Source organism: Mytilus californianus, unplaced genomic scaffold (genome assembly GCF_021869535.1).
Source record: "Mytilus californianus isolate M0D057914Y unplaced genomic scaffold, xbMytCali1.0.p SCAF_9, whole genome shotgun sequence".
Lineage (NCBI taxonomy): Eukaryota > Metazoa > Mollusca > Bivalvia > Mytilida > Mytilidae > Mytilus > Mytilus californianus.
The window spans coordinates 12,564,424-12,636,512 of NW_026262745.1; the positions used below are offsets into that span (position 1 = coordinate 12,564,424).

The 72,089-nt window shown below is 31.9% G+C and overlaps 4 protein-coding genes and 1 long non-coding RNA gene across 5 annotated transcripts in view; 2 read left to right on the forward strand and 3 right to left on the reverse strand.

Moving 5' to 3' along the window:
• Positions 1-2,068: 2,068 nt before the first annotated feature.
• LOC127715581 (39S ribosomal protein L30, mitochondrial-like) lies at positions 2,069-8,860 on the reverse strand. The gene is made up of 3 exons (XM_052221670.1): positions 8,705-8,860; positions 3,919-4,173; positions 2,069-2,533 (listed from the first exon to the last, which is right to left on the reverse strand). Exons 1-3 carry the CDS (start codon positions 8,720-8,722, stop codon positions 2,129-2,131), a joined length of 678 nt encoding a protein of 225 aa, XP_052077630.1. The 5' UTR covers positions 8,723-8,860; the 3' UTR covers positions 2,069-2,128.
• Positions 8,861-10,472: 1,612 nt separating this feature from the next.
• On the forward strand, positions 10,473-39,017 carry LOC127715558 (medium-chain acyl-CoA ligase ACSF2, mitochondrial-like). Its single transcript, XM_052221646.1, has 15 exons — positions 10,473-11,212; positions 15,657-15,846; positions 16,537-16,665; positions 18,986-19,039; positions 20,432-20,553; positions 21,398-21,445; positions 22,226-22,343; positions 22,496-22,591; positions 22,931-23,079; positions 24,148-24,316; positions 28,677-28,784; positions 29,469-29,617; positions 30,840-30,981; positions 37,937-38,047; positions 38,436-39,017. Exons 1-15 carry the CDS (start codon positions 11,148-11,150, stop codon positions 38,553-38,555), a joined length of 1,770 nt encoding a protein of 589 aa, XP_052077606.1. The 5' UTR covers positions 10,473-11,147; the 3' UTR covers positions 38,556-39,017.
• Positions 39,018-47,871: 8,854 nt separating this feature from the next.
• On the forward strand, positions 47,872-55,368 carry LOC127715602 (uncharacterized). The gene is made up of 3 exons (XR_007988488.1): positions 47,872-48,008; positions 54,437-54,617; positions 55,280-55,368. It is a non-coding gene; the product is annotated as an uncharacterized LOC127715602 (long non-coding RNA).
• Positions 55,369-63,837: 8,469 nt separating this feature from the next.
• Positions 63,838-67,100, reverse strand: LOC127715579 (E3 ubiquitin-protein ligase TRIM33-like). The gene is made up of 2 exons (XM_052221667.1): positions 66,033-67,100; positions 63,838-64,103 (listed from the first exon to the last, which is right to left on the reverse strand). Exons 1-2 carry the CDS (start codon positions 66,872-66,874, stop codon positions 64,034-64,036), a joined length of 912 nt encoding a protein of 303 aa, XP_052077627.1. The 5' UTR covers positions 66,875-67,100; the 3' UTR covers positions 63,838-64,033.
• Positions 67,101-68,914: 1,814 nt separating this feature from the next.
• Positions 68,915-72,089, reverse strand: part of LOC127715566 (acid-sensing ion channel 1A-like) — a 20,574-nt gene continuing 17,399 nt past the window's right edge. Inside the window, exons 6-8 of the mRNA XM_052221654.1 lie at positions 71,663-71,825; positions 70,998-71,089; positions 68,915-69,144 (exon numbers count right to left, since the gene is read on the reverse strand). Of these exons, the coding sequence (XP_052077614.1) occupies positions 68,963-69,144; positions 70,998-71,089; positions 71,663-71,825 (437 nt within the window). The 3' untranslated portion in view covers positions 68,915-68,962. The remainder of the gene's footprint in view (positions 69,145-70,997; positions 71,090-71,662; positions 71,826-72,089) is intronic.

The window sequence follows — 72,089 nt, forward strand, 5'->3', positions numbered from 1 at the left end:
ACAAAACTGTGTGAAAATCAAGTCAGTTTTGCAGGGCTGAAAAATTATCTAAAAGAAAATCTAATACTAGAAAAGAATGTATTTCTTAAAACAAAGCCTCTTCACATTGCCAACCTCTACTGGGACACCTGGCTTCCATTACTAGAATAATTTACACTTAACAAATTAGCATTACCCTATGTAATGTTACTGTGTATATTGTTTTAGCCTTCTCCACACCACCATATATGTTTTATTTAATATATTGTTATATGTTTGTTTATTGTTTTTTGTTCTTGTTTTGTGCCTAAAACCACATGTATGTTTTTTAATATCTATTTTGTGTTTGTATGATTTTTTTACAATGAAAAACCAACTTTGCCAAATTTATTTAATGCAAAGTATTGAAAAAATATCTCAAGATACATGCTAGATTTGACCAAAATACTGCTGCCAAAAATCCAAATTTCAGTGATTTTTTTTTTCTAGGTTTATTTTTTTTTGTTTTTATTTATTTATTATTTTCTCTTCTCTTCTCTCTTTTCTTTCTTTATGAAATAAAATTCTCTCTTTATTGAACAATATGGAAATAATGGATACATAATAATATAGTGTATATATTTTATAATTTAGAATACTAACAATTACTAACTATTTTCTATCTAAATATACAATCTAATGTTTAACGAGGCTGGGATAAGGTACCAGTATTTCTGTATCCAACTTACAAATGTGAAAGTTTTCAATAAAGTATAACGATTTAAAAAAAAATAAAAATAATTTAGGAAAAAACGTTTTCACAGTATCGGAGAAAAAAGACATAATCATGAAAATGGGGTCAACGAAGTTAGATGAATCCTAACAGATTGACATTAACATCTAAGTTACAATCATTTATACATCAAATAAAGTTAACCTAAATAGATTGTTTATAGTCTGTGAGAAACAGACCTTATCACAAAACGTCCTCAGGCAGTGACATCAGTCCATCCCTAACTAATACACTGAATTAATACTCTGAAATTAAAATTAAATGTAATTTCAACTTATACCAGGAATTTTCAATGGCTGACAGATGCGATACATGTACAGTGCATCTAGGATTTACTAGCTGAATTGTACAAGCCATAAAATATTTTGGATATAATGATTGATTAATTGAATGGGGTTTAACACCATTTTCAGTACTATTGGCTATTTCATGGCGATCAGTTAATATTGGTGGAGGAAGCTGGAGAGAACCATGAGGTGGAAAACTGACAATCTTAGTCAATTAAGATTGGAGTCGAATGCACCTGCCACATGCTGGATTTGAACTCACCTCAATGATGACAGGCTAGTGATACAATAGTTGAACTACTTAGACCACTTGGCAACCGAGGTCCCTGGATATGATATAGCAAGACAGTAACTATGCTAACCTCTAGAATCTAGATGTCATTTTGTTTTTGTGTCCTTAGGTTACTGTCTCACTGAAATTTACCCCATCATGCCTTTTATTCATACTTTCATTACTGTCAAGTTTCTCAGCACAACTAGAGGCCAGTTGTATTTTAATTAAGCCTGCACTTGTAACTTGCTAACTGTATGTGTGCTACATTGTACAACATGTATATTGATTACATGTATCTCCCATCAAATCAAAAGTGCATTGTATATTGATTACATGTATCCCCCATCAAATCAAAAGTGCATTGTATATTTATTAAATGTATCTCCCATCAAATCAAAAGTACATTGTATATTGATTACATGTATCCCCCATCAAATCAAAAGTGCATTGTATATTGATTACATGTATCTCCCATCAAATCAAAAGAGGGGTTCCTACAGTAGTTTCAGATCATGGAGATATTAATTTTAGATAGGATGAAGTACTCAATCCGACATTTAATGCTTTTGTCACTTATATCATTCCATACCATATGACAATACCAAATAGTGCAAAAATACATGAATCACAAATATAATCTCCATTTTGATATCTGGGGGTTGTTTAAATAGGCATCTATGAATGACAGTTGTTCCACAGGAGTGTTTAAAATGTATGCACAATAGATGAAATACCAAAAAGATGTAAAAGACTAAATAAGAGAAATTGATAAGTTTTAATAATCTTGTTAATTTTTATCATTCTATAAGTAGATCATTAATACCAATCTTTCCTTTTACCACCCATGGCTTTATCTCCAAAATATCTATGTTCTTTCTTATCTTGATTATATTCATAAACATGTTCAGGAGTAAAAAATTCTGAATTAATATCCCAATTATCCAATTTATTCCTGGCATGTTTTCGCAGTTCAAGAAAATCCATCTCCCAGATATTTAATTTTGGTTCTTTATCTATTGTTATAGAATCTTCAGTCACTGGTTCCAATTTTTTCTTCACAATAAATTCCCCATTGTCTTGTAAAATACAGTGTTCAAAATCTTCTTCTGTTTCAGGTAATCCATATGGAAATGTTATTGGTGTGATTTTGATCATATGTGCCACTGATTTTAAGTCCTTGTTTACACTTGGTGTATTCTTCAGTACAACTTTCTTAAACAACTAAAATATAAAACATGGATGTAATCTCATGTGGAATAGGTTCCCAGTTACAGGATACCAGTCCAGTACCCACGAATGAAGTACCTTAATAAATCTACTATCTTTTAAATGGGATATTGTACTGAGATGAAAATGATTTCAAGATGCCTAAATTTGTAGTATATCTAAAAGGTATTCATTAAACTTTCAACTTCTGTTAAATTTTAAGTGATTCTGAAATGTATAGGGTGGATGATTGTCTGAGTAAATGGTCCAAATTTTATTTTCGATTTTAACCTGGAAGTTAATAAAATGACCCTATCAATACTCAAAACAGTATTGCTCTCTCAAATGCCGGTCATGACCCTTCGAGAATTCTCAAAGAAACAATGAAGGGGGCTAATATTACAAGAAAGTTATTGACATTTTTAAGTCTAATATAGGGAATAAAAAATCTACCCCTCAGTTTTGATAAAATTGCATTGAAGTAATGGGGGAAATAATAAGGTCCCCGTTCCATGTGTCAGAATCTAATCATGCTAATGAAGAGCATTATGGGTAATATCATTGTTCATAAACTTTTATAAATAAAAACATATCATTGGTTGAATACTTATTAATTTTGAAAATTGTAAGGATTATTTTTTTTGGGTACACTTCTGAATCTTTGAATTTAAGATGACACTACTTCTAGTTCAATGAACAAATTACAGTTACCTAAAAGAACATGCATGTTAAGTATTTTTGTATAATTTAAGATATGAGATAGATATCCCTATAGCAATGTATGTAATATTTACCATGGAATTGGAATGTAACAAAAACTTAGTGTACAATATTCTGTCAAATTACACTATTGAAATATAGCTTAAAATTATTGACGTCATCATTGACAAAAATATGTTTAAAACAGTTTTTCAATTAATTAATTGTTGCTTGCTTTCCTTCCAGTAGCTAATATTTCATGCATGTTAAGAACAAGAACAAATTAACAATGAATACAATGAGTAGGTCTTGTAATAGAGGTCAACCAGCATGACCAAGATGAAGGGTGGGAAATTTATAAATGCATTGGAAAATGATGGATATCATGGATATTAGATAGGGACATAATTTTAGCCTTGCATCAGGCCACCTACAGACCCCCTCAGAGTTGTTGCTAGCGTTCTTTAATGTACATGTTTATTGAATCTTCTAATCACCTTTGTGAACCTTATGTCCATACATGCACATTCATATACATGTATATCTATTTTTACAATGACATGTGCAAACTCAAATCGAAATTCAAAGATGACTTGAGGCCAATGAGTGGCTAGGTAAGATGATAAAAGAACTAAAAGACCTTATATGAATGGTCTTATTTAAAATGGATTATAGCACTTCTAGGACTAGGTTTTAACTACCTTTATATCTAGTCCATATTTTTCACATATTTCTTTCTCCCAGTATGGTCTTCCTGATAAATCTTTCATCCTCTGTACCATATGAAGCTTTGAAACTTCTTGCTCTTTTTTTACTCTTTCTTCTCTCCCCTGATGTCTCTCTACAATTGGTGTAGCCCATGAAAAGTCTTCATCAATCACAGCCTGCTTGATACTCTTTCTATGTCTCACTTGACCTAAATTTAATTTTGGTAAACATCTAAGCAAGACAGATACCTAGAAACAAAAATATATCTTTTCAAATTTTGTACTGCTAGCTATAGTTATCAATTATTTTGTATCTAATTTATATAAGATAAACAATTAAAAATAAAATCAAACATTAGAAGTGTTCCAGCTTGAATAGAAGGGCAGAAGTGTGCTGCTAGTTGTCTGAAAAGGCACTTTAGCACAATCAACCAGATAATTAGGGCACTGTTGGACAGTGTAAATGATCTTGAATATTGCAAGGCTCAACTGGTGGACTATAGTTGTATTTTAATCTTTAGAAATTTTTGTGTTCTTGATCTGATACCTTAATTACTAAAATGTATGCTACATAGTTTAAGATTTACACCTGTGGATAGGAACTATTTTGTTTTAAATATGTATTATTTTCTGTATGTGATCTTTTTTGACCCGGCCCGATTAGGTGGTGTTACATCTTACAAAGTCTATCCAAATTATTTTTGCAAAGAATTCTGCTCAAGCCAGTGCTAGGGGTCGTCTTAAACTTGAAGTGAGGTGAGAGTTTTTGCTCTATGTTGAAGGCCTCACTGTGACTTTGAGATGAAGAACAGCAATAAAAGTGCTGTTCCTTTGCTTTTAGTGTGTTTTTTTTGCTGTGCATATACTGATTTTGTGTCATGCTTGGATACCCCATATCCTTTGTTTTTCTATTGATGTTGATTCCAGTAAGAATTTCTTATCACATTATCATACCATTAACATGATTAGTCCTACAATAATTTTATCTCGTTTACATTTTCTCTAAAATACAAATTAATTTTAAATCTATAAATTTCAATTGAAAAATTTTTGTGACCTCGTGATCATGATGATATACCCCAAAATGAAAATAATGTCACATCATTGGTTGAATTTCCATTGTTTACAGACATTTTTAACCAATCACAATGACATGTTTTGGTGTACACTTTTGAAAATTTTACCTAGAATGCATTAGATTCTGAAACGTCAAATTCCCAAATGAGTTTTTTTTAAATAAAATCAAAATATGATTGTTGGTGTTTATCTCCACTTTATGCACTTTTGGCTATATTGTGGTGGTAAGTTTTTAATGGTGGAGGACCACCGACCATCAGCAGGAAAACTGACAATCCTAGTAAATTACAATATAACATTGGAGTCGAGCATAAGTAAACAAACACGCAAAATACACTCGATAAACCAATTGCCTTCAGGAATCTGTCTAACATTATCAACCATGTAGGTGATATATCTACCTGTATAATAGGTGATAATATGTAAACATAGTAATTTGTATGAGGATCTAAATGGGTAAGGAATAACCACTAATTCATAAATTGGTGGATTAATTGAGATATAATCCACTGTTTGACATAGTGAGATAGACCAATTGAGGTATATAATGCAGTTTTATCACAAAACTTTTAAAAGATATTCGAGTATCTTTTTGCTCATATACCATGTTAAGTAGTTAAGCTTTGACAAGTTCTTATTGGTGACATGTAATTGCATCTGACTTCCTGTTCTGCATTTTGTGAGAATGTGGATTATACCTCAATTGAGGTATAATCCACTAATTGATGGATATTCACGAATGGTTTCCTTAAGTCTGCATCAGTTCCAACTTTAAGAATTGTTAGTCGAAATGGATAGGAATAGACTGTGTAACAAAAATAAGATTTAATAGATAAAAACTCATAATTTATAAGTAGGAAAAGGAGGGTCATTTTAGTTTTTAGGTTTATATAACAAAATGCAGCACGAAGTGTCAGAATCAATTACATGTCATCAGTAAGTGGTCATCCAAGAATGTTATGGTAAATACAAAAAGATGCTCTAATATCTTAAAAAAAATTTTAGTATAAAAACTGCATTATACCTCAATTGGTGTATCTCATTATATGTCAAATGGTGGATTATACCTGAATTGAGGTATAATCCATCAATTAATGGTTATTCCTGACCTGCTGAACGAATTCTAGTCACTTTTGCACCCAGTATAGTAAATTCAGCACCTAATCAAATCTGGACCTGGTTAATTCGGCACCCAAGGCAGTTATTTCGGTACCCATGATTAATATATATATGTTTTGCAAGTAAACTATTGAAGACTCTGTTTTTTTCAATTTTTTTTAAGATATGTTCGCTCGAGGTATCACTATATACAACTGTACATTAGTTTAAACATATTTTTTTGTTTGAAAAGGACACACAGATTAGCAAAAAGTTTTTCAACTTAGTATTAGTAACATCTTCTCCAAACTGTACAACATCAAACAGCAAACAACTGATTATTTTTCATTGTGTCTTGTAACTGCTTAATTACATGCACAGGATGATTTTTTAACGTGGATTTAATCAATCTCTGCAATTGTACATTGTACGTTTTGCAAAAAAAACAAAAAATAAAACAAAAAAAAAACTATTCTCCCCATACCTCAAATAAAAAAAAAAAGGGAAAAGGTCAAAAACATTTGGTGCCAAATTGACTAACCAAATGCCGAAATGACTTTAAATAGGTGCCGATTTGACTTTTTCTTTGGGTGCCGATTTAACTTGTACCCTGCTCAGAGGCTGCTGTCAATGTCAGTGCTGAACGGGAGCGTCTTTTTACCACAGAACACCACAGAATACCACAGAACACTACAGAACACCACACAATACCACAGAACACCCAAAATTTACCACAGAACTTCGAAATAATAATACTTCAGACATTATTATCGTGCTATTGTTAATTCTTTTTATAATTTGACATTCATTATTCAAATAAAATTTATTTTTCTATTTAGGGTGGACTCATTAACGCTACGCCCCCAACTGAATGGCCAATATAAATTGGGATCATACCGAAAACCCTTAGCTATTCAAACCATAATATATTTATATTTGTGACATTTATATTTTAAATACATTTTAATCTTTTTTGTAATCTTAATTCATTTTTGAAAATGTTTAGATACATTAAGTAATTATTTGTTAAATTTATTTTGTTTTACCAGGTGTTTTTTTTTGTCACTTTTTTATGAATTCTATGTTAAGAGTTGTTACAATAAATAATCAAAATGGTTAATGTAACATTTTATTGAAGTTGTTGTCAACAAATAATTAAACTTTATTAAAGTGATTAATGAAGTTATTTGTTAAGCTGATATCTAGAGTTGTTCAAACAATTGGCGAATGTGTGTACATCAAAGTTTTCTCCATTTATAGAGTTATATATAAAACTTCAATAAGATATCTAATTAAAAGTTGTTGTAGGACAGTAATATTTGAGTTGACTTATAACATATTATAAGTGTGCCTTGTTAATTGTCAATTAAAAGTTCAAGCTCGATGACTGTTTTTGGAATCTTATGTTGTGTGTGTATCTTCTCCAATCATTTAACAATATTTCGGATTTTTACCAAATTTTGTATGCATTTAGAAATCGTTGAACTGAGCATTTACATATATATTCTATATTTTTTAGTCCAAAATTAATGTTGACCATAGCAAGTTCACCGACACAATTAAAGTACCGAAATTTAATTAGATAAACCAATTTTGACACTTGTGGTAATCACCAATTAACATGTCATTTAAATTATCACACCTGAGACATCAAATACATTTAATTAAATTATCTTATATAATCAGGTGGCAGCTAGAATCCAAACAATGAAGAATTTTGTAAATATTCAATTATTAATGAAATATATATTATGTTAAATAGAATGTTGAAAGCAGTCTTCCTGATCTAATTATTGTCTAGTCATTTCAAGAATAAAATTTTTATGATAATAAAAATTCAAGATTAAAATGTGAACCGATGATCACCATCATTTTAGTTGGAAAATTAAAATCATTGTCTTATAGGTTTATTAATTTCACAGAATAAATAGTTACATATGAGATCTTTCTTAATTTCACGAAAAAATTTTGTAAAGCAAAAGAGTTATTAACACTTTTTATCGATCAGTTCAATATATTCAAAGCGTATATTGATCAGCGATTGAGAAAACCGTACAGTAATTTTTTTGTTGCTAAAAACTGTTTTTTTAAATGTTTATTTTAGATTTTCATTATTACAATGCATTAGTTTAGTGTCTCAAAGGTCTCCAAATGTAAACAAAATATGGAAAATAACAAAAAAGTTATGATCATTTTTATCTCATCCAGTCTGGGACTGTTAGTATAATAGTCCCATATCCAGTCAATCATCATGTCATTGGTGTAACCCGAATTAAAGAAATAATATAATTCGGAATTATTAGATTTGCGTTTTATAAAGTAATTTTACTGTTCTGTGGCATATTTCAGTAGTTTTGTTGTTATTTGTGTAGTTCTGTGGTATATTTTGAGTGTTCTGTGGTATTCTGTGGTGTTCTGTGGTAAAAAGACGTTCCGGTGCTGAACAGCTTCATGAAAATTATATGGATTCCTCTTTCACGTATTCAGAGGTAACAACTGGCTTTAAAAATACATGCATCTGTACGAATGGCGAAAGTTTAAAAGCTTATTGACGAGCCAAGTTTCTACTGTGGTATATAATTGTATCGTAGCAAAACAATCATACTTTTGTGAAGTTTGACATGTTTCGTCTCTGGACCGGAAATATGTGTTGCTACAGTAAATACAGAACATTCAGGAAACAACTCCGATTATCCGTGATAATAAAGTTTACGATCTTAGGATCAGGATCAGGACGGGGAACTCCAAAGCAGTCTGCCTACTAAATATAAGTGGAAAACATTAGTGAATTTTAAAATGTCAAATTATTGGAATAATGCTCTTCAAATTGACACAGTCCAAAAGACATCACTTAAATATCTAGCTATAATGGAAAGCCGCATATCTCCTACACCACATTGCAACATGTTCGAAAAGGTTTAATTAAAAGTAGGATGATGACACGAACGTATACACTACAAGCTGATCGGCATAAATTCAGCAGATAGGAAATTACTCCAACTTGTCAAATGTGCAACCAAGAACCAGAAGCTTTCATGTCGATCCGGCCCCACGTCGATCCGGCCCAACGTCGATCCGGCCCATATTTAAAGTCGATCCGGCCCAATAAAAAAATATATTTATAAGGAATAAAAATAAAGATATATATTAATTGTAATTCATAAATGTTTATGAGTTTTATTATAATGTAAAAGATGTACGGTAAAAAAAATTGGCCTTTGACAAATATTTTCTTTAGATGAGTTTAAAACAACTATGTTGATTATGTGTTCATTACAACTTTTCAAGATTATTGGGTATAATTATAATAAAAACGTATATAATTGAATTTAGTACAATCAACAGACATCAACATTAATCAGCAGTAATTAGCATTTCTTTCAATCAGTTGACTGTGATCTTAACAAGTCTTTCATCCTGTGTAATAACAAATAGTTACATACACAAGTGCGTCTGGTAGATGAACAGAGTCTTGCCCGTTGGCAACGCACCAAGTATCAACGGTCACAGGGACGCCTCTCTTCACTATGGGAGCAACTTCAAGACGGTACCATCACCACCTCCTTCTTCCTTCGTGCCGTCGGACACATGTACGACATTCCTGTGCCAGACCCAGAACCAGAAGAAGACACTGACAGCGAGTGATTTAATTGACATTGAGTGAACTGTATGACTTGTGTTATGTTAGTGCATATGTGGCTACAATCTATATGTTTATATAACATTTATTTATTAAATGCTTAATGAGTATTCTTTATGTTTAGAATAATAAAGTGCGTTTGTTCTTGGTGAGCTAATCAAATTGAACAATTATAGTGCTGTTAGTTGTTCTATAATATATATTATATATGTACTGCGTATGATATTTACTGTATATGTTATTGTAGTGCTGTAAGTGTGACCCCTTTTATATTATGCGAGTGACAGTGTAACTGTTAGTGTAAATGATTTAAGAGTTATATATATTTATGTGAGTGTCAGAGATAGTGTGTTTGTTAGTGTGTATGAATTTATTGTTATATTATAGTAGTGCTGATATTATATTTTAGAGAGTGAAAAGGTGCATTCAGTGTAACTATTTTGTTATTATCTTGCAGTAAAGAATATTGGATACTCATATAACTTGTTTTTTATCTACATACTATTCAAAATATTGTCAACTTTAAAAAAATATATTGACTATATTCGATATTACAAAAAAAAACGTGTGTTATAGAAACCTTTGATGTTACCTGAAAAAAATACAATTAATTATTATAAGACATAACGCCAAACAAAAGATCAAACTATAAAGACCTTGTTGATTACGTAACTTTAATCAATCAGGATTTGATTGAATTATATAAGTGATTACGAGTGGCATTACCTTAGTTCACAATCATTAGACAATTGTTGAATAAACAATTAAACCAATTATAGACTAATGATTTGATTAAACAAACCATTATGATGTAGGGACGGATCGACGTGGGCCGGATCGACTTGGGGCCGGATCGGTTTGGGGACGGAACGACCGGATACCGAACCAGAAGACCTTATTCATATGCTTACTAGTACCTGCTCAGCATTAAGTGAGACAAGAAAAGAAACTTTCAACCCGATAAAAACTTATGTAACCAAATTCATTGGAGAAATGAAGTGGAAAGAGACATTCATTGATAGACATAAAATTACAGTCCTTATAATTGACTGTACAAACTTCACATATATATTCAGTGAAAGCAAGCTCAAAGTCAAAATAGAAGAACTAGAAATGCTCACAAGTGATATGTGCTACAAGATGCATAACTCGAGACTAAAACTGATAAGTGTTTAATGGCTGTTGACAATTATCACTCAACTTAGATACTTAAAGTCTATTTTAGATTTTAGCAAGTGTATATATATTCACGGAGTGTGTACATAGTTAAAGACTTTTTATCCATATTACCCTCAAAAGAGGGGTGTTCCTAACAGAGGAAGCTTATACGAAGAAAAGAAGAAGGACGATTACATAACATAGTTTGACAACAAATTTCATGTGATAAGGACCTAGAGATGGTTTTAAAATGAATAGACCCATTTTACAAAGATTTATTGCAACATCTTCCCAAGTCTTTAAGCTTTCTAGCAGGTAGAGATAATCAGGACAGGAAGAAGAAGAATATTTGAATATGTGTTTCTTTTCTTTTCAAGCATAGATCATTGTACACTATACAAATCCTTGATTGTATATCATTAGATACATGTCTAAAAAGCACAGGCACTTGTTTTTATCCATAGGGAGGTCGACTTCTATTAAAGATGCTTAGTTGACGATAGAAAAAAGTGCCTGTAGGCTGTACTAAAAAGCCTAAGAATTTGACACCATGCATATGCATGCTTGGCTCAGGCATCCCTCTTGCCAAACTACAATAAAAATAGGCTGCAGACCATATGCAGTCAGGGGACTTACTTAAATGAGTGTTTTTTTAAATCACTGATTCAAGTAACATTGTGTCCACAAATGTTGGAAGTAAGAGTTGTCTTTCTTTAATAATCACCTATTTAAGTAGTACAAATAAATAGGTGGGTCTTTTCACCACCGAACACTACCGCACACCACCGAATACTGCCGAACACCCCAAAAAACACCAACCACTTAGAAAAAAAGTGATATTATACAATAAAACAATAAAATCACGTATAATTGAATCAATTTTTAGATTTTTATGTGCATCATTTTTATGTTAAAGTCGATAATCAATATAATGAAAAACGTCTTGGGAATCATCACTATTTTTCCTGGATTACATTGTGTGTATAATATATATTTCAAATAAAATTCAAATATATTCATAATTAGTAATCAGTTCAAGTATTTATCTTCGATCTCTGTTTATTGGTTAGATTTTGATATTGTCTCTTTTCTTATTATATTTATCATGTTTATTGGTACAGATATTTTATAGAAGAAGAAAAAATGAAAAAAATAAATATTTGAGGTGTCCAATGGCAGTGGTGGTTTGCGGAGTTGTGGTCTTATAAGACTCTCCTTTTCTGTTCGATGTAGATATTTGGTCTCTTAATCTTATTATTTGATGAAGTAATAACTTAAATATTATATTTAGGTGACATTTATAACGATAAAAGATAAAAAAAAAAAAAATTGGGGTGTTCGGTGGTGTTCGGCAGTGTTGTTCGGTGGTGAAAAGACCTACCGCAAATAAATTAATAGACTAAGTGATATAATTTTATTGTAGCTTTAAATATACAATACTAATGATCCAGGGACTAATTATGTTGCTAAAATTATCAGAACCAACATCTGTGTTGATAGGATGACCGGTCATGTCAGGTTATGACCTTGTACTGAATCTCGGATAATGACATGAAAAATCACTTAAGTATCATACCTCTATTTTCTTAAAAAAAATCACTTCTTTAAGTATTATTTTAATTACCCCCATTAATTTCAACACCCCGAACAGTGAAATTTTGATCGTGAACAGTAAAATTTTATTACATAATCTGTTAGATGAAACCTTGAATTTTACAGGAAAATTACTCCCACTGCTGGGAAAAATCTGTTAAGAAAATATCAGTTCATTATTTAAAGCCTTTATTATAGTATTTTTTCAACAAATATAGAATTTACAGCTAAATGATTGCATCAAAGGCATAAACCTTGCTATTTAAAAGAAGAAAAGCCCGCCTTCATTTTTTCCAATTTTACTTATAATAAGATATAATCTAAACCTATATGTTTAAAATTTTGGTAAAACTACAAAATCACAATTTGTGATAATATTTCAAATTTGCTACTTAAATAAGTGATCTTTAAATCATTTATTTCAGTAAGTCCCCTGACTGATATGTAATATAACAAATCCGGGTCCGTGGGCTTAAAAATGTTCGCTCCGTTTCATGTTCCCACCCTGGGTCTGTTTGTGCCCTACATGATGTTCGCACCCTGGAACATATATATATAATTCTGCTTATTTAGTGTTGTATTACAGCTTTCAAATGTTGATATATATATATACCATATTTAGACCCCACTACCAAGAAATTAGTTTAGCATGCACACGTATAAAAATTGCGGTTTTTATCCAACGCAATCATAGGTTTGAACGTTGTTTTCAATTTAGACTTGTTTATATTTTTTCGTTTGGGCTTGTATTATATTTGCCTTTGGGTTTATATAATCCGTTCATCCTATTTCGACTCTTCAAAATTCAAGAGTCAATCCTAAATTGAGGTAAATTATATGGCCTTCCAAATACCGTTTCGAATCCTAACATCACTGAAGAGACATATATACCATATATATATATATATAAACATTTTTTCTTTATGATATAAATATAAGGAGTTGTCATATGATTACCAATGAGACAACTATCCACCAAAGTTCAAGTGAAGTGGATGTAAGCAATTACAGGCAACCGTATGGCCTTCAATAATAAGAAAATCCCATACCATATAGTCCGCTATAAAAGTCCCTGACATGAAATATATGAAACAATTCAATAGAGAAAACTTGCAACGATCTAATTTATTACAAAACTATTTACGAAAAACAATTATCACAGACATGAAACAACAACAACCACTGAACTACAAGCTCCTGACTTGGAACAGGGTAAGGCACATAAAGAATATGGCGTGATTAAAGATATGTTCTAAAGATGATATAGATGTGCAAAGCTACAATGTATGTCATGAAGAATCGCTGTAATTTCTAATATCACAAAAGCCAAGGACTTAGCTATAGGGGTTCTACAATTATCCAGTTCTTAGAATACAAATGTTATGTAATATGTCTATCTTATTATCATTCAGAGGTGCAAATGAGAACTAAAATGAAATGGTTATTTGTTTTCTAACATTATGTGACATAACCATGATAACTGGAAAAGTTTATCATAAAAGTAACCAAAGGAAGTTATAAGTTTGGCCTTTCAAGGGACATAACGTATTAATTCTAAAAAATCTTGTGAATGATTCTAGCTGACTAATGTTTTAGCTATATTCCTGATTCAGGGTCAATTTCCTCAGAAAAGTAATTTAATATTAATTTCTTTATAATAAGTATGACTCTGATCTACAGACAATGACAGATAATGATGAAAGTTTAAATTTAATATCCAAATGGTGTTACAGTGTTATTTAGAGTCCATCATCATTCTTAACTTACATCGTATACATGGAAAATTATTTATAATTCAGAGAGGGGAAGTGTCTGTTATTTACCATATTTAATCACAAATGGAGAAATACCACAGTACCAATTTTAAAGTAATGCTATGACCTTGCCAGATAATTAAATACACAACCTCTGTTACCACAGAGGCAGTTATCTAAATAAGTTATAGAGGAATGACAATTTGTCAGTGTATTCATTGGCAACAATTCAAGAGGTTTATTATTACAAAAATTTGTCACCTAAACCTTTATTTAATGCATACATGGCTTGGCAAAGTACGGATAAAGAAACCTTCAAGTCATGCATACAGGAATGCTGTTTGTATATTATTCCACTGTTTAAACATATTGATAGTTTATTCAATATTTGATTGGTTGAGACTATCCCACGTGTCATTGAACAAATCTTCATATTCCATTCTGAGGATCATATTCCCCTCTGAAATGTCGGGATTACTTCGTGCGAAGTTACGCACGGTTAATGTACATAACGTTTTGAACTTCTTATTCTTCTTAAAATAGCGATAGCAAAAATCATTATCATGTTCACATTTATTTCAGACGATAAAACAAAAAGACTTATAATTAGATTTTGATCCTTACTGTTTATCAGTGGGTATGTCGTGTTTAGTTTGACTTACAAAAACAAGCGGATAAGAAAAAAAATGTATGCAAAATAATATTTAATGTATTGATAGTAAACAAAGCAAAGGCAGTGGAATAAAACATTCATTTCCCTTTGCCTCGGGAGATATGAAGATTTGTTCACCCTCGAAAAATCATATTTCCCTCGGGCAGAGCCCTCGTGAAATATGAATATTCTTGGGTGAACAAATCTTCATATCTCCCTCCGACACGGGAAATAAATGTGTATTGTTCATTGGTCACTTATATACATGTACATCTGGACACATTTTTGATAATATTTTAGGCCTGCATGAGAGAATTTGAGTTCAGTGTTGATAGCAGAACTTAATTTGTTTGTTCCTATTAAATAATTCTCAACATTTATAGACTATACATATGTACAATTTAGAGCTTGACATATTGTATAGACACTATAGGTGTCTATTGTTGAAGACTGTATATATGTCACTTTTATTGTCCTTAAGACGTCTTTTGGTTATTTTTGTTATTGGGTTGCTGTCTCATCGACATATACTTAACATCTCCTTTTATTCAAAATCACCAAACAATTCTGTACCATAATATATTTTACATGCAAAAGTGATTCATTGTTAATTATAGCTAACACATTGATGCAGCTTAAAGTCAAAATACAATTAAATCTTATATACATTTAAGTAAAACTATGGAGGTGACCATATAAGGCTAAAGCTATTGTTTGTAATAGCTCTATTTATTCTATTTACATGATATATTTTATGCAGATTCTCTACAAGTAATACTTGCAGTCAAAAACAGAAATGGAGCTACTTCCAGGGTCCTAGTGATGCACCATTGTTAGGAGTAACCATTGGTCAGGGATTGGAACAGAGAGCTGATTTAAATCCTGATAAAGAAGCTGTTATCTTCTCTACTGGAAATGTCAGGAAAACATTCAGTCAGCTATTAGAAGAGGTATTTTTAATGAACAGTGTACATTTTAATTACAAAGAGGTATTTTTAATGAACAGTGTACATTTTAATTACAATGAGGTATTTTTAATGAACAGTGTACATTTTAATTACAATGAGGTATTTTTAATGAACAGTTCACATTTTAATTACAATGAAAAAGACAACCAGGAAGTACCTAGGCTATAATTTGAGAGATTTCCAATACTATATAAAGTAAGTGATGATGTCCTTTTATAATGGTGCTACTTGTATAACAATATTTTAAATTGTAGGGAAAACTTCAGATGGAAGAGAACAAAATTGAACCTCCATGAATTGTCGAAGTCTATACAAGGGAAATAGGAGAGTTAGAATTTCCTGTATTTATCAAGAAAAAAATACTATTCACTGTCAATCATTTACTATTTAAGAAAATTCAACTTTAGATTGAAGATATTTATCAAAACCACTGATTTAATTAGATCCAAACATACTATGAAGCATCCCTTAGTAGCTATAAAATAGGATGATGCAAATTTCACCATTGATATAATTAATTAATTAAACATAGTGGAAAGCAACACTGATCATTTACCTCAAAGTATTACAGTCCTTTAGAACAAAATATGGGGAAATTGATATTTAAATTGTTTCCTATCAGTAATGTCTTTGATGCTCCAGAAAATGTTATTATTTTGCTTTATTTTTAAGACAGACCAACTTGCAGCAGGATTGTTAGAGCTTGGTATTAAACGAGGAGACAGAGTAGGAATATGGGGACCAAACTCCGTAGAATGGAGTCTGACACAGTATGCCACAGCTAGGGCTGGAATTATACTGGTATTTTATGTTACAAATTTTATTTAATTTCTTTAATAAAATATCATTTTCTTCAATGTACTCTGGAATAATAATTTGATTTAAAAGAAATGTGGAGTATACATCAATAAGACAACAAGAAGAGAAATAATAAAAAGACATAAAGAGGAAAAAACTGATAGTTTACAACAATAAACAGGTGTTTAACTCTAATCACATATGTTGCATTTTTTATATTGATGGTTTAAAAAAAAAATAAAAAAAAAAAAAATATACAAATTGTTTTTTCTAAGGTTTTTTATTTTGCTTGATGTAATTTACACTTTTCAAAAAAGAAATGGATACATGTTTGAAATTAAAATTTTAATATCATAAATTATTTATCATAGTATATATAGGTTATTAGAACCCTTGTCATAGGTTGAGAATAATAATAATCCACTAGCTTTATCATCAAAATTCTTATGAATATAGATGCTAATAATGAACATTTTGCATCAATTCAAAACTTCACTCATCAAATTTCTGTGGCGTAGCAAAGCCATTTTTAAGTGTACGCACGAACCTCGGCGAGGGATCTGAAGGCCCTCAGCGGCCCCAGGGCAGAGCACCTCCAGGTAGTGGTCGAAACTCCTGGAAGCTCACACGTTATCATGAAAAAGATACCGGTACGTACCGGCCATTTCTGTCATTCAAAATTCATCAATAGCAACATACTTGGTTGGTTGAGAACAAAACTTTACTACATACAGATGATTTCAGCTTCCCAGTTGTGCACTTTTCATTTCTATGTAGCAACATTCCTGTAGAACCTGCATATGAGTTTATATCTCCCAGTTGATACGTTATTTCAGATCTTGCATTTCCTATCATGATTTCCTTGAATGAGGTTGCTACGTACAAGGAAGCTATCAAACCAAGAGTTTCAATTGGTGAAGTTAAAAGCATCCCTTCGAAATTTTTTAAGATCGCTATCACAAGTTGGTTTCACAGATGACGACGGACATGTTCCATTGTTGTAACCGCAGTTCTGTCCTCTTTTCCTCGAATTTGACCTACCGAATTAAACTTATCACCAAGTGTTTACTTATATGAGCAACACGACGGGTGCCACAAGTTTTAATTTTGTTGTCAATTGATTGACTGGTTTACCCAACATCTCCTTTTGAACATATTCTAAAGCATCTGGTTTGGACATTTTTTTCTAAAACAAAGGACAATTAGATTCCAAATCAACACACTGAAATCAACATGAAAAAAATCCAAATCCAATACAAAAAGAGAGGCTAAATATACCAAAGGTATATTCAAACTCATCAGTTGAAAACAAACTGACATTGCCATTCAAAAGATGAAATACATCGAAAAGACAAACAGTACATAAAAGACAACATAGAAAACTAAAGACTAGGCAATACGAACCCCACCTAAAACCGGGAGTGAACTCAGGTGCTCCAGAAGGGTAAGCATATCCTGTTTATCATGTGGCACCCACCGTGTTGCTCATTTAGATAAACACTTGGTGATAAGTCTAATTCAGTAGATCAAATTCGAGGAAAAGAGGACGGAACTGCGGTTACAACAATGGAACATGTCCGTCGTCATCTGTGAAATAGTCAACCAACTCGTGATAGTGATCTTAAAATTTTTCGAAGGGATGCTTTCAACTTCACCACTTGAAACTCTTGGTTTGATAGCTTCCTTGTACGTAGCAACCTCATTCAAGGAAATCATGATAGGAAATGCAAGTTCTGAAATATCTTATCAACTGGGAGATATATACTCATATGCAGGTTCTACAGGAATGTTGCTACATAGAAATGAAAAGTGCACAACTTGGAAGCTGAAATCATCTGTATGTAGTAAAGTATTGTTCTCAACCAAGTATGTTGCTATTGATGAATTTTGAATGACAGAAATGGTATCTTTTTCATGATAACGTGTGAGCTTCCAGGAGTTTCGCCAACTACCCGGAGGTGCTCTGCCCTGGGGCCGTTGTCTGCCTTCAGATCCCTTGCCGAGGTTCAGGCGTACACTTAAAAACGGCTTTGCCAGCCACTTAATTTGGATCAAAATAGTACTCCCTCAAAAATTCATGTGCACGCCCTGGCGTTTTGACGTAAACGTAGCTACGCGCCTTTACTTACAAGTCCATTGAGGTTTTTTAGATAAACCTGTTTTGTAAGTCTGATAATGTTATACTTTCACACAGCACAATGGTCGACCATGCTATATCAGAACTTGGTCTTTTGTATTTTTGCTAAATTACATATGTTCAATTGAAAAGTGACAGCAATCTTTAAATGTGCATATTTCCTTTTAAATCATTCTTTCTTTTCAGGTTAATATTAACCCATTATACAGACCTGATGAACTACAGTATGCTTTAGAAAAGGTACTAAATTTTGAGTTAAGTTGCGATCAGAATAATAATGGTGATTGAAAAAAGTCATTACTTCGGAAACCATTCACGTGTTAAAAAAGTTGTCAATTCTATTTTGATTTTACTTAAGGTAGATAAACTGTATATACTGCCATCTTGGATTGAAAAATAGCAATTCACAATCAGCCTAGTTCTTTGCTTAAATCTGCAAATTTTAAGACATATTGACAATTAATGTGTGAAACTGTTTATTTGAATAAAGAAAAATAAGTGATTTATTGCATTATTTAGACTGTTTTAGCAAATACAAAATATTTGAGTTTGTTTGAATCAAATTTTTATTTTAGCTACTTTTAAAAGGGGAAATAACTCAAAGGGTAAAATTCTTATAAAGGATTGATAAAATTTTTTTCATTTTTATACGCCCGTTTACAGGACCTATTATGGTATACCGCTGTCTGTCCGTCCGTCCGTCCATCCGTACTCAACATGTCGGACAATAACTCAAAAACGCTTTAACCAATTTGCATGAAACTTTGGTGAATTGTTTATATCTATTAATGTGAGCTCCCTTTTTTATTTTTATAAATTTTAGATTTTATGTTTCCGAGTTGTGGGGTTTTATTCATTAAAAAAGGGGGATTTCCCAGTTTTCGGACAATTACTCAAAAAAGCTTTTGAGCAGTTTTTCATGAAACTTTGGTGACTGGTTTATATCTATTGAAAAAGCGATGGGCGTATCATGCTCGCATGGCACAGCTGTTTATTTACTTGAAGCAAGAAAACAAGTTCAGTGACACCATTTTTTCTTTTTAATTTTCTTAAAGCATATGATATAATGTATCTGCTCACATTTCATTTCAAAATTCTATCTCATAGATTTCTATTTATTCACAAAAAAGTATTTTTTCATGAATAATCTATACAAATTTGGGTAATTTTGCACGACTTGTAGCTTGAAAAATAGCACGGCGACCCATACTTTTAATTATATTTTTGAAAAAAAGCATGGTATGATCTACATTTTGGCAAATTATATGAAAATACTGATGGTCCACCTTAAAGCTATATACCTTGTAATTAGTTTTCCTTAATAATGTCTTAATGGATTTTTTGCTTCATTGACAGAATCTGGTACTGATGACAGATCTTTGACCGTCTCTGTTATATTTATTCACAACTTTTCTAGACTCAGGGCAGTTCAAAGTTTGACTTATTGTATAGACACTTACTATTTTACTATTGTTGAAGTTCTTGCCATGACCTCTAAACATCTTTTCGTGTTGGGTTGATGTCATATTGATGTATATATGAATTTTGAGAATAGAATGTTTCTTCTTAGATCAATATAATGTCATATCTTTAAATATGTATTTACAAAATAGTCACTATTTTATTCAATAGGTTGGATGTAAGGCTTTAATAATGGCAGAAGAGTGGAAAGGTCAAAATTATTATGACATTGTTTTCCAACTGGTGCCTGAATTAGCCAGGGCAGACAGTGATGATCACATTAAAAGTCACTTGTAGGTACCAGTAAAGGAGAGTTTACAATTTGAATTTATAAAATAAGAAAGTTAACATAATTGAGATTGATGAACTGTTTATTGGAGCAATATGCTTTTTTAGCCATTGATCATTACAGAAGTTAAAATGTCGTACCGCTACATAAATGTAACTTTTGATTATCTGGAAACTTTAAAATTATTGCATAAGTTATAATATATTATAAAAAAGATGTAGTTTGATAGCCAATGAGACAACTATTCACCAAAGACAAAAGAACAAGGATGTAAATTACAATAGTCCACTGTATGGCCTTTAACAATGAGCATAATCCTTATCTATAGTAAGCTATAAAGACCTTGAGATAGCAAAATGTGTAACAATTAAAATGGCAAAACATGATCATTTAAGCTCATAGCATTTACTGAAAAGCAATTATTCTAAGCAGTAATCAATGACAACCACTGCACTGTTGGCTCCTGGCTTGGGACAGACACATAAAGAGTGTAGCTGTGTTAATCGTGTTTGTGAGTACTCAACCCTCCCTCAGGCTAGGTACAGTGGTGTATCAGTACAACATTATAGAACAAACTATAAAAATAAGTTGAAAATGGTGTGACTCATCAGATCAGTATAAAGCACAAAAAACAACTAACAAAATAACAAAACTACTGATATAAGAATACTCAAAGCTACTTGAAGCTAGTTAAAATCCCAATTTCAACTGATCAATTGCCTGGATTAGAAACATACATTTTACAACTTTTGCATAAGGAAGTAGCTCATTATTATGAATAGGAAAACTAGTTGGAAGCGATATTCTGCCTTTCACATAGTTATTTCTTTCAATGTTTTTTTTCGCAGGTTGCCTGACCTGAAAAGAGTTATAATGATGGGGGATAAACAGTATCAGTAAGTGATTATAAGAACATTAATTGATACATGACATACAAGAATACTCCCATTTTGGAAAAGAATAATATTGCTGATCTTGATTTTGAAAGACACTATAATTCAAAAAACGGTGTAAATTGCATCTACAGAGTTGACCAATCAATTACTTACGATAGAGTCTTTGAACTTGTTTTTTGTATACAGATCATGTATTTCCACATATGCAAAGATAAATGCTATATGAAACAGTTGTGCATATATGAAATACAACTGAAAATATTCAAACAATCCACTTTGCAGTTATGGGCAACCATAATATAAACCAGAATGCATAATTTTTGCAGATTATTAAAGATTTTTGTTAATGGTGAAATTTTGTTGTGAATTATGTTATATCATTGACTATTTACTTGTCTAAACTCAGGTTGTTTTAGAGCTTGTTGTAATGTTTCAATGTTTGTTTGTCATTGGAAGTTATAAGTATAGTGAACTCCAGATGTTTAATAATTTTTGTTTACTTATATTATTACATGTTGCTTTTTCATTAATATGAACCCTTTATGTTTTTGTTGAAAAGTTTCTTGTCATCAAATTTGGCTGATAAAGTTAACAGTAATAGTTAATTCATACAGTTCCAATTTTCACTCATCTACTGAAACTGACTTAAAAATGCATCAATTCATGAATAGATCTACCTTAAAAAGAAAATCTAGCAAGTTACTCCATATATTTTAGTACATTGTACATGTAAATACATGATTCAGGATAAATGTGAGTAAAATTAAGGTATTTCTTCAGAGGAGCACTGAAATTCTCGGATGTAATGGAGGCTGCTACCAATAAACGTAGAACAGAAATATTAGATTTACAGTCCAAACTACAGTTTGATGACCCAATCAATATACAGTTTACATCTGTAAGTAATATTTATTTCTGATCATTTAACAATACACAAAAAAAGAACAGGAAAAATAGAACTTCCACAGTTTAGAACTATCAATTGTTTAGTATAACATGAAATAAAGCATCTTTGAAGGAAAAAAAAAACAATTATTTTATCTTTTACAGGGAACTACAGGAACACCCAAGGGAGCCACATTGTCACATCATAATATTATGAATAACAGCTATTTTACTGGACACATACTTGGATATCATGAAATGGTAATACAACATTAACTTGGGGAGAATAATGAAAACTACAAAAACAAATATGTACATTGATTTTATAATGGTATCATGTTTTTATGATGTGCAAATTAATTTTTCTTGCACAATTTACCTTTTCAAAGATGCAAGATTCTATGAACTTTCAAGAGGAAGTTGTAAACTTACTGAATATTCAGTTAGCTATAGGGATCTTAGAAATAGAATTTTGGTACAAAAAGCACTTGGTTACCTATAGCCCAATTATTATTCTTTAAATTAAAATATTTTATTCATAAATATTAAGTATAATATAATTTCCATGCACATAACATACACTATGTTTTATGATTTTAGGAAACTAGAATTTGTATACCAGTTCCTTTGTACCATTGTTTTGGTATGGTGGTAGGAAGTCTACAGATGGTGACACATGGATCCACATGTGTATTCCCCTCACCAGGATTTGATGCAGGGACTACTCTTCAGTCTGTCAGCAAGGAAAGGTTTGTCAGTGTATTATACAATAAGAAGGATGTTCATGAAAGAATCATGTAAAGTTTGCTCTTCAGATAATGATAAAATCTTCTAACCAGTTTTAAGATTGCAAATTTGCCCTCCGAAGACTAGTGTATTAGTGGAGGTTTCAAATCTTCATCTTATCTTTAAATCACCTTTATTTTGTCCAATATTACTTTTTATGCCCCACCTACGATAGTAGAGGGGCATTATATTTTTCGGTCTGTGCGTCCGTTCGTCAGTCCGTCCGTCTGTCACGCTTCAGGTAAAGTTTTTGGTCAAGGTAGTTTTTGATGAAGTTGAAGTCCAATCAACTTGAAACTTAGTACACATGTTCCCTATGATATGATCTTTCTAATTGTAATGCCAAATTAGAGTTTTGACCCCAATTTCATGGTCCACTGAACATAGAAAATGATAGTGCAAGTGGGGCATCCGTGTACTATGGATACATTCTTATTTCACCTAAAATACTGTGAAGAGAATTATGAATGACTTCCAATATATGTGGATGGTGGATGTTATGACACAAAAAAAACATTAATTTCAATTCAAGACAAAACACAAATTCTCAAAGTGTTTGTTAGTATTCACAAGTTTGAAACCAGAGCATAGAATCTAAGATTTCTCAAAACTAACAAGTTTTCACATTAGTTGTTTATCCTGTGAAAATATTTCCCATCCAGTTTACTGGAATTGTATTTTCCTATACACAATTCAGTTTAATATGACCAGTATGACATAATATATACTGCAACAAAGTTTAAGGAAAACAATAAGTTTTTCAGGGTAATTATTCAAAAAAGATAGTGCTTTACTTCTATGTGTTGTTAATTTGATTTTACATAGATATTTATATTTTTTAATGTCCTTGGCAAAAAACTTTTACAGTAGATCTTCTAGTATGTCCCTCGTCTCAAGTTTGACTACTCATTTCACTTTATAAAGATGAAAAAACCCTGTTATTGAATTCACTGAAAAATAATCTAGTCCCTAAATTTATATAATTTTCATTATTTGACATTCTATTCTAATGAAATAAAATTTATTTTCAGATGTACATCTCTGTATGGTGTTCCTACCATGTTTATAGATATGCTGAATCATCACGAATTTGACACATTTGATTTAAAATCACTTTACACAGGGGTCATGGCAGGGTCACCATGCCCTATAGAAACAATGAGACAAGTTATAAGCAAGATGAATATGCCATGCGTCACTGTAAGTACACTATTGTGAACTTATTTCTGCTAAATTATTTTCAGATGCAACGTTGTATATGGCACACAGACTATGCTCATTGAAATATTAAATCACACAAGATTTGGCATGTTTGTTTTGACATCTGTATTCTCTGGAATTATCAGAGGTAGCCCTTGTCCAAAAGAAATATTGAAACAAGTTATAAGCAAGTTGAATATTGGCTCATTAATTGTAAGTTATTTGAACCTTACCATTTTTAAACAGAAAGCAACATGAAGCATTAGTTACATGCTAGACTCATTGGTGATGGATGCACCATCTTGTATTATGTTAAGATTTTGTTCTTGGCTCGAGGAAGTCACAGAGAAAAGCCTTAGGGTCCAGCACTGTGTCTTGCAGCTGTGTAGAGTCGTTGGCATCAACAATTGTTTAAGTTTGTGGTTAGGTCAATTTCAAGAGAACTATTCAGGGTAAGTCCATGATATTTATTTTGAAACTGTTGCATAGTATAAGTTTATGTTAAGGACATCTCATCAGCCATGTTTACATGGTTTAAGTTTATGATAAGATCAATTTAAGAGGAACTACTAATGATGATAAATGATATTTGGTATGACCTTGCATTAGCAGTAATGATATGTCAAATAATAATCGGTACTGTTGTATCAGCATTAGCATATCTTATTGTATCAGCATTAGCATATCTTATTGTATCAGCATTAGCATATCTTATTGTATCAGCATTAGCATATCTTATTGTATCAGCATTAGCATATCTTATTTTATCAGCATTAGCATATCTTATTTTATCAGCATTAGCATACCTTATTTCCATTGGGAATATATGGCCCTATCTCTATCTCCTCAGTTTTGGTCAATTGAGTAAGAAACTGTTGCATAGTAAACTGATAAAAGTTTGTAACTAGGTAAGTTTACAGAGAAACACAAATTGGTCAGCAATGATACTATATTAGCATTAGCACATCTCATTTCAATTAAAAATTATTTGACGCTGCCCCCTTGTTCTTTTTCCATTGACTCGGAAACTTTTTCATACTTAACATGTTAAAGGTTTGCAATTTAAATTTCATACTATGGAAATAACAAACAGGCAAGGCATATCTCTGTTAAATCAGTTTATTTTAAAAATAGGATGTAAATGGAAAATTTTGTAAACAGCTTACAATACAGTTTTTGTCGAGCATGCGACTTTTGTCGCAGAAAGCTCGACATAGGGATAGTGATCAGGCGGCGGCGGTGGCGTTAGCTAACTTCTTAAAAGCTTTATATTTTAGAAGGTGGAAGATCTGGATGCTTCATACTTTGTATATGGATGCCTCATGTTACGAAGTTTCCGTCAGTCACATGTCCAATGTCCTTGACCTCATTTTCATGGTTCAGTGACTACTTGAAAAAAAAGTTAAGATTTTTTGTAATGTTAAATTCTCTCTTATTATAAGTAATAGGATAACTATATTTGGTATGTGCGTACCTTGCAAGGTCCTCATGCCCGTCAGACAGTTTTCACCTGACCTCTACCTCATTTTATGGATCAGTGAACAAGGTTAAGTTTTGGTGGTCAAGTCCATATCTCAGATACTATAAGCAATATGTCTAGTATATTCGGTGTATGGAAGGACTGTAAGGTGTACATGTCCAACTGGCAGGTGTACTTGACCTCATTTTCATGGTTCAGTGGTTATAGTTAAGTTTTTGTGTTTTGGTCTGTTTTTCTTATACTGTATGCAATAGGTCTACTATATTTGGTGTATGGAATGATTGTAAGGTTTACATGGGTAGCTGTCAGGTGTCATCTGACCTTGACCTCATTTTCATGGTTCAGTGGTCAAAGTTAAGTTTTTGAGTTTTGGTCTTTTTTTCTAATACTATATGTAATAGTTCAACTATATTTGGTGTATGGAAATATTTTATGATCTATATGTCAGTCACGCAGGTTTTATTTGACCTTGACCTCATTTTCAAGGTTCATTGCTCAGTGTTAAGTTTTTGTGTTTTGGTCTGTTTTTCTTATACTGTATGCAATAGGTCTACTATATTTGGTGTATGGAATGATTGTAAGGTGTACATGTCTAGCTGGCAGGTGTTATCTGACCTTGACCTCATTTTCATGGATCAGTGGTCAAAGTTAAGTTTGAGTTTTTGTCTTTTTTTCTAATACTATATGCAAAAGTTCAACTATATTTGTTGTATGGAAGAATTGTTAGCTGTACATGCCTGCCTAGCATGGTTCATCTTACCTTGACCTCATTTTCATGGTTCATTGGTCAATGTTTAGTTTACTTGGTTAATGTTAAGTTTATGTGACATTTGTAATAAAGCTTTATATTTAGGACTATCAACATAATATAAATGATTAGTAAAGAAGGCGAGACATTTCAGCGTGTGCACTCTTGTTTGTGAATGTTTTAAATTTTAGGATATGACCTTTAGATGCAAACTGGTTTGGTAATATTAACATAATTTTTTGCTACATTTGCTACATGACACTAGTTTATCATGTTTTGTATCATTGCCTTGTTCATGTTGTTCTCCTTAATTATTTTAAAATCATATAGTTCATGTCATTCAACACGGTAATATACCTTATTCTTTGTCATATAAGATTCTTATACTCTGGTGCTGCACATATTTTCCAAAGGGATATTTAAAAGTGAAAAACATAATTAAATGAATGAGATGCACGATATCATTATAGCTTCAATGTGATGCATTACTTCTGCTTATATGATAATGCCCTGCATTAAACACAAGCATTAAGGCTGCTTGTATTTAGTATTTCCACCACAACATATTTATTGTTGGTTTTTATTCTGCTTATCTTACTTATTAGAAAAACATTCAAATTATTTATATAGGCTGTTATATATTTGGGTTATATCTTTGCACGTATATTACATGTACAGTTATCGACATTGCATGTATGTTGATAAAAACAATTTAGAAAAACTCTATTTCTGATCTTATTTTACTTTCAGCAATTTATTGCTATAATTTTTACAGTGATTGCTGTTGTTGTCGGTAAGGGTTTAGGAATATTTTTAGTGGAAAAAAAGTTTAATGCCCCACATACAGTGGTAAGAAGCATGTTTTCCTTGTTCTGTGAATCTCCTTTTGTCTGTCCATTCTTCTGTCCATCCTGTAACAGGTTAAATTTTTGTTTAAGGTTGTTAACCATGAAGTTATGTTCACATTAACTTGAACCTAATACACATGTTCATTATGATATGGTTTTGACTCCAGAGTAGCAGTTCATTGAACATTGAATGTGATGGTGTCACACTTATTCTTGTTAATACTTATCTTTTAGTAAAAAGCATCATTAATTAATAAAACAAATACATTGCAACTTTAATTTATTGCTTATGATTTTAATACACATCTGATAAAATGTATTGATTTGGAAAAGAAGACTTTAAATCTTAACAATGTCAATAACATGTTTTTATACAATCGCAAAAATTAAAATTTTTTTGGTCGTATATTGGGATCACGTTGTCGTCGTAATCGTCGTCGTCAGCGTCGTCCGAAGACAGATGGTTTCCTGATAATAACTTTAGTATAAGTGAATAGAAATCAATAAAATTTTAACACAAGGTTTATAATCACAAAAGGAAGGTTGGGATTGATTTTGGGGGTTATGGTCCCAAAGGTTTAGGAATTAGGGGCCAAAAAAAGGGGCCCAAATAAGCATTTTTGCAGTTTCCAGACAATAACTTGTGTTTAAGTGTATGAATCTCTCTGAAATTATACAAGTTTCCATACAACAAAGGGATGGTTATGGGGGGTTATGGCTCAAACCATTTAGCAATAAGGGGCAAAAAAGGGGGAAAAACAAGGGTTTTTATAGTTAAAGGACAATTTAGACAATTTAAAAGCAGTGTAAGGGAGGTAATCCAATCCATTTAAAGAATACTGTTGTATATATGTTTGATTACCTCCCTTACACTGCTTGTAAATTATGTATTTAGAAATGATGATTGTCTTGAGATGATTAGCTGTAAATTTATTTTTAGAAGTTACTATTAATTAATATTAATTTTAACCATGACTGTATGTCATTTTATATTTTAATATTTTATGATGTATTTAAATGAGTAGTTATGGTTGCAAACTCTAATTTTTTTTGGGAGGGTTAATATTCAACAACAAACTGTATTGCACTAAAGCAAATAAAATAGGTAAATTCATTTTTGGGGGGGGGGGGGGGGGGGGCAATTCGCAACAGCATAGTGTATTGCACAGAAGCAAAAAATTGAATATAAATTCAAATCATATAACCAATTTTAAGTTCTTTGACTACAGTTATTCTGTGTCAGAAACCTATTATGTGTCAAATATTTATTATCATCTTTGATAGGTTTGCTATGGCACAACAGAAAACAGTCCTGTAACATATCAGAGCTATAGAGATGATATCTTAGAGAAGAAAGTTTCTACAGTAGGAAGACCACATCCTCATGTTGAGGTAAATATTTACATGCGAGTGGATAAATAATGTGTTCTTTTAGGGGAAAGCTATGATATATTCATTATACCCAGCTCCAAAGAAATGCAAGGTATACTGATAAACCCATCAATCACACTTTTTTCATGATGCATTTATTTTTGATAAAACAAAACAGCTAATTAATTCATTTGTTGTGATAGTTATGTTAAGATGAAAAAGGAATGTGTTAGAATAACCGCTACTGAAAAATAAACATGATGAAGTTAGGGTAGGGTTCTTTTTATATAAGGACATTCTCCTTACACATAGATTTGATTTTCAAGTTGCTAGCTCAACATGATGCCAAAAAGAATTAGAATATTTCTATGAGTAACAATTACTGTGGACTCATTATTGTTCGTTTGATACACATTTTATGTGGATTTGGTGGGTGTAGGTGAACCATGAACTTAAATTTTCCTCAAAGGACACATTTCATATCAGCTTGTATGCAGACTTTGGCAAAACAAGTACAAGTATTTACTTTGAAAATTGTAAAATCAGAATGTTTAATTTACAGGATCTAAAAATATTTTTTGTCGTTATGTGATCCAATAAAATCATATCATAGATAACAAAAATAGGTGGATGATAAAATATACCAGAAACATTTTACGCTCTTTAATACATTGTAAAGGTAGACATTTCATTGGCTATTTTTAGACGAAAATTGTAGATGAAAATGGAAACATTTTACCAGTAGGAGAATCAGGAGAGCTGTGTACCAGAGGTTACATGACTATGCTGGAGTATTGGAATGATCCTACTAAAACCAATGAAGTTATTAAATCAGATAGATGGTATTATACAGGGTATGTAATACAAGTGTTGTTTTTTTTTTTTATTTTTAAAGTATTCAAGCAGGAAAATGAAGTTGATCAAATGCTAGTTACATTTTCATGCTTTCAATAATAATAATTTAACGTTCTTTGAGTTATTGTACGTACATGTATTATAAACCAGTTAGGTTGTTTATACCACTATAAGTCATTAAAGCCATTATTAAATTAAAACTACAAATGATATTAAAAATAAAGGGCATACTTTATGTATTACCAACATCATTGTTAGAAGAGCTTCAAAAATGTGTATACTATGGCAGATGTTTTGCAATATGCAACACATCACATATATATAGATTCCACCACTGCATCAAGTGTGTTACAATATTTCTCTAATCGAGACAGTTAAATTTTAAAATTTAAAGTGCGAGGCTTGCCGAGCTTTTTAAATAATTGAAATTAAACTTGAGAGTGCAGAAATATCATAATACACGAGTTATAGTGGTGGAACCTGTTTGTCTAATGATTCTTAGAAGATATCTAAACAAAATTTATCCTTCCTTTTCAAAGATTTGCAGAAAGTTGTGTTCTTTATTTGTGACGTCAGAGAGACATGGTCGTCTTCTTTCTTGACGTCACAATAGGAAATTCATAAGAAACCAAGAAAAATTTGATGTCATAATTAAATTTTGACCAATCATTTGCGGAGAACAAAGTTTTCTGTAGAGATGAGAAATATTTTTCTCAACCGATCGACAAATGTGAAAAAAGCATGAAAATTAAGAAAATGGCTTTTCGTTTGACTGATTGATTGAATATTCTGTTTTTTACATCAAGTGGCCTATAATACTGTTGCTGAAATGAAAAACTACAAAACACAACACAGAAAACATAAGACAGAGCAACACAAACTTAACCAAAAATCAAGGATAATCTCAGGTGCTCTAGATGGGTACACAGATCCTGTTCTATTAGTGGTAACTCTTGTGTTGCTTGTGGCTCACTTTGCTCAAATAAGCAACTTAGAACCTATCCATACACTACATTTGTAAAAAAAAAGTGGCTGTGACAGGTTAGAACTATGGAAGACAATTTCAAGCTTAATATTGTGATTTCAGTTGTTGGTTTTATCAAACTAATTGGACCATTGTAAATTTGTACAATTTGTTATTTTCTGTTTTTAACAGTTCAGGACAAAGTGATGGAGATTTTTTTCATACAACTTTATTCTTAATATTTATTGTTTTGACAGAGATATTGGTGAAATGGATGAGGATGGATTTTGTAGAATTGTTGGGCGTATCAAAGACATGATTATCAGAGGTGGTGAAAATATTTATCCATTAGAATTAGAACAGATTTTATATAAGCATCCCGATGTTAAAGATGTACAGGTTAGTAACAGCTAAAGGGTTTAAACAATAAAAGTTTCTCTTAGAAAATTTATGGTAAAATATTATTAGATTATTACATGGCATTTTTCATATCAGATGTATAATCAGCCCAAAGTTAATTATCAGCCCAAGAGCCGAGGTCTGATAATACATCTGATATGAAAAATGACATGTTATGATCTTTTTATCATATGCTTCAACAGATACATATATACTGGTTCTCAATTGGAAGTTCAAAAAGTGAAAAGTTTATGGACGACGGACGCCAAATGTAATACATCCAATATGAAATATTTCTATCATATGCCTCAACAGAGGAAAAAAAACAACCGTATAATATATTTTTATATTGACGATAAATGAAAATTTAACAAAACATAATGAACACTGTTTGGAAAAGTCAACATTTGTAAAGTAACTTTCTAAATTATGCTGGAAGCTTTGAAAAATGCATTTATTGTATTATTTATTTTTTTTTGCATTTTACATAATGTATTTTCCTGTTTCCTAATAATTGTTTTGTACCCTACATTATTATGTCCTTTTCACTGAAAATGTACCATTGAGGTGTATTTTCTGGAATTGATGAGTAACACCTGAATGCCATGTGATAACTTTACAGAAAGGCATGTGAAAATAGTCGGAAGCATGTGATAAATTTTTCATATCAGCCCGCTAAACACCATTTCAGAAAATATGGAATTCACGTAAATTTAATGCTATTATCATACTGTAAATATTATAAGTTATTTATTCTAAGTATATGATAATAAGAGATTATAACATGTCCTCTTCCATATCGGCCCTGGTATCCTCCCAAGACTCCCATATGATATGGGTTGAGGGCTGATACCAGGACCCGTATGGAAAAGGACATGTTATAATCTATTTATCACATATTATACAAATGATTAAAGAAGAAGATACAATTTTATCATTCCGTCTGGCAAGGTCCGCCACTGAAATAACATCATTATGAAGAAGCTCCCCAAACATTCAAAACTATAGTCCTTAAATATTATTATTATCAATGTCAGATTTTCTTTAAGTATTTGTGTTTTTTAATTCTTTAACAAATTCCACTGTCATTTCTATCGACGTTTCTTATCTGTCTTTCATTGTTGTTAGGAGGAATGTTATCGCATATTTGTAGCATTCTAGTCATATTCCTGCCCGGGGCAAATAACCAGTTATTGTGCCCTGTTTTGACGTCATAAGCCTTCCTAACAACAGTAACGTCATAAGCCTTCCTAACAACAGTAACGTCATAACAGGGCACAATAACAGGTTATTTGCCCCGGGTATGAATATGACTAGGGCAAATCTGTGGTTATTGCATATGCAAAATCCAATGTTTTCTTAACAAATATGTGATAATAGTCTCTTACACTATGGAATGACCAATATTGACCATTCATATTCATAACTTTTGTATAACCTCAACAATACCACAGCGATGAGACTTTGACATGCTTTTCCTGTAACTTTGGCATTAATAATTTGGTACGTTTAGTGATTAGATCAGTTTCATTGGGAACCACTAGTGATAAGTCAATGAGATTTGTTATTCAGTTATATTAGCAAAGTCCTAATTCATTTCTAATAAGAATTTTGGCCCTGTCAACCCAGTCATGGTCTATGTACTGAATTTTTACATAGTTTACATTTAAAAGGATGGAATTTGATCAGTTTAGGGGGAATAACAAATGATGTTTTGTTAAGGACTTGTAATAACATTGGCACATCTCAATTCCATGGAGATTTTTTTGGACCTCTCTATCTGTCATGGTCAATTGTCTTCAAAACTGTTGCATAGTTTACAAGTAAAAATTTGTAATTAGGTCAGGTTAAGGGCAAACACTTATAGTAAATAAATGATATTTTGTAGGCAGTTGTACTAGCATTGGTATATATCAGTACTATGGTGATCATTTGGCCTCGACACCTCAGTCATGGCTAATTGACTGAAAGTTTTGCATAGTTTACAAAGTTATGTGTTGCTATTAGTATTATACTGTCAAATTCTAATATGACGACCTTTATATCGTTAACCAGTATAATCAAAATATATCTACTTTTAGCACATACACATTAATACACAAAATTGGCTGTTCTGTGTTACACCCATTTTATATATATGACCAGGTAAACTAAATTTTTTACAGTAAAACCCACATTTCACATGGGCCAAGCTTGAAATACAATACGGTTATTTCTATTTTAATGCAAAATAAACAATTCAGTCCATTTCAGTTATTATTTCAATGTAAAATTTCATAAAATGAAAATTCTGCGAAATGATGTTATCGTCTTTGGCAACTATAAACAAGGTGACATCATATGTATGCTTCAGGCATCAAATGTATACACTGGGAGTTTTCAGGCTTCTTGTACACCTCAGAATGTAATAAATTAGACAAAAAGAACAGTTTTAGATGAAAAATGTTAGTTTTTTTATTTATTATTGAATAATATGATAATTATCAATATAATTATACTGGGGGTAAAATGGAACAGCAAAAAGAGAATCATGTGTATAGGGCTTTCACAGTTGACAAAATTACTGTATTTGTTCTATTACAATCGAAATTATTCATGGTAGCAGTAGATTTCTTTTCATTATATGATGGGGTGGGCATTTATAATCGATTATTTTATCTGGTGCTGTCAACGTATATTTGTTCCTAATAATATTTATTCCTGAGGGAAACAATATTATGATAATATATGTGCTGAGGAAATTCTGTCATGGAATACTTTTTCCATCTGTATTATATTTGTTCCACTGATATTAGGAACTTATGTTATATGTTGATTAGTATAACAAATGTTACTATTAAGCTGATGATTTGTTTACACCTGATTGATTATTATCTAAATCAAAACAGCGTTTTACATGCTGATTATATAATTATTATGTAATTTGAAAAGTGTTAATGAGTTAGATATATTCACCTGTACACAATACCTGAATGTACAAACAAACATGGAGGCTGATGAATATGAAAAAATATTTATGTTCCTTAATGATGGATCATATGTTGAAGGTAAGTAAATATGTTAACAAGTTCAGCTGTGAAATATAAATGTAAATTCTAATGAGACAAATATCATTTATATGTAAAATATGCATGCCAGTAATTGTGGATAATTTGAAATGATTATTTAATGTCAGCACGGGAACAATTATTTCCTATATTCATTCATGATACCTGTTCTTTTACTAGTATTATTTCTACTATAGTTATATCAGAATAATAATTTTACATACCAACTTACCATTCCGGCATTCGTAATAGAATAGATAGAACATAATAATATTTTTGGGTCGGAATAGATATTATATAATACTTTTTCCAATCGGAATAAATATTACATAATACTTTTTACAATCGGAATAGATATTACAATATACTTTTTTCATTCAGAATAGATATTTCATGATATTTATTCCTTTTAGAATAGATATTACATGATAATTTTTCCATTTGGAATAGACATTACATACTACTTTTTCCTTTTGGAATAGATATTACATAATATTTTTTCCATTCGGAATAGATATTACATGATACTTTTTCCTTTTGGAATATATATATTACATAATGTATTTTTTTTCATTAGGAATAGATATTACATAATACTTTTACCATGCCATAATAACACTTTGAAAAGGGTTTAACTTGCAAAAAAAAAAGAATATTTTCGGGTCGGAATAGATATTACATAATACTTTTTTACAATCTGAATAACTATTACATAACACTTTTTCCATTCGGAATAGATATTACAATAGACTTTTTCCATTCAGAATAGATATTACATAATATTTTTTCCATTTGGAATAGATATTTCATAATACGTGTTTCTTTTGGAATAGATATTACATAATACTTTTACCATGCCATAATAATACTTTGAAAAGGCTTTAACTTGCAAAAAAAAAAAGAATATTATCGGGTTGGAATAGATATTACATAATACTTTTTTTTACAATCGGAATGAATATTACATAATACTTTTTCCATTCGGAATAGATATTACAATATACTTTTTCCATTCAGAATAGATATTACATAATATTTTTTCCATTTGGAATAGATATTTCATAATACGTTTTTCTTTTGGAATAGATATTACATATTATTATACCTTACATGTATTATAAACAGTTGATTTGGGTAACATGTTATCACGTGACGTAATAATTCAGTCAATTTTCATTTAGTTGCAAGGAAGAACAAACAATCAATTAAACATATTTCAAAAAAATGTTTTATGAAACATTTCAATAAATTAAGGACCCTTAAAACACTTTATAGCCTTGAAAATTTTTAAAAAGAGCAAAAATACTGAATCCTTGTTTTCTTTTCATTGTGTAGGCATGAATGAAAATGATAAAAGGAGAATTCAGAAACGTACCGAGATGTTTGTAATCACAGAAGGAAAATTATATTATAAAGGTGGAAAATCTAACAAGGGAGAAAATAAATTAGTTATTGCCAGAGATCAAAAATCGTCTTATTGAAGCTTTGTCATATTGATAATGGATGCCATATGGGTATGGAGAAAACTTTTTACAAGTTATCAGAACGCTATTACTGGAAGGGCATGTCTAGTGATCTTAAGGATTACATTCAAAGATGTCAAAAATGTCAACAAACAAATAAAAAGGTCAAAACAACACCAACAGAGTTACAGCCTGTGCCTATTCCAAAATCAACCTGGAAGAAAATTGGAATTGATCTAATCGGCCCTTATACAAATAGTGAGGGGGAGCCAATATCAACCGACGGCTATCGTTATATTCTCACGGTTATCGATTACTTTTCCAACTATGTAGAAGTTTTTCCGCTTAAAAGGAAACAAGCATCTGAGGTCAGTGGTAGATTGTATGATTTATTTTGTAGACAAGGTGTTCCTCTTGAACTGGTCAGTGACAACAGGGGTGAATTTAATTCGAGGTTAACTGCTTCTTTGCAGGAACAGTATGGATATAAACACATCCTTATAACTCCTTACCATCCACAATCTAACGGAAGATGTGAGCGATACAATCAAACATTTAAGTCAATGTTAAATAAAACTGTTGAGGAAAAGCCAGTGAATGGGAAAAATTTGTACAAAAATGTGCCTTTGCCTACAATACCTCTAAGCAAGCAAGTACCAAGTATTCACCATTTTACCATATGTATTGGAGAAATACAATTATTCCAAATGAAAATCAGTTTGGCAACACAGTCAATACGTTTGAATCATTCAAAGAAATTACCTCTGATGAAATTGCAATAGTAGCTGAAACTATGACTACTATTCAAAAAGAAATAGTTGATGAGGTTACCAATAATGTATCCAGACAACAAGAGAGGCAGAAAATACAATTCGACAAAAAGCACAATGTTGTGAACAGTGCATTTAAAAAGGGAGATGTTGTTTTGGTAAAAAATATGAAAAAGAAGAAGACATTGGGAATGGCTAGATGGTTAGGACCATACATAATTAGTGGCATACCAAAACTAGGGACTATCACCTTTATTGATAGCAATGATAAAATTATTGGCAAATACCAGCAAAATAATATCAAGAGGTACAATCCTCCTGAGGAAAATAGTACAACGAATGAGAAATCTGACCATGAAGAAGTACATGGAGATGACATATATGACATAAATGATGAAAACAATAATATTGAAAATGATCTGGGTGACTATTTTTATAACTCAATCATCATATATGAATGAAATTAACATGATTAATGAGAATACGTTTGATATTGGCATAGAAGATTTGATTATGCCATCACCTTCACCAATAAAGGATACTGATAATAAACAAATCGAAACTGATGAAGAGAAAGATTCCGGCCATGTATGCAGACCAAAGAGAAAAGTTATTGAGAGGAGAAATAGCATTTATGAATATTTCCCTGTACTTAAAAAATCCAAATCACAACAATTTGTTTGCTTGTAAAATGTGCATCAATTTAGTACTGATTTGTATTTATGTTATTATTAAAGCAATTTACCCGTAATTTCTGATTACTTTCATTTTAATGAATGACATGTCAAATTGTCAAAATGATAAAAGTCAATTGTTATACCAGTCATAGGATAAAACTTCCAGCATAATATTTATTCCAAAGATACTTAATTATGTAACAAAACTTCCTACTGGAATTTATTTTATGTGATAAAAAGGCCGAGGCATCGGTCCTTTTATTATGCTTATGGAATATATATCACATAACATTAATTCCAGTTGGAATTTTTGTTACTTAATAAATTATCTTTGGAATAAATATTATGGTGGAACTTCTATTCTGTGACAATGCAATAACCCATGATTAATTGAAAACAAATCTATGGCTGCCATGAATTATTTCTTATATAACATATAGGCAAGAAATATAAGGACACTTGAAAATGAATATGTGTTTAAGCACTGCTGTTTACTTGAATCATTTCAGACTTGATAAATGTGTTTACACCTGTTTCATTTACTTTGAATGAAGTATTAAGTTAAATATTGGAATGAATTTAAGATAACATGGCATTGACTGATACTTAAGGTTAATGATGTATACAATTTTTGACACAAGTAAAAAAAAATATATTTTTTTTCTTATGATTTAGTTGTTGCATAAGTCCCTGTCATAAATTGGGCCACCCTTAACAAATTCTTTGTTTGATGTTGCCTACCCATGCCTTGTTGGGTTGGGAAATCGAAGGTAGGTAGGGATTTTTTTTTTTTTTTTGGCCAACAACATAATTTACATATTTTAGACAAGAAAAAGGTGTTAGAGCATGAAAAAATATTTGAAACGATTCATGTCATAAAATTTTTCAGGTAGGCTGCTTTTTAGGTGGGAAGGTAGGCAACTTTAAACAATCTAAATTTTATTTTTGTAGTATCTACAATTGTGGTACAGTTTGATATCATTTTTCTTTTCTAATAGGTAGTAGGTATACCAGATGAACGATTAGGAGAGGATATATTTGCTTTTATAAAGTTAAAGGATGGTCATTCATGTTCAGAAGAGGATATAATGAAGTATTGTAAAGAAAAGGTACTGTAGGAATATCGCTTATAATATAAAAATAAGAAGATGTGGTATGATTGCCAATGAGACAACTCTCCACCAGAGACCAAATGGGTTTAATCACCAACAATAAATCAATCACTTCAGGAATCCTTTTGTAAATGGGACAATATTGTAGAAGGTAAACAGATAAAAAACATGAAGTTTTTTTGCCCCCGCTGTAGCGGAGGGGCATTAAGTTTTACACTTGTCCATCAGTACGTCCGTATGTCCCCAAATTGGTTTCTGTTCTCTTACTTTAGTTTTCCTCAACCAAATGATATGAAACTTATACACAAGTACCATCTGTGTCCCATGGACACATTCCCAATTTATTTTTCTTAATGTTGACATTGTTATACCTATATATTCACAGATGGCTCGATATAAAATTCCAAGATTTGTGAGATTTGTGACAGACTTTCCACTTACAGTAACAGGCAAAGTACAGAAATTTAAGTTACAGGAAATAGCAGAACAAGATTTACAAAGTTGATGGATGTGTCAAAACATGAAAAAGTCAATCATAAATGATGGATGTGTCAAAACATGAAAAAGTCAATCATAAATGATGAGTGAATTATAAGCTTATAAAATTTATTGTAATGCCTTAAATATAAAAGTATTATAAACAGCTTGATTTGTGACAGAATTCCAGCTTACAGTAACCGGCAAAGTGTAGACATTTAAGTTACGATATATACAAGAACATGATTATGTGTATTCAAGTATAACTAAATTGAAATGTTAAAAACATGAAAAGTGGATCCTCAATATTGGTGATAACCTTAAAAAAACATATGTTATGCCTTAAATAGTAGAGATGGTTTGATGAAAAGATTATCTCTTAAGGTAATTCATGTGATTCATCCATCTGATTTGTAGAAAGGAATGAATCATGTTACTATTTAGTATTTTAAGTAGGGCCCCGTCTTCAAAATTTTGCATTGCATGGCTATACAATTGAATACCAGAATGTATTGACATGTGATTTCTTCAATAATAAGCCAAAAAACTCACATTTTGCACCTAGAAATCTTCTTTTTATCAAGTTTTATTACATTCTGAAGCGGACAAGAAGCCAGAAAACCTCTGGTGTTTTTGTTTGATGCCGGAAGCATACCTATGACGTCACCTAGTTTAGGCGCCAAAGAAGATAACATCATTTCGCTGAAGTTTCGTTTAATGAATATTTTACACTGACTAAACTTGAATGATTTGTTTATTTTGCATTAGAAAAGAGATAACTGTATTATATTTGAAGCGTTGTGGAGGTCCATTGGAAGATTTACTGTCGCAAATATCCGTTTACCTGTCTCCGCTACGCGTCGCCAGGTAAACTAAATTTGCGACAGTAAAACTACCGATGGACGTCCGCAAAGCTTCAAATACAATACAGTTATGTCTAAAATGATCTGTCACAATATTGTAATACAGCCATGAAAAGGTTTAAGATTTTTATGCCCCCGCTGTAGCGGAGGGGGCATTAAGTTTTACCTTTGTCCGTCTGTACGTCCGTACTTACGTCCTAAAATTGGTTTCTGTTCTCTAACTTTAGTTTGCCTCAACCAAATGGTATGAAACTTATACACAATGCTAATTACCACAAAACACAGATCAAGTTTAAATTTTGGTGGCATCACTTTAACCGTTCTAGAGTTATGCCCCTTTACAAATGGAAAAATTGCTAAATTTTTTGTTTCCATTCTCTTACTTGAGTTTGCCTCAACCAAATGTTATGAAACTTATACACAATGCTTATTACCACAAAACACAGATCAAATTTGAATTTTGGTGGCGTCACTTCTGCCGTTCTAGAGTTATGCCCCTCTACAAATGGAAAAATTGCTGAATTTTTTCGTTTCCATTCTCTTACTTTAGTTTGCCTCAACCAAATGTTATGAAACTTATACACAATTCTTATTACCACAAAACACAGATCAAGTTCGAATTTTGGTGGCGTCACTTTTGCTGTTCTAGAGTTATGCCCCTCTACAAAAGGAAAAATTGCTGAATTTTTTGTTTCTGTTCTCTTACTTTAGTTTGCCTCAACCAAATGTTATGAAACGTATACACAATGCTTATTGCCACAAAACTCAGATCAAGTACAAATTTGGGTAGCTTCTCTTTTACAGTTAAAGTTATATCCCTTTATAACATTATATGCAAGAGGGGGCATAATCTGTGTCCCATGGACACATTCCCCATTTATTTTTTATTATTATAATTTTGTTTATGTATATTCTCAAAATATATTTTTTAATTTGTTGTAACATTTAGGGTGTCTTGATTCTGTTCAACAATCTATTTTATGCATATTTTATGCTATCAGGTTTTTTTTATTTTATAAGAACTTTGGTTTACATGATATAATTGTCTTGTTTAAAGAAAAAGCAATAGTTCAAAGGAGATGGTCCCTGGATGCAATACGTAGGCCCTATATCAATATTTGTAATTCTCTATCATTTGTAAAATGTTGGCTTTTCATTTTTACTCCATGACCAATGCAAATCAATGATCTAAAGTTGATGACATCATTTTGATTTGAATTTTATAACTATGTTTTTGAAATCGAAAACTATTATAAGTCTGTAATTGGTTTTCGAATATGGTATGGCATTATATATTTATGACAATATAAGTGAAAATAAATCTACATTTCAAGGAATTATTTTTCATATATGTATATATCAAAATATTTTTGGATTTTCATAGTCATTATTGCTCCTACTCCTTTAAGCAGTGCATTCATATGCACATGATTTAATTAATTATATATAATCTTAGACTATCCTTCATTATAAATTATTCAATTATTTGGGATCCACATCAAAAACAGCAAATTTCACAAATTGAAAAAGTCCGGAGAAGAGCAGCGTGCTTCTCATGCAACCGCTTCCATAACACCAGCTCAGTTACTGAAATGATGACAGACTTAAATTGGTACCCACTTGAAATTAGGCGTTTACGATACAGACTTGTCTTCTTCTACAAAATTATACATGAAATTGTTGCAGTCCCTACATATAACCTTTTGATCCCACTAGACAATAGAACTAGACATAACAATCCACACTCATTTAGGCAAATACAAACATCTAAAGACAGTTATAAATATTCATTTTATCCACGAACAGTTATAGATTGGAATCTTCTGCCACAACAAATAGTATCATGCAGTACAGTAACAGGGATTCAAGAGTATGATCTCAGAATTCTGCTCTCATCCCCATTTTCTATCCCTAACTATTTTGTTATCAAATGTATATAGTTTTATCTAAATGAAATTTTTTAAATGCACATACATTATTTTGATTTTTTGATTTTGTTTTTCTTTTTATTTTTCTTGCTACAATGTAAATTATAAAATTTTATAGTCGACGCCCCGCGAATAATCTTCAATAATTGAAGGATCGCTAGAAACTTAAAGAAGAAGAAATTCAACAATTAAGCAGTGCATTCATATGCACATGATTTAATTAATTATATATAATCTTAGACTATCCTTCATTATAAATTCAACAATTAAAACCATGTTAAGTGGTAACTGAGAATAGCTTTATTCAATCTTTACACAGTGTTTGCTTCCTTAAAGACAAACTACTATAAATTTTGACATTTTTAAAATTGTAGTTCCCAAGATTTATGTGTCTTGCCCAAAGTAAAGTTTTCTTTCATCTAATCCCCCTTTAATTTCATAACAATCAAACATCTGGTAAAGCTACCTTCTTTTCATTTCTTTTCAATTTGTTAAGTTTGAAATGAAGGAGACAGACATATCATGCACTAATGATGATGCTGTTAAATTATGATTTACAATGTAACAGGGAGTATTAAAAACACTGCACACATACAAAATAGGTCTTTTGCAGGTATCAGCAGGTCCTATGTCCCTACCTCATATAGAAAATATATAAGAAACGTTTATTGAATAATTACACCTTATGTAAGAATCCTGGGTTTTGATTGGTTGATAGCCAGTGTATTTTTCACCAATTTACTTTTATCAAATGAATATCGTTCATTTTTAAACATCGCCGGGGTATATGCAAAAAGGATATGCCTTTTTTACCCTCTCTGCCATGGTATTTGCCAAAAAATACTCGGGTTGTTGTCTCTTTGACACATTTCCCATTTCCATTCTCAATTTTATCTATCCGACTGGACGCTTGTAATGTCACGATCATCAATGCGTTTTGTACGTTAATATTCAGTGTAATCAAACAGATATAGCATGTTCTTGAGGGGTATTTGCGAAAAATGCTTGAGAATGAATTTCCCTCGCCTTACGGCTCGCAAAATTTAACATTCTCTCGACTGGTATTTTTCGCAAATGCCCCTCCTTAACATGATATATCTGTTCAAAATACCTGACACAATGGTTAGAAATAATTTTTATCTTTGTATGGTAGTAGGATAATCAATATTAATTCCTCTATTTTTGATGATTTATTTGTATATTTTACATATTTTTACAATTTTATATTTAATATTTTTATATTTGATATATTTATATATGGAGAAAAGTATATGAATGTTATATGTATTTGTTAGAATTGTAATACTACACACATATTTGATATACGAATTAAAAAATTTCTTGAAATCTATGAATCCTTTACCAGCTGGAGAAATCCTTGTTTTTATGCCCCCGCCGTAGAAGAGGGGGCATAAAGTTTTATCCTTGTACGTCTGTACGTCCCAAAATTGGTTTCCGTTCTCTAACTTAAGTTTGCCTCAACCAAATGTTATGAAACTTATACACAATGCTTATTACCACAAAACACAGATCAAGTTTGAATTTTGGTGGCGTCACTTTAACCGTTCTGGAGTTATGCCCTTTATAAATGGAAAAATTGCAAATTTTTAGTTTCCTTTCTCTAACTTGTTTATGTATAAATTAAAAGCAATATGTCCATGCAGATTCTTTATTTTTAAAGGAAGAATCTTCCTCTTTTAAGTGAATTAAATTGATTTCAGAGATAAAAAGACAAGGACTTTTTGCATCTACAAATCATAAGTCCATCTTTAAAAAATACAGCACAAACAGAGACTTGTCATCAGACATTTCATTTCACTGTGACCACAATGCTCCTAAATATTTTGGGTTTAACACCACAACATTCCTGAATGTATTCATGGTATTGGGTTTTATTGAATGGAGACATATTATCATTTGTGTCACAAACCAAGACAGTCATTCACTGTTTTCTTAAAAAAAAATCATTTAAATAAATATATATATATAACAGCTGTTTTATTTGATATACCTAAATGTCCAAATGAGCTATTGCCATCACTTTACGTCTGTTGTTGTAAACTTTTTCAAAGATCTTATACTCTGAAACTACTCAACCAATTTCAATCAAACTTGGGCATGTTGGGGTGAAGGATCCTTATGGTATCTAGTATAAAGTTTGTGTTTTTTATTATGCCCCCGCCGTAGTGGTGGGGGCATTAAGTTTTACCCTTGTCCGTCTGTACGTATGTCAGTCCGTACGTCCAAAAATTGGTTTCCGTTCTCTAACTTGAGTTTGTCTCAACCAAATGTTATGAAACTTATACACAATGCTTATTACCACAAAACACAGATCAAGTTAGTATTTTGGTGGCGTCACTTTAACCGTTCTAGAGTTATGCCCCTTTATACATTTGTAAATGGAAAAATTGCAAAATTTTTAGTTTCCGTTCTCTAACTTCAGTCTGCCTCAACCAAATATTATGAAACTTATACACAATGCTTATTACCACAAAACACTGATCAAGTTTGAATTTTGGTGGTGTCACTTTAACCGTTCTAGAGTTATGCCCCTTTATAAATGGAAAAATTGCAAATTTTTAGTTTCCTTTCTCTAACTTGTTTATGTATAAATTAAAAGCAATATGTCCATGCAGATTCTTTATTTTTAAAGGAAGAATCTTCCTCTTTTAAGTGAATTAAGAGTAAAAAGAGTCTTTATAATGAAAAAACTGAGATTTGGGGTATATGTCAATAAGACAGCAACTCAGCAACACAAAAGATATCTATAGAGGTTAACATACAGTCTTCAACCATTGTCAGTTTAGCTCACCTGGCCCAAAGGGCCAAGTGAGCTTTCCATCACTTGGCGTACGTCGTCTGTCGTCCGTTAACTTTTACAAAAATCTTCTCCTCTGAAACTACTGGGCCAAATTTAACCAAACTTGGCCACAATCATCACTAGGGTATCTAGTTAAAAAAATGTGTCTGATGACCCCGCCCACCAATCAAGATGGCTGACATGGCTAAAATAGTACATAGGGGTTAAATGCAGTTTTTGGCTTATATCTCTGAAGCTAAAGCATTAAGAGCAAATTTGACAACAGGTAAAAATGTTCATCAGGTTAAGATCTATCTGCCCTGAAATTTTCAGATGAATCAGACAACCTGTTGTTGGGTTGCTGCCCCTGAATTAGTAATTTTAAGGAAATTTTGCAGTCTTTGGTTATTATCTTGAATATTATTATAGATACAGATAAACTATAAACAGCAATAATGTTCGGCAAAGTAAGATCTACAAATAAGTCAAACATGACCAAAATGGTCGATTGACCCCTTTAAGGAGTTATTGCCCTTTATAGTCAATTTTTAACAATTTTTTGTAAATTTTTGTAATCTTTTACAAAAATCTTCTATTCTGAAACTACTCGGCCAAATTTAACCAAACTTGGCCACAATCATAACTAGGGTATCTAGTTTCAAAAATGTGTCCGATGACCCCGCCCGCCCAACAATCAAGATGGCCGACATGGCTAAAATAGTACATAGGGGTAAAATGCAGTTTTTGGCTTATATCTCTGAAACTAAAGCGTTTAGAGCAAATTTGACAACGGGTCAAATTTTTCATCAGGTTAAGATCTATCTGTCATTGTTGGGTTGCTGCCCCTGTATTAGTAATTTTAAGGATATTTTTCAGTTTTTTGTTATTATCTTGAATATTATTATAGATAGAGCTAAACTGTATACAGCAATAATGTTCAGCAAAGGTAGGTCTACAAATAAGTGAACATGACCAATATGGTCAATTGACCCAATAAGGAGTTATTGCCCTTTAAAGTCAAATTTAACAATTATTCATAAATTTTTGTAATCTTTTACAAAAATCTTCTCTCCTGAAACAACTGAGACAAATTTAACCAAACTTGGCCACAATCATCACTAGGGTATATAGTTTTAAAAATGTGTCCGATGACCCTGCCTGCCAACCAACATGTCAGACATGGCTAAACATAGAACTTGGGGGGAAAATGCAGTTTTTGACATATCTCTGAAACTAAAGCAAATGTATAACGGTTGCATTATTTCATGCATCAATTGTAAATTAAAATATCAGGTGAGCGACACAGGCTCCTTTGAGCCTCTAGTTAAGTAAAGTTCTGACTGGTATTATAAAAGATAAAGAGATTTAGTATGATTGCCAATAAGACAATTATCCACTAGAGTCCAAATGAGATGGATGTAATAAACTACAGGTTGCTGTAAGGGCTTCAACAATGAGCATAAACCCATACTTTGTAGTCTGCTATAAAATGCCTGGACATGACAAAATGTAAATGTTCCAAAAACAACCACCTGATTTGTGACAGCAGTAAAGGAAAAACAAATATTGTAAATTCAGAAATTATTATGAAATTTTTATGATTGCAAAAATTGGGACAAGGCAGGTATTTCAAAAATAAGAACATTTGCTTGCATTATTTGTATATAGCATTTCCTGATGATGAATGGCTGTTTAATTTTCAACTGCTAATTAAATGCATATTCAGGATGAGAAAATTTTAATATAATATGAATATTTATCCTGCTTTATACTAGACTGACACACTGAGCAGTATTTTTGATATGCAAGTTAAAAAGGTAACAAACAGTCTGTAGGAAAACATTTGCCTACCTGGACACATTATTCTGACTCCAATCCGACCAGTCTTTGCTCTTACTACTTACTGCCCTGTGCTGGTGGGTAGCAGCAAATACCAATTTCAGACTGGGTTCAAACCCATGACCTCTTGCAATCAAAGCAAACATGAGACCACTTAGGTGGAAGAATTTCCTGAAATTGCAATAATTAAGCTTTTTATTAATTCTTAACCTATTTTTGAATAGTCAGGGTTTTACATCACCCTTTTAGAACCACCTCACCAAAGGCATTACAAAATTTTATATCTTAAAAAATCATAATAGATAGATAGAAACTTAAATAAGCAAAAAAGATCAGCAAAACATGACCTTCCATTAAGACAATATGGAGTTATTGCCCTTTGATGACGATTTTTTACCCCATTTTTTTTTTGGCGTTTTGCCTTCTATGATAAAAATTATAATAGATTAAAAGACACTTTAAATCACAAAAAAGATCAGCAAGGCAAGATCTACTAACAAGTCAAATTTTGTCGATATAGTTTGTAGACTGTCACTTTTTATAGGAGTGATTGGCCTTAAATGAGGATTTTATTTACCCTCTTTTGTGTTTTGAGCAAAAACTAAAGAAGAGAGAGTGAAACTAAACAAACTAAATGATGAGCAGTTATAAAAGATCAACAAAACAGATAATTTTGTCATGAATTCTATTCTCATCTACAATGTTGGAGAGTGTCCTTTGTTGATTATGCACCGATATACCAAGGTGAGTGACACAGGCTCTTTAGAGCCTCTATATATAGTTATATATAATAGCCATAAAGTTATTTGTAGGAACCTTTTTTTAATCTGATCAAGTATGATAGTCAACAATGTGACCGAGGTTTTCACACAAGCAATTCCCTATCTATTATGCTATGGGAATCATCTGTTTGTACGAAAATCAAGATATTAAGAGAAAGGCATCCAATGAGGTCAGTTTTAACATATGGTTTGGTTGGGTGTAAAGCTTGAAAGACATCCTTCAAAAAAGGATTGCTGAATTTATTTCTTATCTCCAATAGTTTGAAATTTTGTTAGGAATAAGATCTTGTACCTCAAAATAAATTCAATATCAGTTTTAGAATATGTTGCCAGTCCCCTCTCAAGTTTTCAAAATGCACTTCACCCAACAAATTTTAGAACAAAAGTTGAAGAATTGTAAATGACCCATTTTCAATCCTCCCTCTTTTTTTATCTGCAAACATTGTATTGGGTTTGATTTGTTCTGTTTTTCCAAGTTCACTAAGTTAAAAGTAAAATAACAAAAATACCGAACTCAAAGGGAAATTCAAAACGGAAAGTCCTTTATAAAGAATAATCTTTTCATTTCATTCAACATATGGATTGGAATATTTTGGGTAAAGATGTGAGCAAATGAATTTATTTTGCAAGCTTAGAGTCTTTATTATCATGACCTCCAAAAGCAGTGTTAGCTTCCTATGCTGCCAACTTTTCAGCACTTTTGAAATATCAATGATATTTTTCTCTGAAATTCAAGCTGATCATACAATCTAGATCCAAAGAAAAAAATTATCCTAAAACTGTAATGTTTGAACTGGACCAGTTAACAAACATTTCCGCACACAAAATTAAACAAACCATTTACCGAGATAGATTAAATTAAAACTGATTTAAGCCTTCTTTTAAAAAAAAACCATTCTATAGAATAGAATGTGTTTTTTTTCAAAATCTATTAGTTATATATAACAATCTTTCTTTATAAATTTTTTTCTAGGTAGTACATTAAATAATATAAAAGTATAGTATTATCTCCCATAAATCTCCATTTCATATATGTGAAAAAAATATGTAGAAAATAACTTTTCTTGTGTTCAGATATTAATCAGTTCAACATGTTAAATATTTTATACAATGATTTTTTTCATACAGAACCTATTTTTTTGGTAAATTAATACAGCAGATGGAAAGACAATAAGGTCACAGGTGTAACATCACCCACAGAGAAAGTTTCAAGAAAGATGGATCACATTTTAAGATTTACGATTTACTGTATCTTTTCTATAAATCTTGGTAAGTGAATAAATAGACTGTAGGATAAAGGTTATAATTTAACAGTTGCTTTTGTGGTGAATATCAATTTGTTGAATTGCTTATTTATAGTTTGAAACTAAACTTGAATGGTTTTTATTTTGGTTTTTCTTATACTTCTACTTCTACTTTTACCACTGAGTGACTACTATGGCAAGCCGTTTTACTATTTATTCTAACTTGAAAATATCTAATAAACTTTATAAGATATCTCATATAGTTTATAAGATATCTTATATAGTTTACAAGATATCTCATATAATCTTCTTTATAATATATCTTATAAATTATATGAGATATCTTATATAAAAAATATTTATAAGGTATATTATAAACTTTATAAGATATCTTATAAACTTTGTAAGATATCTTATATACTTTATGAGATATCTTATGCAGTTTAAGATTATATGAGATATCTTATACTCTTTATAAGATATGACCACCGTTATTTGGTTGACTATCCATGTCACTGTGCGCTTGCATACTTAACAAGTCCAAAATAATTTTAACAGAAATGAAAAATAAAAATTGTGCTGTACATAACATATAGACATGGTGCAAATTAAAACATGGGACTTGAAATTTAATGTGCATGCAGTGGTCTCTTTACCGAGTCAAGACTTTCTGCAGCGGTCACCGAGGCAGGTAAGGTGTTCCAATCTCTTATCGTTCTTGAGTAGAATAACTCTTTCCTGGTTCTGGTCTTGCAAGATGGTGTTTATAAAGAGTGAACGTTGGTTTGTCTTGATAATCTGTCGGGTGGTATCAGTTTGTCGCCAGCCTCAATCTACTTCCTCATTCGAAATTTTGTATAAGAGGGTTGTCTAGCGTTCTTTCATCTCTCCACTAGTGTTGGCCATTGTAATGTTTGTAGCATAGATTCAACTGATGATGTGTTGTGGTACCTGTTTGTTACATACCTTGCTGATCTTCTTTGTATCATTTCTAGTTTATGCTTGTCTTTTTGTAGGTGAGGATCCTATACTGAACTTGCATATTCAACTGTTGGTCTTACTAAAGCTGTATGTGCCTTTTCCTTGATCTCACTGTTTGCTATATTTAAGTTTCATTTAACGAATCCCACTGTCCTATTAGCTTTCTGACAGAAGTTGTTTATATGAGCACCCCACTTTAGATCAGATGTTATGGTAACTTCCACATATTTGGCTGATGATACATGTTCTAAGTTGTGGCCATGGAGGATGTTATTTTTGTGTATTGGTTCCTTCTTTTTTGGTGGTTGGCAGAACTACACATTTATCGGGATGGAACTGCATCATCCTTTTTTCCTCCCACGTGGCTAGCTTGTTGAGGTCTTCTTGTAGACTGTTGCTTTCTGATGAGACAGTGATGTATGCAAAAGTGTCATCTGCATATAGCCTCACTTGATGAAATGTTGTCCGGCATGTCATTGATGTAGAAAAGGAAGAGGCTGGATCCCAGTACTGATCCCTGCGGGACTCCGGACTCTATCTACATTTATGATGTCAGACTTCTCCCCTTCTATGACCACGCGCTGTGTTCTATCAGAAAGAAAGCTTTTTATCCAAGCATTTGTTTTTCCTTTGATTCCATAATGATAAAATTTATGGATTAAGAGACTGTGGTTTACTTTGTCGAATGCCTTCGAGAAATCCATGATGAGGCCGTCTGTTTGTTGTCCATTGTCAAAGTTCCTCGTGATGTCGTCGATGAACTTCACTAGTTGTGTCTCGCATGACAATTGTTTTCTTAACCCATGCTGCATTTTGTAGAGGATGTTATTCTTATATATTCGTATCTGCATGATTCATTATGTGGCTGGTGACTATATACTCCATAATTTTGCAGCAGATGCAGGTAAGAGATACAGATCTATAGTATTAGCTTCGAATCGTTTGCCTTCCTTAAAAAACTGGGCATACATTTGCTGTTTTCCATATCGTTGGTACTATTCCAGTTTCATATAATCTTCTATATATCATTGTTAGGATTGGTGATACTTGTAATGCCAATTTCTTTTGTACTCTAGGTGTTAAGTTGTCTGGGTTGCTGCTTTATGTTGGTTTAGTGCTAATAGTAGCTTTTTGGTTCCATTTTCTGTGATGATTATGTCTTTTGTTGTCTGTCTGTACCAATTCACTCTGCGCATTACAACGTATTTGCGTCGTTGTTCTGTTTAAGACGTCACTATAGGAAAAGTAATCTGAATTACAGCCTCAGATATTATAGGGTAGGATAGTATAGTTTGATATTAACAAACTAATTAAGTTCTTCGAGATTATTTTCAGTAACTGCAAGCAATCTTTGACGCAATATTGTTTATTATTTGATATTCTTTTGTCTTTTTAACTGGAATTAGAAGGGTAAATCGCTGTCCATGTACTGAATTTCATCATACAGTTATGAACTACCCTTGTTATTCTGTGATGAAGGGTGTTTGTAACATGATACATATATAATTGTGTTTTTATTGATTACTTTATTAATAAGAAAATCAATGTTAGTACCAACAAAGACACTATTGAAAGAACTTATATATACTACAATGCTGAATTGATAAGAACAGTGTATCTGAATTTATGGGCTCTATTAACAACATGACGCTATCTACGATATGTGCTGCAAACGTTTAATATCAAGGACTGTCTCTACCTTTTCACACCTCCGCATCAAAGGCACCGAATTTGTAATTAACGATCGGTTATTGCATGTTCACTGTTTGAATATGGTACTTTGCCTTTGGGTAAATCTATGCTATTGACAATATAATGACAGATTAGTACCCAGTGATAGATTAACTGATAAATTCATCTAAATTTTAAATTGCATTTCATATTATACACCATTTTTGGCAACCTAGGTGGGGAAAAAAGGGGAGCTGCAGATGGCTCTTGACTGATTTGTGATCACTTTACTTGATTGTGATGCATAACAATACAGGAACAAGTTGGCTATTTAATTGGTGCTATTTATGCCCATAGAGATTTCTACATCTAATTGAATGCGAAATGACAGTTATTTTGATTGCTTTACCTTTGAAACAAAGCGGCAAACAAATATGGGCTTAGTTTTTATAATATAGGCTATGTGAAGAAATATGTACAAAATAACTTTTCTTGTGCCCAACTTGAAAAAAAACTCAACAAAGATTCAAGACTTATATCAATGTACGCCAGACGCGCGTTTCGTCTACAAAAGACTCACCAGTGACGCTCGAATAAAAAAGTTAATAGGCCAAATTGATGACCTAAAATTCCGAAAAGTTTTACCAAATACATCAAAGGTACTTTATTCCTGGGGCAGAAAACTTTATATTTCGAACGATTCAAAGTTAAGTAAACAGCTAATTTATAAATAAGAGCATATCAATGATATTTCATGTCAACACAGAAGTGCTGGTTACTGGGTTTGTTAATTTATATTGGAAGTTTTTTTTCATTTTAATGTTGTCAGTGACTTATGCCCTGTCGTATGTAGACAGCATACCGTTGTTTTTAAAATATCATTTATATTTGTAAATGAAATTCCATGTGACACGTTGGAATGTGCGGCGTGGCGTCGACAGCTGATACATGAATTACTTCTCAATCAGTTCCAAACTTCTATCCAATAGCGTATGTCATGAACATGCATCAATCTTTAACATGTAAATTCACAGAATAAGGTACATTTTCGGTCATTTTTGGCCATGTAAATTCACCAAAAGCAACAAATTTATATCATTCCATTATCAATTATAACTTTTAAACTGAGCCTCTTAAAAATGTCAATTGTTGATTGTGCAATTCGACTTCAACAATACATACAAAGAATAAAACAGGAACCACAAACACCAAAATATTTCACAATTCAATAGACCACACCAACCACCACGCTCTTCTCCACCCGAAACCGGATGAAAAACATTAACAAACTACAACGTACAATACATGGTACAGACAACTTGACTTGGAACATGAAAATTTCAACACCCAAAATAAACTATGATGGATAGTAATGGGTATATGGCATATATTGGTAGATTAAACCATTCATCTAGTGTTACCGATACAACGCAATGATCAAACAGTTCAGTATTTGACTGGAAGAAGTACCTGTGAACCGTCATATTCTCTTTAGGTTATTGTTACTACACTCACGCGCAATGTTCTATTTTTTAGAATAGTTGTGAATGTAAATTTTTTGAAAGTTGGTATTAGCTAGAACATGACAATTTTTCAAATGCTGCTTTCATATTTTTTCTTGTGGTTCGCATTATATGCTGCTAGGTCATTTAAAGCATCATTAACTAATTTCGAACATGAATACTGTCTATCGTAAGGTCAATTAGGAGTTCTCGTCAATTGATATCATAAGAGGCGTATTAATAGATGCAATGAATGAGCTTGATCTGAGCCAAGCATCTATCAGCAAAAACGCAGAAAGGATTACAGGTTAAATAAAATTAGCGACTAAACAGTTCATTAGTTCAAGTAGTGCCAAATATGGAGCAGGATTTGCTTACTCTTTCAGAGCACCTGAAATAACCCCCGGCCTTTGTTGGGGTTCATGTTGTTCAGTCTTTAGTTTTCTTTGTTGTGTCTTGTGTACTGTTGTTTGTATTTTCTTTGTTTTTCGTTTTTTTTTGCCATAGCATTGACAAGTTGTTTTCGACTTGTGAGTTTGAATGCCCCTTTGGTATTTTTCGCCTCTCTTTTACCAGCTTTTTTAAGCCATCTAACAAAACCGACAACAAATTTGGTGAGAGAATCATCACAGAGATTCAAACCTGAGAAGCAAAAATAAAAGAAGTACCATTTTACGTTGAGGAGATTACAATCGACCAGTTATAGACGGGGGAATGATATAAAAGGTAACCAACTGCCACAATCAATCAACAGAGAATTCATACAGATGTCTAATACACCACAAGAGACAGCATCTAATTGCTTACACATACTTTATCTGAACTCTGTTGGATAGTTGTCTCATTGGCAATCATACCACATCTCCTTAATTCTATATACTTGTTATTTACCAACAATCTAGGACACATAGAGAGATGTAAAACACCACCACCTATAGGAAATAGTGACCATGACATTGCACTAGTTAACACACCAGAAAACGTTAACAAACCAAAAAACCAACAAAGAGAAAAATATTACCTTTGGAAGAACGCAGACTTTGATAGTATAGGGAAACATCTAGACAGTAAAGTTGATAGTTTTAACAAAACACAGTTTGATGATTTTAACACCATGTGGGCATCAGCAAGGCAGATCATACAGGAATCCATGGACAAGTATGTACATAAAGATCACATGCTAGACAGTGGGAAATACCTTGGGCTCACCATCAACAAAGATCTCATCTGGCTGTATAAAACACATCAACAGAGCATCGGAAAAACTTCCAAGACACTTAGGTTTTTACGGAGAAATTTGGGCAGGTGTACTTCTGAATCAGAAACCACAGCATACTTAACCCTAGTAAGACCAACCCTAGAATATGCTTCTACTGTATCGGATCCGCACCAAATCACAATCATAAGATTTCAAAAAAAGTACAGAGACGAGAAGCTCGCGTTATCTATAGCTGCTACCAGGACAACTCTCCAGAATGTGTAACAAAGTTACTGGACCAATTAACCTCAGTGGGAATCGTTCCAGAACAGACGATAGAAACAGAGTCTTACTGTTGTGTTATAAGATACAACAACAGTTAATTGCTAGTTCGGGTCATTGGAGGACCAGAGTTGACATCACACACAGAAGGAATTATTTCCATCTAAAAGATTTGTTTAGAAGTTTAACTATTATAGATTAACTACTTCACGAAGTAAGATTTTCTTTTACTCTAGCGAACTGCTGGTGAAAAAACTATGATTTTGCTTAAATGTAAAAAAAATATTTAAGAAACGAACGAATGATGAAAGTTCAAAACAGTTAAAATACGTTTATCTTGGTGTGGTGATTAGTACACAAATAATGCAAAGATACTACGGCAAAAGAATATTAAGAAAATTCCATTAGGCTTACATTAAAAATTGTGTTACAATTTATAAATATATCAATATTGTGAAGTCATTACACGCTTGTTACTAACAGTTGTCGAGGTGAATAGAAATTAAAGTATTCTTGATTCATTATATTACAATATACTGTGGATTCATTTATTTTCGTGCGTACCAATTTTCGTGGATTGAGGAATAGTTGTATTTTCGTGGAAATTTGCATGATTTCGAGGTTTTGAAAACGTCTGCATACAACCTTAAGAAAATGTGCACTTCATTGAACATTTAAATTCGTGGTTCACGTATACCCACGAAATCCACGAAAATTGGTACCCGACAAATAATAATAAATCCACAGTATATGATAGTTAAGCTTTAAATAGATATCACCAAACCATAATTTAAAATCATATATAATTTCTTTACATAGTCCGAAGCCAATGTGCATTTCCGTGCTCAAGACAAAATGTAACTTATGACGGAGTAAATCCTGGTATTGACGCTATATACGGAACTCAAACAGATAAAACGATTCTACAAGTGTTCGATGCTAATACTATTCTGGCAGAATTCTATTGCGTGTCAAGATCGGGACCTTTCTATCTGTTACGGTATGAACAACTACATTTATTTATTTCCTGTGATGATAAATGTAATAGCTATTCAATAATTCAATTATCTTTCATTTGCACTTCAAATAATAATACTTTAGGCAGTTTTTGATATCGTTCAATGAAAAAAAAAAACTTTATGAGTTCAACTCGTGTAAAGCGCTTTTCGTTTCTAGATTTACCTTCATAAGGAACGTGCAAAGCTAAACATTTGAAAGACAGGAACGTTTGAATACGGGGGAACGATTGGTGCTATATGCCCATAATGGAAGTACATGATATACCCAAATTAATCTGAGGTCATCGTATTATGAGGGAGTTGGAACCTTAGTTTCTTCCTTATTTCTTTATAATCGGTGAATTTTATATGATTGATCTCTTTGCACTACCTTCAACAGAAAATAGTATATAAGGAAACATTTTTTTACATAATAAAAGCCCATTATGTTTAAAAAACGTATAATACTTATTTCTGAAGTAAACTTTAATTGTACTTCAAGATGAATCGTATGAGAGACCAAATAAAGTTCTGGTGAATAGTTCATATTCAAGTGCGCAAAAAATTGCCTGGTAAAAAAAAGAAAAAAGTATATAGAACAAAACAATATAAAAGCAACACCAAATCTTAGATACAGCATTTTATAAAACAGTTTATTTTGCAGTGAAAACAATGGGACCCATGACCTATACAGATGTAACAAAGATGTCATTTATAAACAGGCACCAGAAATCATTGTTGTATACAAGAGTCAGTCTAGTAAGTATTGAATTTAAAAGAACAAATTTTAGTGTAATAAATAGTACAGAGATGAAATTTAAGATGATGTGTTATAAAACAATTACTAGAAATGAGAATCAAATCAGATATAAGCAGGATTAATCGAACAAAATATAGATTTCGGTTTATTCATTTCATACGAAAAACATGTACTTAATATACTAGTATGAATAAATAATTGAAAAAATATAAAGAGCATGTACAGTGGAAACAGTAAAATGAAATAGTCAGTAGACTAAAGAATCAGTGTTTTATTGATTTTTGTCTTGTGTATCAAATTATAAGCCTTGTATCTTTGAATGCTTGCACTGACTTCATATTCATTCGTTAAGATTGTCTTTTGTTTCAACGACATATACAAAAGCGCAAATGTTACACTTTAATCAGTAAGCAATTTTTTATGATTTACAATTCAGACCGTTGTAACACTTTGTAATAACAACATTAATGGTACTTAGTTTTCTGCACTAACAGCGTTTTTGCGACAATTAATGTCTCTTCAGCAAAAACAAAATATTTTAAAATCCAAAACTTAGCACAAACGTTGAAAAATTGATAACCCTCCCCCCCCCCCCCCCAAAAAAAAAAAAATAAAATAAATAAAAAAAATAAAAGTAAAGCAAAACTTGTACAAGGAGAATGATATTGGTAAGATGTTTTATGTAAACTACTACTGTATTGAATGGGATGTCTGTTGTCATATTTCATAGTTTTTGTTGGTTTTGATTTAACACTTTCAAGTGGAAACTTAAAAGTGCTGGCTAGTATATGGCTGCGTGCGAATCTTACTCTCCTTGTTTTTGAATAAGTTATCTGAATGTAATATATCCCGAGTTGTTTCTCTTATCTAGAGTTAAAGCATTGTTGTGACGTCATTCTATTGTTGTACCCGTTCTTTATTTCAGTGATTGGACTATCATTTACCTGTAAGAAACCATTATATTACCTTTAACTGTTTAATATTTTTAGAATAACCCTCCTCTTTCTTAAAAATATTGGACAGCTGGAGGTAGCATAATTGATTCTTACAGGTAAATGATAGTTCAAGGACTGAAAAAAAGTTCCATCAATTCAAACAATTTGTTACTTCATTTTGAAAAAAATTAACAACGAAAAGAACAAATGACAATTACACCAAAAACATTTTTTATTAAGATCATTTTCCAATACAATAATTTCGTCACTCATCAAGACGGTTTCTTGAAAAAAACCTTTTTAAACTGATTTTAACACTGCCAGCGTCAATACTTGTTTCACACCCATTTTTCTCATGTTTTGGGTTGTCTCCTTTAGCACCAATTTGGTTGACAATGCTCGTTGTAAGTTTTGTTTTTGATGCTTTTAGGTCTTTCTTTTTGCAAAAGATTTTTGAAATCCTCGCCCGTCTTTGGATATAAAAATCGACATATGTGCTGCTCTCATTCTTCTTAACATCATTTTCAGCTACAATGAAAATGAAAAAAAAATAACATAATGCTTCTAACGTTTAGATCATGCTGCAATACGAGGACCTCAAGTAAAATAATTTTATTATCATAATTAGGATAAATCGTTCATCTGAAGTTTTACTAAGTGTCGATTTGCAAGCCACAGATTGTTCCTTGGACAAAATAGCTAATTAAGAATTTGATTAACAACTAACCTTCATCCCGTGTACAAAGTTCACATCGAGAATTTGCTTCATGAACTAGGGGGCTACAACAGTTTTTATGCAAGTTTTTTTTTATTAAAAAATCTGATATTATTTTTATATGTTTGTTAACTTTAGTTTTTAGACAGTTTGTAAATGTGTTATATATATTTGAACATAAACCCTTTCCTGCATTGAATTGAGTGAACAAATGGAAGTTATTGGTAAAGGTATTTTTACTATATATAACGTCAAAACACGAATTACATTTGTTTCTTTCCAATGTATTTATGATCAGTTTCAAACACTTATGATCTCAAAAGTAAAATTGATTGAATACAATAAATATATAGTAAGCACACAATCAAGGATATGTAAAACTTATAATGCTTTGTTTTGAAAGAAAAAAGAAAGAAAGCGATGTTAGCACAGGGAAATCGAGGGACAAAACATGAAAAAAGGACAGCAATACGCAAATAAACTAAACAAAAAATGAGCGACACGAACCTTGCAGAAAAAAACCGGAAAGGGGGGTTTGGGGTATTCAGGTGGTCCGGTTTGGGTAAACAATAACTGTGTCTTACAAGACAACCGCTGAGTCCAGGTCAATTTCTGTGAACGAGGAAGGAAAGAGGGGGTCTTCTCCATATTTCGCCGGATATATCATGGCGATGAATTTAGATATCATAACTATATTAATTTATTTTTGCAAGTATTTGGATCATAATTCTCTTAAAATTCACTGAAATAATATAAAAGGGGGAAATTCCGATGACCAACAAAATAATTAAAATTGCTTGCACGCTTGTTATAATTATCTTTTCATGTATGCTCATTCATTATATTTAATAATGTTGTATTTGAAATAAAATCGACTGCGGTGCACTCGATATGGTTGGACCTATTTCTGCAACGTGCACCTGTCTTCAAGCTTCATGTGGTTTTAAATTTCTTTTTCTCATTCACTTAAAGAGAAATAAAGCCCAGAAGGAATAAGAAAGTAATTGGAGAGGGCTACATTTTAAGATATATATACTACTAGCCATTATTGACTGCTATAACGAAATCCTCCTCGTTGTCTGCACTGTAATCGGATATACACGAACACAAATTTGAATTTATTCCAAGGTTTGAAACAACACAATCACTATATTCGACATCGCTATCTTCTTGTCGGAAAGGATTTTGCATAAAGAATATACTTTCATCGTCTTTATCCATTTTTAGAAACCAAACTCATGTAAAGGAATTCACGGAAAATGTATAATGTAGTCCTAGCGCACACAAAACGCATGATACACATATACTAGGTCTTCATGGACATGTAGCTATACATGTATATAGATAAAAGAAGATGTGGTATAAGTGCCAATGAGGCAACTCTCCATCCAAGTCACAATTTGTAAAGGTAAACCATTATAGGTCAAAGTACGGCCCTCAACACGGAGCCTTTACCTTCAACTGTACTTTATTTTTCTATTGTTTAAAGGGGCCAACACGTAGGATAGTATTAATAAAGTTTATCCAAAACAATTTACATGCTTGATGCAAATAAATCTTAACAAAAGTTTGTATTTGTTTACTTTATTCACCTTCTTTGACAAGTTAAACACTGTTTTAAGTAAGATATAAGACTCTAACAGTTCATTCTGTATAATATTGAACAGATCTTCGGCCTGCGGCCTCAGACCTGTCCAATATTTTACAGAATGGACTGTTATCGGAATGGAATGGAACATTTCTTCTGCAGACAACATCGTATAGACGGTAATTTCATATTGGTCAATCGTCATAATTTCATAATGTAAATCCTATTCTTTATAGAACTGAAATGTTTTGCAGGAACACAGAAAATAGTGTTTGCAGATGTTTGCCGAGAGGTTGAAACTTTCAGTTGATGGGTGTTAGAAAAAAAAATTAATCAAACTTAAACCTTACAATAAAATCATTGTTTATCCATATCTAATTGTGGAATAATTGTTTTTTTCTGTATAAGTTTTTACAGGATTAAATCAGTTTGTGATTCAAACTGAATTAAAACTTTGAATGCGACTATGGCTTTGCGTTTCGTATACTTGTTGTGCATGTACTTCATTTGTTTTCTTAGAATTGAACACATACAAACACTGCATAGAAATTTGTAATATTAACGAAATCATAATTAGTCATGTATAGGAAACCAGCAAAGACAAATTGATCGAATCACATATACACCTGAATTTGCGATAAGTAGCTTCTCATATCCATCTCTGAAACATTTTAAACGCATTACACGAGTTTGATTATGTTACAAGTTGTTTTATTAAGAGTATTTTTTTTCTTGTAGTAACTGTTCCCGGTAAGTACCGTGTATTTGAGGAGCAAAACTTTAACAGTCGTGCATACACGATTTCATTGATGTATGTCATTGTGAACAGATTGTATATTGATTCTGTAGTTAGTAAAATTGAGAATGGAAATGGGGAATGTGTCAAAGAGACAACAACCCGACCATAGAGCAGACAACAGCCGAAGGCAGTTAGCCATATTTATATTGTAAAAAACTCATCAAAGATACAAGGGTTATAAGTTTGTACGCCAGACGGGCGGTCCGTCTATAAAAGACTGATCAAAGATACAAGGGTTATAAGTTTGTACGCCAGACGGGCGGTCCGTCTATAAAAAACTCATCAAAGATACAAGGGTTATAAGTTTGTACGCCAGACGGGCGGTCCGTCTATAAAAAACTCATCAAAGATACAAGGGTTATAAGTTTGTACGCCAAACACGCGTTCCGTCTATAAAAAACTCATCAAAGATACAAGGGTTATAAGTTTGTACGCCAGACGGGCGGTCCGTCTATAAAAAACTCATCAAAGATACAAGGGTTATAAGTTTGTACGCCAGACGGGCGGTCCGTCTATAAAAAACTCATCAAAGATACAAGGGTTATAAGTTTGTACGCCAAACACGCGTTCCGTCTATAAAAAACTCATCAAAGATACAAGGGTTATAAGTTTGTACGCCAGACGGGCGGTCCGTCTATAAAAAACTCATCAAAGATACAAGGGTTATAAGTTTGTACGCCAGACGGGCGGTCCGTCTATAAAAAAACTCATCAAAGATACAAGGGTTATAAGTTTGTACGCCAGACGGGCGGTCCGTCTATAAAAAACTCATCAAAGATACAAGGGTTATAAGTTTGTACGCCAGACGGGCGGTCCGTCTATAAAAAACTCATCAAAGATACAAGGGTTATAAGTTTGTACGCCAAACACGCGTTCCGTCTATAAAAGACTGATCAATAACGTTCAAATGAAAAAAGTTAAAAGGCTAAATAAAGTACGAAGTTGAAGAGCATTGAGGACCCAAATTCCGAATACAGCTAATGTATATAGATATAAGAAGATGTGGTATGAGTGCCAATGAGACAACTCTCCATCCAAGTCAAAATTTATAAAAGTAAACCATTATAGGTCACAATACGGTCTTCAACACGGAGCCTTGGCTCACACCGAACAGTAAGCTATAAAGGGCCCCAAAAAAATTACTAGTGTAAAACCATTCAAATGTAATCTATTCCTCGAGTAGAAAATCCTTTGTTTTTTCTAACAGTTCAAAGTTTATGACATTCCTACATTAAAATTGGTAGATAACTTAGAATTTGGGTTGACATAATTTTATATAATTCATTGACATTATAAATTTAGTGAATTATTTATATTGATTTTAAAACTTATTTTGCAGATATAGAATGCAACATTCCAAGCATTTGTCCAGTAACTCGACCAGGACAGTTCCAGTGTTCGGCTTGCGAGTTATCTGAAAGAAATGATGAAGGACTGGCGTCCGATTGTTAATAACATAACTAACTTGAAATAAGAAGCGACAAAGTTTGTGTAATATTGTATTTCATTTGTATAAGTCGATTTGTATAAAACTCATCAGATTTAGTCGACGATTTAGAGCCTTCAACATGAACAAAAAGACAGAAACAAGTTCAATTATACTGTTTGAGATAAATTTCAAACTTTTTAGATTAAAAAAAATGTGCCATTTTTACAGTCAAAAGTCAGTTAAAGTCAATAGCAAGTAATATTTGCAGATTTCAATATTGCACTTCAAAAACCTTTCGCCGAAACCATAAATTGGAATAAATTCTTTTTTTTTCAGAATTTTAACAATTCGCAAATGGTTCATATCTATATAATGTGAAATAACAGAAGTGGTTGATCTTAACTGTCACTGTGAAAACAAGTATCGATAGTCAAAAGTCCATTTTCCACAAATCGTGAACATGGTGAATGCATGATATTCATATGATGAAGACATAATCTTTCAATCAGTTTAATTGAGGTCTGGAGCTAGCATGTCAGTAACTGCTAGTAGTCTGTTGTTATTTATGTATTATTGTCATTTTGTTTATTTTCTTTTGTTTCCTATTCTGACATCGGACTCGGACTTCTCTTAAACTGAGTTTTACTGTGCGTACTGTTGTGCGTTTGTTTTTTCTACATTGGCTAGAGGTATAGGGGGAGGGTTGAGATCTCAAAAACATGTTTAACCCCGCCGCATTTTTGCGCCTGTCCCAAGTCGTTTTTGATATAGTTTCTTGTGTATAATTTGGAGTTTAGTATGACGTCCATTATCACTGAACTAGTATACATATTTGTTTAGGGGCCAGCTGAAGGACGCCTCCGGGTGCGGGAGTTTCTCGCTGCATTGAAGACCCATTGGTGGCCTTCGGCTGTTGTCTGCTCTATGGTCGGTTTGTTGATTCTTTGACACATTCCCCATTTCCATTCTCAATTTTATTAGGTATTATCGATGCACAGATTGATCATTTTCGATATTTTCAGTATTTTACATAACAGAGAAAACAAAATCTAATAAAGAAAAACACATGTATTCACAGTACATGTCTTTCATGTTGTTTTCTGTTTATGAGTTGTTGTCTTATCCCGAATACACGGCATCTTAGTTCTTAAAAATAACAATTAATCTGAATCAATAATGCTTTGGTAAATCTTGAAATTTTTAGTATGTACAGAAACTGTATTCAGTAAATCAACAAAGGAAGATCAATAAATGATGAAATTGCCTGATATTATCAATTGACTCGTTTATTGAGTTATTGCTCATAAATAATGTTTTTGCTAAATCAAATGATGATTTAACACCATGTTTAGTGTTTTTGTCAATTTCCTTGAAAACTATAATAGATAGACAGAAACTGTAAACAGTGAAAATGATCGTAAAGATAAGATCTCTTATGAGTGAAAAATTTGTGTTCACATGCCCCTTCTCCTTGACTGTCCCTCTAGTATCTTTCGTCCCTCTCTTTCCCATTAGATACCATTGCTACAATATGATTAAACTCAGATCTATCGGAACTTATTTGCTCGACGAAGAGCAATACGAAATCAGAGATCTATATTTTAATAAGATTTGCATTGCAATTGTCATAAAATAATGATTTTAGCTCATTGTGTTTGGCAGATAAGAGACATTGTAAACAATACAACTTATCAGCACGATAATTAGTAAATCAACAGTTTTAACCATTTTTTATTTATTCTTGAAAACTATAAAAGATAGATAGAAAACAGCAAACATGGTCAGCTAAATAGGATCTTAAATGAACAAATATATCCTATTGCTATTAATTTAGGTGAAAATAAATCAAAATGACATATCTTTGCTAGGTGACTGATTCAGACTCTTTGAAACCTCTTTTTACATGACGTAATTCCCTTGATAATGTAAATTATATGAAAAATTACATTTTAATTCCTCTTACACTTCTATTTCTTGTTGTGATTTTGGTAAATCTATATCAAAGGTTTATATCAGCAATGTATTGGAGGAGTTTAAGAAATCCGTAATGAGCAGTTATTTTAAGGGTTTTGACCCTTGTCCAAGTGTTCCACTAGTGGAGTAGTATCATCCAGAGCACCTGAGCCCTCTCCCGGATTTTGGCGGTGTTCGTGTTGCTCATTCTTAAGTTTCCTTTGTAGGGTTTTGTGAACTTGTTTATCGTTTAATAACCTTTTGTTTCATGGCTTTGTCAGTTTCTCTCGATTTATATGTTTTGAATGTCATCTTGGTATTTTCCGCCTCTTTTATTTTGATAATGAAAATGAGAAAAATGATGGCCTGATTTATTGGCAAAACAATAAACGAAAAACAGTTATAATAAACATCAACAAACGACAATCAATAAAGTTTCAAGTTCCTGGCTTGGGACAGGCACATACATAATGTTACGAGGTTGAAAATGTTTGCGGGAACCTAACCCTTCCCTTACCTGGTATAGTGGTGTAACAAGTACAAACTATAAAACTCAGAATGATTCAAAGCACCAACATAAATAACAAAAACACCAAGGACACTAAGTACATATATGAGAGTACTTGCAGTTACTGAAAGCTAGTTCAAAGCCAATAACAACTAATAAAACATCGTGTATGTAAGACCAATGCTGTGTAAAATTTAAAAAGCCTGAAATAGATCTATACAATAATTATTCATGTTACTGACGATTCACAGTTTATTGTGCTATAATTTGCTGCTCTGAATTTCATTCACACGTTTCAGACATTTGAGATCGGTTCATGTAATGAGCTCGTTGAGACCGGACAATGACCCCTATTTGTTGGATAGTGTTGTGTTGCTGTTCGCCAACTGACATGCCTTCCATGTATATATATAATAAGCTTTTGAGCAAGGATGTAGATATTTAGTAGTCTGTTATGTACACCCTTGTTTTGATTTGTATCAAAATCCTTATTAGCTTTTCAAATTATTTGAAAGTCAAGTAATAGAATAAAGACTACAGACATGATTTTCATTCGCACAATATTCATCAAACTATATCTTTCAGATTTGTAAACAATTAAAAAAAGACATTCAAATTAACTGTTCGTTCATACATAAGAAAAATATCCGACAACTTTAAAGTCAGGAATTCAACTTCTATGGTATTTATTTAATTCATTCTTCACAAGCAACTATCCTTCCGCTCAAACATCATAATAACATCCCAAATGGAAGTGCTAGTCTGCAAGTCGTTCTACTTTCTATGTCTTGATTTCGTACTCTGAAATAGAAAACATTTCGTTATACATATTTGGATTCTCAAGACAGTCCATTGCAGTGATTTCTTCATCAGGATTTGTATTGTTACTGTATATTGGTTCAGATCAAAATGAAGAAACATATAAACGGCGACTAGGTTTAGTATCATTCACAACTGTGTATTGTGTCTTAAAGTATCCATTCTTTTATTAAGGAATATTAAAGTTCAGATCTTAGAAACAAGTGACGGTGACATTTTGCTTTGTGCTTGATACACTTGTAGTTACGATAGGTCCATTATGGTACGTTTTATATTAACAAATTATATAATTGCAAAACAACTTCGCATGCAAGTACCCCAAGCAAGCATGACCTTAGACGAATTAAGCCCTTGTCGGAGTAATAATTATAAACAAAATCCAGTCAACAAGATTAATTCCGTAGAAACAAGTATAATGTGCTCTTTTGTTTAGGGGCCAGCTGAAGCCCGCCTCCGGGTGCGGGATTTTCTCGCTGTGTTGAAGACCCATTGGTTGCATTCGGCTGTTTTCTGCTCTTTGGTCGGGTTGTTGTCTCTTTGACACATTCCCCATTTCCATTCTCAATTTTACTTATTGTTATCCCATGTTTATTCATCATGGTGTATTACATTTTGATAATCCATTAGTCGTAGACCAGTAATAATCATAAAAGAAGTGCATTCAACAAGAAGCATACTGGATGTGATAATGAAAAAGAACAGCTTCGGACGCACAAAATTTAAATAGTGTTAATTAATTGTACATAATCTTATTGATGAATCACTCTGTTTGAGATCTAAGCACACACTATTTATAAAGTTATTATGCTATTTCAGTAGTAAGGGGACGACCATTTGATTTTCTTTTGTTTATAAAGCACTAATGATTTTGGTGTTGAAGAAATGCGCGCCTGGCATACAAAATTGTAAGCCTGGTATCTTTGTTCGAACGTTTATATCTTTGTTATGTCGTTTGCCACTGTAAATAGTGTTCCATAATTTAATTAGCCTAACTTGCTGAATATCTGTTTGAAAATTTAAGAATTTAAAATTAGAAAAAAATAAATAGGGAAGACAAGGGTATTAGCGTCACCAACATTTGATATGTCTACTAAATAGCACACGTCTAAGTATGACAGCATTTCAAAGATGTCATTAGAATAAAAAATCGAAGTGGATTTACAAATTGTCGTCTATCTAATGAGATTTTATCCTACGGCTACCCAAGAATAATCGCTTTGAAAATCTAAATGTATTGGTATATTAAAGAATTTCAATGTTCCATAAAAGTTAAGTGTAATAGCAATAAAAGTTACAATTAATTCAGTTGGTAATGATGATTGTAGGGTTATAAGTTCAACATGATATAAGTTATTGTCCGTAACTTCCAGTTGCTTTGTCCCACTGGGAACATGAAGAGAAAGAAAAAAAGCTGTATTCTAGTCGTGGCCTGTACTATGGGCCTTGAAAATAAAATGAATCATTGGAAATTGATACACTGTAAGAATATGACTGAAGCCAAATTATATAAGAACCTTACCATTTACATATAAGGATTTTAGAATAGAAGACGAATAATATGATATGATAAAAAATTCAGCATTGTTTGCAGGTACTTAGCTAAACCGTATTTTTTTATCTATAGGTAAGGAACCCATTTTATCATATAATATTGTAAAAATTATAATCACAGAACATTATTTGCTTGAATTAACGATTTGAGGACTGAGGAAATCATATGGAATCATGTGTATATCGTTCCTTTAGTATTTATTTACATATTTACTTATGTGGCATTGCTTTTGCTCTTACATTTTCTTTTATTATCATCATGGGATAACTAGGTCGTACCAATTTAAACAATGCACTGATTGTTTGTTTCTTAATCATATCAATACAAAAATTATTGTCAAACGAAAAGCATTTACTTACGGTTGTCGGAATGATCCTAGCATTTGACGCACAGCTGCTGGTTTGTGGAGGGCTCGTTTAAATACCGGATATTCCCCTAAATGTACTTTAGTTGGACTTTGGAAATTACAAACTTCTTTTACTAAACCTTTAGTCATTAATGGAGCAGCTTGCTCGTCAATTTCATCTATAGTCTGCTGGCATCGCATTTTCAATCTTTTCCCATGTTCTGACATTTTGGCAAGCATATTTCTATTTTCGGCCATTTCTTTGAGATTATCATCTCTTCGTTCTTTCATTTCATTGATAAGTTCATCAGCGGCAGCGTCTATTCTGTGTTTTAGTTCTTCTTGTGCTTTCTTTATTTCTGCTACCCTCTCCTTTTCTTTATACTGGTAAGTGTTTTGAAATGTATCTGAAGTTTTAATATGTTCTTGTAAAACTTCAATCTCTTTGTTAACATATTCAATAAAGTCTTTTAAAAGATTTTGTTGGATTTCAGAAGCGGCAGATAAAGACCTATACTTATGGAATTTATGAATACCATTCAAACATTTTCTACACAGAAACTGTGAACATTCCATACAATAATTTTCTATCACTTGTTGTGGATGAAGTTCGCATTGACGGCGTTTAGCTTCAGTTAAAAGCACTTCTGGAGGTTTTATTCTATGTCCTCTAGAAACGGTACTTTTTAGGTGAATAGATTGACAGTGATCACACAAATATTGATTACACTGAATACAGAAATGGTCTCCAGTTTGTCTTGAACATAGATCGCAGGTTCCGAACGTGAAATTCTTGTTCGTTTCATGTGAATTCAAAGACGTATTCTCCCGCGAAAGAAGTCTTGTTTTACTCATTTTAAATCAATAATCGATGAAAAACTAGACTATTTTGCTCCAATTTTAATTTTCTGCTTTTGACATTTCTGCTCCAACATCTTCCTGTACCCCTTAAATCCAAATTAAACGGACATAGATTACGTTGACGACAATCACCCTGGTAGCCATACGTGGATCTAACTAACTGAACATTGATATTTATCAAATGTGTCCCCTTTGTTTTAAACCATGTATTTATCTGTTTAAATAGAGCTATGTTGGTCCTTTAAACTTATAATGGATCGTGTTAAACTATAGTTATTGTGCATTATGTGGAACTTCGAAGTGTGTAAATCAAGTATATATTTGTTAAACCTCTATTGCTGTTATATAAGTATAATTTGATATAAACCTCATTGATTAAAATGACATTTCTTCAAACTTTGAAAAACGATATGTTACTATAAAAAATTATCTTTCGCCGATTGAATTGTAATTGGTATTGTGCACATTTTAATTGTTTTGCTTTATTTTCATTATTCTAAAGTCAGTTTTAACGTGAGAAAAAAACCATTTGAAAGCAAATACTATTTAAATTTTATTTAAAAGACTGCAAGTTTTTGCAGTAACGCAAACTGATATAAAAATACATTACACTCAATTATTAAGAGAATCAAATAAAAGTTAAGGAATAAAATATCGGCAACAGTGAAATTCCTGTTCCGCAATAGTCTTGGGGGTAATGTTAAAGGTCGATTTAAACATTAGTTACTACAAAGATTTCACGAATACATAAAGTTATATAAAATTATTAAAGTTAACATCTATTCTGACTTCTGACCTCTGCGTACAGTTAATGACTTCTCATTATAACACATTATCTTGGGTTGACATTTTTCCTTATATCAAATCTTTAATTCATGCATATCAGTAAAGATTAAATAAATACTGACATAGATTCGTGTAACTTTATATAATTAAAAAAGATAATTCGTTTTAAATTATAATTAGTGTGTCAACTAGCTGGATTTGAATTTGTATGAGCAAATTGAAGATCGGGCAAGAAGTATAAACGTCGTCCATGGGACGGCAACCCTCAACACATTTAGCAAACACATTAGTTTACGGAATTTATCTCATGTGCGGTGTGTATATGATATAATGTATTGCCGTCTTGGTATTCTCCTATGCTTTAGGTTGTGGAATTTGCGTTCAAGAGAAATCGGTGCGATTTAAAGCTTGACGTATTGCATAGAAACCTGTCTGTCGTTGAAGATTGTATTATATCCTGTAGATGTATTGTGGTCGCTTTTGTCGTTATATTGTGGTCTCATTGACATTTATCCCTAATCTCTTTTTATTCATATTTAGTGTGTATAATACGAATTATAAGGGATGGAGTACGTCAAAATAACTATCTGTCCATTTCCTATGGATACATGCATATCAAACCATGTAAGAAAGTCACGTATTGCTTGATCATTAATCACAAATTCTTAATTTTTGCAGGGAAATATTATAGAAATAAATAATTTTAGGATTTTATTGAGTTATGAAATGGACCAAATCACGTACAAATTCCACCTCCCCCAGTTTTTGGTGGGGTTTGTGTTGTACAATCTTTAGTTTTCTGTGTATTTATTATCGTTATTTGTAATTTCATCGTTCTATTTTTATTCATAGTGACATGGTGTTGTCTGTTTTTATTGTACCTATGACGATACAATCTGTAGACAGAAATTACTAATAAAACCACTTATTTATATATAATTACTTTATACTGTCAATTTAGAATAATTCTTGTAATGCCTCTGTTGTATAAATGACGTCCCTGAAATGTTTACATCTTTTTACTTCTTATAACTTAGTTCCACAGATGTGCATCGGACTCATACAAATCTTTACCATTATTAAAATCCTTAAAAATCAACTGGAAATGAAGATTTGTAGAAAGTGCAGCACTTTTTGATAGTCCATTACTGCATTAGTCTTGAATTCGTCTATACATAGTGTATCTTTCATTTGTTCTATGTCAACGGTAAAGCAAATAGAAAACCCAAATGACTACAAAACTCAAAGTAACACTTAATAATATTTTATTCGTCCGAATCGCTTTTCAAAAGTTGGTTACATTTTACTAGTATTTTCAGTTTCATCTATATGATCAGTCGATTCTCCCAATTTTCTTCTTTTTGCATTGGCAACCTTTTGACTTCCTCTTGTCATCAGCAAACAGAAAAATTCTATGATCTCTACAATTGACAGGATGCTGGCTCCTATAAACATTCCCATCTGTCCACCAACCGTTCCTAAAACAGTAAGTCAGAAAATATAAATATTATGTACAATAACTACAATATAATTTGTTTTCTAAGGTGTAATAGCGATTACAAATTTGGTATGTTATTGTTGTTCGTAAACATTTGATAATACTGTTGATTATAGAACATTTTTAAATTCTTTATAAATACTTCAGCTTAAACTATGCTTTTCCATTCTCAATTTTATTTGAATGTGAAATTTGGTTTCAAGTTTGACAAAGTTCTTGCACAGTTGTATGTTTTTCTGCGCTGTTCCTCACTGGTCATAGCGTTTCAGAATAAAATCTTGTCGGAAGTACAGTTGTCAGGAATTGGGGCGATTTACATTTGTATACCTTAACAAATGGTAAAGACACTTGAACATTGATTGATTGATTATTGATTGCTTAATGTCCAATGGCAAATATTTTATACATGTTCAGGACGACTTGAATATTGAAGAGCGTATGAAGTATGCTAGATATGTTTAGTTTCGTGTCCCATTGACCTCTACCCCTATCTTCAAATATTGATGGAAATAAATGATAGGTTACATCATTCATACATTATTAAAGGTCTTAGGGGAGTCCTAATATCTGTAATCTTTAATTTTTTTGTAATTTTTCTATATTTTTTATATCGTTTGCCCAGTATTGTCTATTCTTTATATTGTTTGCCCAGTATTGTTTATTCTTTATATTGTTTGCCGAGTATCGTCGATTCTTTATATTATTTGCCCAGTATTGTCTATTCTTTATATTGTTTGCCCAGTATTGTCTATTCTTTATATTGTTTGCCCAGTATTGTCTATTCTTTATATTGTTTGCCCAGTATTGTCTATTCTTTATATTGTTTGCCGAGTATCGTCGATTCTTTATATTATTTGCCCAGTATTGTCTATTCTTTATATTGTTTGCCCAGTATTGTCTATTCTTTTTATTGTTTGCCCAGTATTGTCTATTCTTTATATTGTTTGCCCAGTATTGTCTATTCTTTATATTGTTTGCCCAGTATTGTCTATTCTTTATATTGTTTGCCCAGTATTGTCGATTCTTTATATTGTTTGCCCAATATTGTCGATTCTTTATATAGTTTGCCCAGTATTGTCGATTCTTTATATTGTTTGCCCAGTATTGTCAATTCTTTATATTGTTTGCCCAGTATTGTCTATTCTTAATATTGTTTGCCCAGTATTGTCTATTCTTTATATAGTTTGCCCAGTATTGTCGATTCTTTATATTGTTTGCCCAGTATTGTCTATTCTTTATATTATTTGCCCAGTCTGGTCGATTCTTTATATCGTTTGCCCAGTATTGTCTATTCTTTATTTAGTTTGCCCAGTATTGTCTATTCTTTATATAGTTTGCCCAGTATTGTCTATTCTTTATATAGTTTGCCCAGTATTGTCTATTCTTTATATCGTTTGCCCAGTATTGTCTATTCTTTATTTGGTTTGCACAGTATTGTCTATTCTTTATATAGTTTGCTCAGTATTGTCTATTCTTTATATCGTTTGCCCAGTATTGTCAATTCTTTATATTGTTTGCCCAGTATTGTTTATTCTTCATATAGTTTGCCCAGTATTGTCAATTCTTTTTATAGTTTGCCCAGTACTGTCTATTCTGTATATAGCTTGCGCAGTATTGTCTATTCTTTATATTGTTTGCCCAGTATTGTCTATTCTTTATATTGTTTGCCCAGTATTGTCTATTCTTTATATTGTTTGCCCAGTATTTTCTATTATTTATATACGAGGACCCAATTATTCTCTATTCTTTATTGTTTCAGACCACTGCTCTATTCTGTAAACCATATTTAGACTTATTTCCAGGTGATATTTCAAACTTGATATTAATATTTACCTAAAATACTACCAACTGTCTTTTCTGGAACCTCTTCTGTTGCTTCCTCTATCATTGAATTGTAAAAGAGACGCAAATCTATGAAATTTCTACTGAAAAAAGATAAAATACAACATGATTAGTAAATGTTTTTAGATAGTGACACAATCGTCCAACTAGTTTCAAATCATTCTGATATAACTAATACATCGGAGTAGGAAAAAAAAGACGTATATGACCTTTTTGACACAACACAATACAGAGCTATAGCGTATTTTGTCAGAGCCGTTCTGACTATTAATGAACGTGACAGCAAATGTATGTACAGATCAACCTCTGCATGGAATAGGACAATGCTGGAGTAGCAATCCGCTAAAATTATAACAATCTGTGTGCCATGTTTTGGTTTTAAGGGCACTGGTTGCAGAATGATTGTGTATTTGACGTTCAACAATTTTGTTGCCGAGAACACCTGGAGTAGATTATTTCAGAAACACGTTTTATGCGCACCAATTTGGTAGCGGTTTATCATACCTAACAAACAAAACTACTAGTCAAGAAAATATATACACTCATTATCAACAATACGCATGGTACTTTTAGTGTATGATTTATGCATCAGAGTATGCACAATGCTTAAACACACATCACCTATTGATATTTACATGTAAAAACTAATCACATACCTTAAATAATCTTCACTTGGTAGAATTGATTGGTTGAATAAGTACGAAGCTATGAAGTTGGAAGTGAATGCAGCATACGACAGTGAAGTCTCGTACTTTATCGTCTCGCATTTTGGTGGACAGGAACAATTGTGTAGGAAATCTGAATCCCTTGATATGTTTTCTGAACGAAATAATAACGAATTTATAAAGACCAATATTTATATACATTGAACACGATGGGTGTCAATAGTGGAACAGGACCAATATATAACGACCCTATAAAGATCAATAATTATACATGTATACATTGAACACGATGGGTGTTAATAGTGGAACAGGAACAATAATAACGACCCTATAAAGATCAATAATTATACATGTATACATTGAACACGATGGGTGTCAATAGTGGAACAGGAACAATAATAACGACCCTATAAAGATC

Coding starts and splice junctions, on each gene's coding strand:
- LOC127715581 (XM_052221670.1), bottom strand. Junction 2,534..3,918: donor AATATGGACTAGATATAAAG/GTAGTTAAAACC, acceptor TTTATATTTTAG/TTGTTTAAGAAAGTTGTACT.
- LOC127715558 (XM_052221646.1), top strand. CDS start 11,148: ATGAATAGACCCATTTTACAAAGATTTATTGCAACATCTTCCCAAGTC. Junction 21,446..22,225: donor ATGGGGGATAAACAGTATCA/GTAAGTGATTAT, acceptor GTATTTCTTCAG/AGGAGCACTGAAATTCTCGG. Junction 29,618..30,839: donor GATAGATGGTATTATACAGG/GTATGTAATACA, acceptor TTGTTTTGACAG/AGATATTGGTGAAATGGATG.
- LOC127715579 (XM_052221667.1), bottom strand. CDS start 66,874: ATGAGTAAAACAAGACTTCTTTCGCGGGAGAATACGTCTTTGAATTCA. Junction 64,104..66,032: donor CTAGGATCATTCCGACAACC/GTAAGTAAATGC, acceptor TTTCTATTTCAG/AGTACGAAATCAAGACATAG.